This window comes from Quercus robur, chromosome 5 (assembly GCF_932294415.1).
Source record: "Quercus robur chromosome 5, dhQueRobu3.1, whole genome shotgun sequence".
Taxonomy (NCBI): domain Eukaryota; kingdom Viridiplantae; phylum Streptophyta; class Magnoliopsida; order Fagales; family Fagaceae; genus Quercus; species Quercus robur.
The window spans coordinates 11,681,666-11,753,754 of record NC_065538.1 but is presented as its reverse complement, the minus strand read 5'-3'; the positions used below and the strand labels follow the sequence as shown (position 1 = coordinate 11,753,754).

At 34.3% G+C, this 72,089-nt stretch overlaps 4 protein-coding genes across 4 annotated transcripts; all 4 read right to left on the bottom strand.

Annotated features, from left to right (window-relative positions):
* Window positions 1-13,302: 13,302 nt before the first annotated feature.
* On the bottom strand, window positions 13,303-14,794 carry LOC126729009 (uncharacterized). The gene is made up of 3 exons (XM_050434775.1): window positions 14,626-14,794; window positions 14,014-14,495; window positions 13,303-13,936 (listed from the first exon to the last, which is right to left on the bottom strand). Exons 2-3 carry the CDS (start codon window positions 14,482-14,484, stop codon window positions 13,406-13,408), a joined length of 1,002 nt encoding a protein of 333 aa, XP_050290732.1. The 5' UTR covers window positions 14,485-14,495; window positions 14,626-14,794; the 3' UTR covers window positions 13,303-13,405.
* A 25,948-nt stretch (window positions 14,795-40,742) lies between these two features.
* Window positions 40,743-59,996, bottom strand: LOC126727800 (receptor-like protein 13). The gene is made up of 8 exons (XM_050433714.1): window positions 59,522-59,996; window positions 55,280-55,441; window positions 55,122-55,196; window positions 54,725-54,883; window positions 54,267-54,341; window positions 54,003-54,155; window positions 50,822-53,075; window positions 40,743-41,802 (listed from the first exon to the last, which is right to left on the bottom strand). Exons 1-8 carry the CDS (start codon window positions 59,922-59,924, stop codon window positions 40,743-40,745), a joined length of 4,341 nt encoding a protein of 1,446 aa, XP_050289671.1. The 5' UTR covers window positions 59,925-59,996.
* Window positions 59,997-64,353: 4,357 nt separating this feature from the next.
* LOC126729008 (uncharacterized) lies at window positions 64,354-65,780 on the bottom strand. The gene is made up of 2 exons (XM_050434774.1): window positions 65,487-65,780; window positions 64,354-65,140 (listed from the first exon to the last, which is right to left on the bottom strand). The coding sequence occupies exons 1-2, from the start codon at window positions 65,526-65,528 to the stop codon at window positions 64,616-64,618; spliced, it is 567 nt and encodes a 188-aa protein (XP_050290731.1). The 5' UTR covers window positions 65,529-65,780; the 3' UTR covers window positions 64,354-64,615.
* Window positions 65,781-66,111: 331 nt separating this feature from the next.
* On the bottom strand, window positions 66,112-67,468 carry LOC126727799 (uncharacterized). Its single transcript, XM_050433713.1, has 3 exons — window positions 66,974-67,468; window positions 66,669-66,894; window positions 66,112-66,566 (listed from the first exon to the last, which is right to left on the bottom strand). The coding sequence occupies exons 1-3, from the start codon at window positions 67,466-67,468 to the stop codon at window positions 66,112-66,114; spliced, it is 1,176 nt and encodes a 391-aa protein (XP_050289670.1).
* Between the last annotated feature and the right edge of the window lie 4,621 nt (window positions 67,469-72,089).

The window sequence follows — 72,089 nt, the reverse complement described above, 5'->3', positions numbered from 1 at the left end:
CTTTAGCCTATCCCGAAATACCAACCTACAGTTGAACCCTTACCTCAATACCCAATTGGACTTGTATTGTAGCGGCATTCTCTCTATTCAATACATAAATTCCAATACGTGACTAACCAATGATGTAAGGATTCCAGTACGTGACTAACTCACCAACTTGAGGAAGATATTGGCTGCAAAGGTTTTCACTTCGTTAATAATGAAGATCAGGAAGCTCCTTTGTCACAAAACCCTTGGCGTAAAGTCATAGTAGTTTCTTTAGAGAGAATGATGAACTAGGGCACTTTTTGCATTCGGTCACACAATGCATGCGTGACGGTCTTTAAAAAAATCCTTATATATGCCTAGGGTTGTGAGAAAAGAAACCCTACACAAATATATAGGAATAGGCGTGTAATCAGATCTGAAAAGTCTGATTTCGTAATTCTCGACATATACAGCTTGTGTCGAGCTTCAACATTAAATCTCGATAGAAAGGATTCTGTCGAGACTTCTTTCGAGGTTTAATGAATAGCTCTTTTTCACTTGTTTCTTGGTCAGATCTTCATGACTTTAATGAACAGCTCTTAAACCCATCCTAGATCTATTCAATTACAAGTAAAGTATTTTTTGTCAAAGGATTAGTCAATTACATAAAATATGTCCCTAACACGTTAATTGCTTGATTGGTGAGACCAAAGACTAATGGTTTAGTTTTTTTCCTCTTTTTATTTTATTTTATTATTTTTAGAAAGTTTCAACCTATATATGGTGTCTGCTCCTGATTATACCTCTTTATCATTAAACCAATCAGTTTTTGGTATATGTGGGAATTGAATCTCAGATCTCTTATTCAACCATCAAATAAAATATCAACATTTTAAAAGAATAATGCTAGTTTTCTTAAAATAATGTTAATATAATAATGTTAGGAACACCTAATTATATATTTAAATTCACAACATATTTAAGTGTTATTTTGTAATTGTTGTACTTTTTTTTTTTAGCATCTACTATAATCATCACAAATTGACATGTAAATATGTTATAAAATTGGGTGTGAGTTTGTCTATGTGGGCGGATCGAAATCAAAAAATTCTCATGAACAACTTTTATTATTATTATTTTTTAATATAAATTTTTGCTAATAGACCACTTTGAAAATTGGTTTCATTGCCAATTCACTGGAAAAGGAACCATTTCTTTCTCTAATTTTGGCCATTTGTTGCATGTCTATTTCCGTAACTTTTTTTTTTTTTTTTATACAAGATAAAATTTCTACTCTAACCTAATCTAAGTGTATATGTGTGTAAAACTCTCTCCTGGAGACTTGAATCTTGGCCCTTGCCCCCCACACCCATACAAGTACTTATACTTGTGGAGTGACTATCGCACCACGGGTCTGCGGTAGTATTTCCGTAATTGTTAGTGCCATTAAAATGGTTTGTTTTTATTAATGAAATGCTGCTATTTAGCTCTCTCTCTCACCCTCCATCCGTTTGTAGTATGATAGGGTCAACTGGTTGGAAAAAAAGCATGGAAAAATGATGCTGCTTTGACATTTGTTTCCTATCAATTTTTTCTTGAAATTATTCGTTGCATCTAATTCACAATTAATACGTTTGGATTAGGAAGTGGTAGAGCCAGAATTTTTATTTAGGGGAGTAAAATTTAAGATTATAAGACAAAGAATAAAAGAAAAAATAACTTAAAAATAAGAGCTTAATCTAAATGTATAAAGTTTAAACATCTATTATGATTCTTTAAAATAAATTAAGAAAATAAACAATGTTAAAAGTATAGTAATATACCTACAAAGTTGTATACACATAATCTCACTACCTTCATTTCTTTTAAAAAAATATTTAAAATGCAACATTCTTTCTTTATTCTTCTAAGTACTTAAAATTTGGATTTGTAGTAAAAATCAAGAATTTAAAGCTATAAAGTATTCAAAAAATGGAAAAAAAAAAAAAATAGAGAAAACTTCAAGGTTTTCTATCGTATAGTACTTAAATAATTTTTTAAAATGATTTTGTAGTAAAAAATGGGTCCCATTAATTTAAGTCTTTTAAGTTTTTTTTCTCCTATTCTTTAAACCTTGATTTTCTTTTAAATAAAGGCCTTGAAGATGAGTGCCATGGGAAGTTATTAAAGAAAAAAAAAAAATTACATATAAGCTTAAATTCAATAAGAATGTGGTGTGAACCTAGAAGTTTACTCCCATCAATTATGTCCTTCTACATCATTTTTTTTTTTTTTTTTTTTTTTTTTTGCAAAAAAGAATAGAAAATAACACATATTATCACACTCTTTTTTAATAAATATATTCAAATATTATATATAAAAAAAAAAAGAGTCCAAAACAAAGTGCTAGAAGGAGAACCACCATAGCTACCAGAGATGACGCTGGAGTTAGGAGCCGCCACCTTCGATGAAGTCATTTCATCATCATTCGGCCTTGGGCTTAGGAGTTTTTCATCTCCAGCTTCCTTTTCGATGACAACATGTGCATGACATACGACAACTGGTCTTTCTGGTTCGTCTCCAACGACATATATATCAACATTGGTTGTTAATGATGACCCCACTAATTCTTAACGATTCTTTGCTCTGATTTTTTTAATAGTTTGATATATTTAAGGAAATTATGATAATGTATAATATTATATTCATTTTTGTGAAATAATTTGATTTGGTAGTACGTTATTGGAGGGTGTAAATGTATGTGATTATACCAGATCTTTATTGAATTTAAATTTTAAACTCTACTATTGGTTATCACAGTACTTTTCAGCAGAAAATATATGTATTAAAAAAAAAACCTATCTCAAAAAAAAAAAATCCTTGTTTTCCTGTGTTTGGTTGGCAAAATCTTAAAATAAGTTAGAAAATATATATATTTTTTTTGTTATTTAGTTTGCAACAAAAATTATTTACTTTTCTCATAATTCCAAATAATTTTATAAAAAGATCATTTATTCATGAAAACAACCCCAGTTAGGAAAACATTTTTATTGTTTCAGTCATTTGGACTCCCAATTGAAAAAATATATCCAAATTTGTAATTTACACAAAAAATTTATATAGAAAAGCAAACAAAAATAGTCATTTGAAAAATCGTATTAATTTGTCGATCGATATCAACAAGAATTTTAAAATTTTCTCTTATATGCCTACCCACTAGAAGAATCCGACTTCCTCGAACCAAGACCACCTCTACCTTCATCACCAAAAGCAGCAATAAAGTTGCTTTTCTGTCTAAGTTAAATGAGAACAACAACATTGTGTGCATACTTTCACTACTTTATGGCAAAGCAAAACGAAAATACCTTTGTTTTTTCTTCTTCCTCAACAACCTTTAATGATACATAAACAAATGTTTTATCTTACACAGTCCAGCACGTACGTGACATATAGTCCTCTTCGTAATTGAATAAAAAAATCAATATCGTTTAAGTGATGCCACGTTGTTCTGCTTCAGGAGTTTAAAGCCACGCGCAAAAACGGCATCGTTTTCTCACAAACAGTTCTTAGGCTGGGTTCGAAGGTTTGTTATGGTCGTTAATGACCGTTGTAGTTTGTTCAGCTTTGTTAGGATTTAGATTCTATTACTGTAACCGCGATTAATTAATTATTTTTTTGATAACCGCAATTAATTATTTAATCTGACTACATTTTGTTTTACTTCTCCTTCTTTTTTCTCATCGTGTTCTTTTTCTTATATATCTCTCCAATCTTCAAGATTCTCTTGCTTACTTGAAGATTTCCATAATTTATTATAAAGATTTACTTTTTACAAAATCTTATATAAATGTCTTATATAGTTTCATATCGTTTAAAATTAGTTATCATAATTTACTACTCAGCCTTTGGGATATCATTATTATCAAATATCATAGCTAATATGCCATCAATTTTGGAAATTATTGCCCTGTTGATTTAATAAATATGCCATCAGTTCATTGAAATCCTTGACTTCATGATAAATTTCCTGTATTTTAACTGTATATCCACAGCTTAGGAAGATTTATCCTTGGAAAGAAAAAACCAAACATAAGAGATTTGAAAACTACAACCTCTACTCACTTGGACATTTATGCGTCTACCCAATTAATCCCGATCCACCATCGATCGGTAAAATTTACTTTTGTAGCTTTCCCTGCTTCGTTCCCTTTCACTATTGTAAAGTCCAACCCAAACTAGACCTGACATAATTGTGAAGTGTCTATTATTAATGTTTAAACTATATATTTTTTTTGTTAAATGTATATGTTAAATGTTAAATGTATATTTGTTTGCTAAAAGTATATTAGATTTGTTAATAATCATAGTTAAAGCGTTAAATAACATATATGGACATCAAATAACCTAAAAGTTTAAACTAATAATAGGTTTGAGCCTAATTATATTATATTAACCATTTACTCTCTTTTTTTTCTCAAAAAAAAAAAAAAAACACCATTTACTCTTTTTAATCCAATATCAAGCTTCGCTTAAGTATTTTCTATATTATTTATTAGTGTTAAATGAAATGCAAATGAAAACATTAATTAACATCTTCACTTATTCTTTTTAACATCATACTCTTTTGTATTAAAATTTTGAAGGCATACCACCACGCACTCTTGACGTGATGGTCACTCCACAAGTACAGTGTGGAGGGCAAAGATTGGAGTTTAAGTCTTTAAGAGGGAGTTTCATATACATAGACGCTTAGATTAGATTAGAGTAGAATTTCTTTCTTATATAAAAAACAAAAAAAGAAAAAGTTTGAACTCATTAAAAAGAGTTCATTTCTTAATTACCCAATATCAAACTTCACTTAATTAAGTATTTTCTATATTATTTATTAGTATTAAATGAAATGCAAATGAAGCAATTAATTAACGTCTTCACTTACTCCTTTTTATTTTATTTTATTTTTTTACAAGATAGAATTCTACTCTAGTTTAATCTAAGTGTATATGTGTGTAAAACTCTCTCTTAGAGACTTGAACCCCGGCTCATGCCCCTTATACTTCACAAGTACGTATACTTGTGAAGTGACCATTGCATCAAGGGTATGCGGTTGTTCACTTACTTCACAAGTACGTATACTTGTGGAGTGACTATCGCACCAAGGGTATGCGGTTGTTCACTTACTCTTTTTAACATCATACTCTTTTGTATTAAAATTTTGAAGGCATTAAAAAACAGTTTCATTTCTTAAGTATCCAATATTAGACTTCACTTAAGATTTTCTATATTATTTTATTAGTATTAAATGAAATGCAAATGAAAGCATTAATTAACATCTTCACTTACTCTTGTTAACATCATACTCAGTTTTCAAAATTTCAAAGGCATTAAAAAATAGTTTCATTTCTTATTCTAAATTATTTTATAATCTTGTTATAATAATTTATTAATTTGTATATCTTCTTTATAGCTTTGACCAAACCCTAAATGTTAAATAGTTTTCAATTAAACCATGAAATTTTTATATATTTCTTTTCAATTTTCACTCTTAATTAACTAACTAAAACGTATTTAAATAGAAAAATTCATTTCACATGAAACTATAAAATTACTGATTATAGAATATATATTATTTAATAATTGTTAATAAAATAATTCTAATAATATTAAATACTATATAAGCTTATGTTCAAATCGTATTTTATATTATATACTATTTTGATAAAAGTTGCGTCCTACATATTGTGGATGTACCAAGTGGAGGACCTCCAAGAATTTATTACCAAGTGAACTCCTATAGTCCTATTATGATTATTGTCACTGTTTCAAAAAGTTTTAAAAATGTTATTCCAATTAAAATTTTATTGTCAAAATTTTTTAAAAATTTAGAAAAAAGTTCATTAGTTTTTAAATTTCTTTAGTAATCTTCCATAATTTTTATTTTAACAAGAAAATCTGGTTCATATACTTTGTGTTTGCACCATATTATTCCTTGTAAGTGCCCATACGAGAGTCATTATATGTTTGTATATATATTAAAATTAGGCAAAAATACCTCAGGCATCAATGGTGGGTCTATGATCATATGTAGGTGGTCTGGACTCCCATTGTTGATGATACAAAGGCAAAAACTGTAAACTCTTTTAAGAAATTGACCTAGTCAGGTTACTAGTTGGAGTGGCAAAATCTAACATGATCCGCAAACTAGACAAGACTAATTTGTTTATAAACAGGTCATGGGTTGAGGCTAAACGAGTTTGAGTCATATTTGGGTTGATACAACTAACCCATTTGATAAACGGGTTATGTTCATGTTCAATATGCGAACCCATTTTGCTTATAAATGTATTAACTTTTGTTATTATTGCTTAATCTATGTTTGTAATTGATAGAGAAGTGGAAAACAATCCATCTCTAGATCGTCCAAATGGATCGTCCAGAACCTACAGCGCAGGTTGATCCAAGAGTTTATCCAGAAGAAGGAGAAATGTCCATGAATAATAGCACCACTCCATAAGTTAAGTCTCCCATGGACGACAGGATTGTCCATGAGGTTCGTCCATGAGCAATCGTTAAATATCCTTGGACGACTAAACCACCCTACACAAGACGGACAAAAGCTCAACACTTAGACTTTCGACAACCCGCAACTATCTCAACAAACCCTTCGAATAAGTTAACTTCCATTAGCAGTTATCGTTTTATATCCGTTGAGGTAGTTAACTCCGGAGTTGTTGGTTTCCACAAATCCTGGGGAGGTTATTGGACAAATAACTGTCCCAGGCTCCCTATATAAGGGACCGGTCTGAACCCGACAGAGGTAAGATTTTCTCTCAGACAATTTTCCAAAACACTTGGAACTTCTTTCTCTACGAGTCCAACTTCTCCATCGGAGGGGGTTCGACCGGTCTTCTCCGGTCTCCTCTTTGATCGCGTTTTCTTCCTTGCAGGCCATCAACCGTTTCGATAGCCCACCGAAGCCAGGCCATCCACCTCACTGATTCAGAGCAATATCAGTTGTCGCCGTCTGTGGGGAACGAAGGTTGTTTTGCGACTTTCTTTTCCGCGACAAAGGGTTAGGATGGTCAGGACCAGGTTGAGGGCTACTAGCCCTGGCCGTCAGGGAAGCAAAGGCGCTTCAAGTGATCCCCAGCGTGATCGCCAATCTGCACCAGTCATGCAGACGTCGTCCGTTCAGAATATGCAATCCATGGCGGCTGCAATGGCGGAATTGACTCGCCAAAACCAGGAATTAAGGATGGAGATCACTCAGAGGAGACAGACACGTGAGGAACACGTAGGGCAGACACAAGGCCATGGTGACACACAGAATACTGAGATTGGAAGTCAGTTTAGAGGCACCACTTCACGGACAGTGCCACACTTGAAAGAGGAGATGGACCAAATGAAGAAAGTCATGGAGGAGATGAAGGAGAACATGAGGAGAACGAATCCTATAGAGGATTTGGTCCACAGGACTGACTCTCCTTTTACGGCTTCCATCAATGGCCACCCTCTACCATCAAAGTTCAAACTACCTTCCCTGGACTCGTATAATGGGACGCGTGACCCCTTTGATCACATTGCAACATTCAAGAAAACAATGCACCTTCAGGGGGTCCCTGATGAAATCATGTGTCGAGCCTTCCCTACTACCCTTAAAGGCCCGGCACGAGTTTGGTTCAGTAAAATCCCCCCAAGTTCCGTAAGTTCTTTCGAAGAGTTAAGCAAATTGTTTGTTAACAATTTCATCGGGGGACAGAGGCACAAGCGCTCTTCGTCCAGCTTACTGACCATAGAACAAGGGGAGAACGAAAGCCTGCGGTCATTCATCACTCGCTTCAACAGAGAAGCCCTTAGTGTGGACGAGGTGGACGACAAGCTTCTACTGGCAGCCTTCCACAATGGGATTAATTCGGATTTATTTATCCACAAGCTATATGAGAAGGAGCCTCAAACCATGGCCGAGCTCATCCATTCGGCTCAGAACTTCATGAATGCAGAAGATGCAATCATAGCCAAGAAGAGGAAAAGAGCTGAGAGGATGGAAGCGCACCCAGCTCGACACTCAGAACAAGCCCCTCGTCCAAAGAAGGGACGGACGGAAGATAGGAAGGAACGAGATAGCAGGAAGACAGGTCCCTTGGGAAGAAGCCAGAACTATACGCCCCTGAACGCTCCACTTAATCAGGTGCTCATGCAAATCAAAGACGATCCTTCTTTAAAATGGCCAGAGAAGATGAAAGGGGATCCCAACAAGCTCAATAAGAACAAATATTGTCGCTTTCACAGGGACCATGGGCATGACACGGATGAGTGTTATGACCTAAAACAGCAAATTGAGAACCTTATCAGACAAGGAAAGTTGAAGCACTTCGTTGGAAGGGATCGTACAGATGAGAAGCTGAAAGGCAAAATAGAGGAATCATCCTGGCCCCCACTAGGAGAGATAAGGATTATCGTTGGAGGGAACTCGATGGGGCAATCTTCCAAGTCGAAGAAGACGTATCTCAAAGCGGTACAAAACGTCCAGCTCTCTGGACGATCACCAAGGACGAGACCAATGGACGAGCCAACCATTTCCTTCATCGACAAAGATGCTGAGAGGATTCATCACCCGCATGACGATGCGATCGTCATTACACTGCTCATTGCAGATTATACAACCAGGAGAGTGTTAGTTAACAATGGAAGTTCAGCAGACATATTGTACTACCCCGCCTTCCAACAGATGAGGCTTGGACGAGATCAACTTCGTCCAGTATGCTCGCCATTAATAGGATTTGGAGGAATGAAGGTGCAGCCCGTGGGTACCATTACATTACCAGTTGTGGTAGGGTCATACCCGCAACAGATAACCAAGGAAGTCAATTTCCTCATGGTAGACTGTACCTCTTCATACAATGCCATTATTGGAAGACCCACTCTTAATAGTTGGAAGGCGATAACCTCGACCTACCATCTATCAGTCAAATTCCCTACGGAGTACGGGATAGGACAAGCACAAGGAGATCAGTTGGCAGCTAAAGAATGCTACTTAGCCATGATGGCTTTGGACGAACAGGTGCAGACAATGAGCATCGAGGAAAGAAGAGTTATTGCAGAGCCCACAGAAGTGTTGGAAGATGTTCTTTTGCAAGAAGATGATCCTGAGAAATTTACCAGAATTGGAACATGTATGAAGGAGAAGGCAAGAGAAGACCTCATCCAGTTCCTGAGAAAAAGTATCGACATTTTTGCATGGAGTCATGACGACATGCCAGGAATCGACCCAAGTGTGATCACTCATCGATTGAATGTATACCCCTTTTTTAAGCCTATCCGTCAGAAGAAGAGGGTATTCGCTCCCGAGAGGGACAAAGCAATCAAGGAAGAGGTTCAAAAACTAACCATGGCAAAGTTCATTAAGGAAGTCTATTACCCGGATTGGTTAGCCAATGTGGTGATGGTGAAGAAAGCTAATGGAAAGTGGAGAATGTGCGTAGACTTCACTGACTTGAACAAAGCATGTCCCAAGGATAGTTATCCTCTGCCACGCATTGATCAATTGGTGGACTCTACTGCTGGCCATCAGTTGCTGAGCTTCATGGATGCCTTCTCAGGATATAATCAGATCAAGATGGATGAAGCTGATCAGGAAAAAACTTCCTTCATTACCAGCCATGGCTTGTTTTGCTACAAAGTGATGCCATTCGGCTTGAAGAACGCAGGGGCAACTTATCAAAGGTTAGTGAATCACATGTTTCGTCCACAAATAGGACGGAATGTGGAGGTTTATGTCGACGACATGCTTGTGAAGAGTATAGACGAGGGAAGCCATCTAGACGACCTACAGGAAACCTTTGAAACACTTCAGCGATATAAGATGAAGTTGAACCCAAGCAAGTGTGCATTCGGAGTATCGTCGGGAAAGTTTCTGGGGTTCATGGTCTCGCAAAGAGGAATTGAGGCAAATCCGGACAAGATCCAGGCTATATTGAACATGGAGCCACCGAAGAGTATCAAGGAAGTCCAATCCCTCACAGGACGAGTTGCCGCTTTGAACAGGTTTGTTTCGAAAGCCACAGATAAGTGTTTACCTTTCTTTAAAGTCCTCAGGAAGGCATTTGAGTGGACGGACGAATGCCAAAGGGCCTTCCAAGACCTGAAGGACTATCTCACAACTGCCCCATTATTAAGTCCATCCGTGCAAGGAGAAGAACTGTACCTATACTTAGCGGTGTCCCCACACGCCGTAAGTTCAGCTTTAATCAGAAAAGAGGGGAAAATACAAAAACCGGTGTACTACACTAGCCGGGCACTCAGAGGAGCAGAGGGAAGATATCCGCTCATGGAGAAATTGGCTTTTGCACTGATAACGGCTTCTAGGAAGTTAAGACATTACTTCCAAGTTCATGTCATCAATGTCATGATGGACCATCCGCTTAAGAAGGCAATGAACAAGCTGGAAGCCGCAGGACGACTAATTCAGTGGGCAGTTGAACTTAGTGAATTCGACATTCGGTACCAACCGAGAAATGCAATAAAGGCTCAAGCCCTAGCAGATTTCATTGTAGAGTTCACTCCATGTTACGAAGACTTGGGGGAAGGAGAGTACAACAACAAATGGGTCGTCCATGTAGATGGATCGTCTACATTATATGCTGGAGGAATAGGAGTTGTTTTGCAGTCGCCAGAAGGGGACAAATTGAAATACAAGGCCCGTCTGCAATACCAGACTACTAACAATGAAGTGGAGTATGAAGCCCTTTTAAAGGGATTGGAACTGGCCAAATCCGTAGAAGCAGACTCAATACTTGTCCTGGGAGACTCTCAATTGGTCATAGGCCAAGTCAATGGGACATGTGAAGCCAAGGAAGAAAGAATGAAGAAATATCTAAGGAAGGTAGTACGCCTTGTGAAGAAATTCAAAAAAGCAGATTTTGTTCAAATCCCAAGGGAAGAGAATGTGGAGGCAAATACTCTGGCGAAGGAAGCATCTGCGAATGAGGCGTTGGACGAAATGGATGATGTACACTACATGCCAAGTATAGACCTTCCAGAACTGATGCAGATAGAGGGAGAAGGAAATTGGATGACCCCAATAGTGTCATACTTAAAGGACGGAAGGCTTCCAGAAGAGAAGGACGAAGCTAGGAAGCTCAGGGTCAAGTCAGCCAAGTATGTGCTTATGGACGAGGTGTTATATAAGAGAGGTTTTTCCCAGCCTCTCTTAAGATGTTTGGCTCCGGACGAGGCAAATTACATGTTGAGGGAGGTTCACGAAGGAGCATGCGGGAACCATTCGGGAGCCAAATCACTCGTCCATAAAGTCATCCGTAGCGGATTCTATTGGCCAACCATCCAAGCTGATGCTAAAGCATATGTCAAAGTATGTGATCAATGTCAACGCTTTAGCAACATTCCCAGACAGCCAGCAGAATATCTCACGCCAATGATGGCCCCTTGGCCTTTCGCACAATGGGGACTAGACATTTTGGGGCCCTTTCCGACTGGAACTCGGCAAATGAAGTTTCTGGTGGTGGGAATAGATTACTTCACAAAATGGGTGGAAGCCGAACCCTTAGCCAAAATTACGCAGCAGAATGTCAAGAACTTCGTCTGGAAGAATATTGTATGCAGATTTGGAGTACCTAGAGTACTAGTGTCTGACAATGGACGACAGTTTGACAACACACCTTTCAGGGAATTTTGTGAACAGCTTGGAATGAAGAACCATTACTCCTCACCCTCCCACCCACAGGCCAATGGCCAGGCAGAAGTAGCGAACCGATCCTTGCTGAAGATCATCAAGACTCGGCTCGAAGGGTCAAAGGGAATATGGCCGGATGAATTACCAGGTGTTTTATGGGCTTATAGAACGACAGCGAGAACTCCAACAGGAGAAACTCCTTTTAAGCTAGCCTACGGAAGCGAGGCAGTTATACCGGCAGAAGTACACATGACGAGCCACAGGGTGAGGAAGTATCAAACTGAAGAAAACGAGGAACAGCTCCGTCTTAACCTTGACCTTATGGACGAGGTCAGGATGGATGCAGAACAGAGGACAGCAAGGTACAAAAATCTCATGGCAAGACAATATGACACTATGGTGAAGCCTAGGCGTTTCAACATCGGGGATCTCGTCTTGAAGAGGGTTACCTTGGCAACAAGAAACCCGGCCTACGGGAAACTTGGCCTAAATTGGGAAGGACATTATAGGGTTATCAACTGCAAAAGGCAAGGATCCTACTCTTTGGAAGCTTTGGATGAGCAGAGGCTGGAACACCCTTGGAATGTTGAGCACCTCAGGAAGTACCATCAATAAGTGCTGACTCTTCACCAGTGTCCTTGGACGAGATATATGGACGAGCAGAAGTGTTTACTACTGTCAAGTGTTTTTAAGTATTTTAATAATCCCCTAGAAAGTACATTAGTGTTTTCACTTTTGTGCTATTCATGGATGAGTTGGTTTGTATTTTTAATTCAATAAGGCACTAGCTAATGAGCATGTGCTATGCCTGTGGATGAATGTTTACATAAGTTTGGATTTTCAAATATATATATATATATTGTTTTCAAGTATATTATTGGAATCCTTATATGTTCATTCAGATTGATCCGCAAAAAGAAAGCAAGCATGGACGAATGAAATCCTTGGACGCAAGGATATATCGTCCATAAGCCTTCCTCCAAAGGAAAGATGAAAAGGTACATCCGTCCAAAGCAAGAGACGAGATGAAACCTAAACTGAAAATTAAGCTAAGGTCCATCCGTCCAGAAATAGGACGAGATGAAACCTAACCTGAAAATGAAACCAAGGTCCATCCGTCCAGAACATAGGACGAGATGAAACCCAAGCTAAAAATAAAGCAAAGTTTCATCCGTCCAGAACATGGGACGAGATGAAAAGGGCATACTCTTCTAGACCTTAAGACGAGATGAATTCCCAAAAGTGTTCGTCCGAGACGCGGACGAGCAAAGACTTCAAAACTAGCTTAACAATCCATTACATTGGACGAGAAATCGCTAAAAAGTCTAATCATCAAGGACGACAAAATGATCGTCCATAATTTTGGAATGATGAAAAATCTAGCCAAAAGGAATCAATTTACTTTATCTTGGTGATGTAATAAAATTCACCCCCATGCCCAAGACGAGGTGAACTGAATTCCTAGATGGACGAACCACACTGCTGATATGAAAATAAAAATTTCATACATAAAGCTGGAAACGTATATATTCAAACACAATGGAAGTAAAAATAGAAGTATTCATTTCTTTCATGAAATTCAAAGGGTGGACGACCAACGTCCAAAAACCCCTTTAGTTTTGAATGTGAAAATGTATATAAAACTCGTCCATAATCCTGGACGAGATGATTGTACTTGCATGAGATTTAAAATATAAGAAAAAGAAAAGGCCCAAAACAACGGGCACTTCCATGAAAAGGCAAATAAAAGTAGATTTTCTAAGGAAACAGATTTCACTTGGGCAAGCTCGCCTTAGGGTCGTCCTGAGTGACTTCAGTGTTAGCGTCGTCCATGATGTTGACGTCCTCGGAACTCGTCTGCAACACGGAACTCTCTGTAGCAAGAGGAAGCTTGAAGGAGTTGAAGTCCAAATCAGGATATGCCTCTTTGGCATCAGCACGGAAGTCTTCATAGCCAGCTGCATAATGACTGTCTAGACGATTCTTATACTCGTCAGACTTCTTAAAGGCAGCAATTGCCTCTTCACGTGCCTTCTCCAAAGACGAGGTAAGCTCTGAAACTTGTCCTTCGAGATGGACGATGCGGGTATCCTTCTCTAAATTGTCAGCTTTGAGCTCCTCCACGTCGTTCTTCAGCTTCGTCTCGCTTCCCAGCAGACGATTAAAGTCCTCGGTCAACCTAATGACCTCCCCCTTCTTGGATAAAATCTCATGGCTCAGCTCCTTAACCTTCTCCTTGGCCGTCTTAGCATCTGAAGCAAGCTCCTTGGCTTGACAGGTTGCTATATAAAACTTTGACATAGCCTGCATTTGGACGAAAAAGAGTTAGACATTTCATTCAAGATAAAATGTTTATACACAAGGACGAGGAATAAACTTACCTTGAAAAGGTCATGGATGCCAGAGCGTTCAAACTCCTTCACTGACATGTTGTAACATTCGTTAACTTCATGATCAGTGACGATTCCTTTGAACGTCCTCCATGCATAACCCTCGTCCAGAACCAAATTAGGTGGACGATCAGAGGACTCTGAAGGGCTTGGCTTATGAGAAGCTTTGGGAGGAGGGGGAGGATCAGACTGGACAGGATGAACTGTTTGGACGGGCTCCACGTCCACCACAGGTTCGTCCAAATTCACTGTTGGTGGTACGAACTTAGGAACCTTGGGAAGGGAAGTCTTACTTGACTTTTGCTTCTTGTGGCCACGACGACTGGGAAGGTCGTCCAGGTCCACAGTACTTAAGATTGGTTTAGACTTCCTCTTCCCAGCCTGGACGGAAGCCACTTTGACAGTAGGGGCAGCAGCATCCTCGTCCCCGCTAGCCACTGTTTTCTCTTTGTTTTCCCTCATCGTGCTTATCCCTATGACGAGGAAAATTAATTAAAATATATATATATATATATATATAAATATATATATATATATATAAATAGATAAATAAATAAAAAGAAAGGAGAGCTGAAATAACAAAGTATAATGGACGACACTTACTTCGACGAGTGAGCTCTTCGTGACTTAAGTTCTCAGCAGTTGGGACTGGACCAAGTCCCCAAGTAGCTAGACGACTAAGGGTAACTAAGTCGTGGAAAGTCCTTCCTGGAAAGGTGCGAACCACTTCTATCCGGTCCAAGAAAAACTTGTCCAAGTGTGGACGAACGACAGCTGCATCACCAAGATAAAGGGTTAGACGAGTGACAGATAAGAAATTTTAAAGGACAAACAGGATAAAATGGAAAGAAAAACATACCCTCAGGACGAAGACGACCTAGAGGGCTGGTAAAAGGTGGGAAGAGGGGAATACCCACATCAGCTGGGTCCCCAGCCCAATTTCCAGAAATAATAAAAAATTCTTTTTTCCAAAGCCGATCAGACGAACTACGGTCCGTTATTAAACTGTAATATGAACCTCTGGACGAGAATTGGTAGAACCCAGCAGATTTTTTGATCTCTGAGGGCTTATAGCAGTAAAGGAACTTGTCCACTGTAATTGGACGGTCCCCTTCCAATGCCTCACGCCATAATACTTGCATGGCAACAATCGTCCTCCAACCATTGAGATTGAGCTGGTTAGGCCCAATACCCAACCTTTGGAAGAGGTCTCTGCAGAAAGAGTTTAGGGGAAACCTAAGGCCTGCTAAAAGATAAGAAGCATATACCCCTAAGCCAGAGGAAGGGGAACAACACCATTCTCCAACCTTGGGTAGACGAGGGTTAAGCTCTTTAGGGATTTGATATCTATCTACAAGAGTTTTTAACTTAGCACCGCCTAAGGTGGATGCTACCTCTGGGGCACAACTATAGATTACATCTTCTTCGTCCTCTTCCTCGTCTTGAGGAGGACTAGACGGCTGTCTGGACGAACTAGCCCCAGATCCAGAAGCCGCCCTACGTCGTTGTTCCTGAAATTCCTCTAAGGGAATGCCAGTAACCCCAGACGAGTAATGCTCGTCTGAGGAATCACTACAGGACGAACTATCTACACTACCCTCACTCTCAGAGCCGTCCTGGTAGTCGTCTATCTCTCTCTAGAAACTAGAAGATGAAGACATGTTTGAAATGTAGAGGACTTAAAATGAGAGCCTAAAAAAAAAAAAAAAAAAAGAGGAAATACCTGATGAAACTAGGACAAGAGCTAGACGAGAATCTTGGACGAGTTGGCAGAAAAGAGAATGAGGAAGAAAGTGAGGGGCATGAAAGAGAATGCGCTATTTATAGGCCCCAGCAACAGGGTCAATGAAACGACACTCGCCACTCAGAAATTGACACGTGGCGATCCCTTGGGGAAACGAGATCGACACGATTGGCCAACCAACAGTTTCGCGACACATGGCGTACGAAAAAGCGAAATTTTGTTAAAATCACGACAATGTCCTGGACGACCCTTTGAACAAAGGGGCAACTGATAGAGAAGTGGAAAACAATCTATCTCCAGATCGTCCAAATGGATCGTCCAGAGCCTACAGCGCAGGTTGATCCAAGAGTTTATCCAGAAGAAGGAGAAACGTCCATGAATAATAGCACCACTCCATAAGTTAAGTCTCCCATGGACGACAGGATCGTCCATGAGGTTCGTCCATGAGCAATTGTTAAATATCCTTGGACGACTAAACCACCCTACACAAGATGGACGAAAGCTCAACACTTAGACTTTCGACAACCCGCAACTATCTCAACAAACCCTTCGAAGAAGTTAACTTCCATTAGCAGTTACCGTTTTATATCCGTTGAGGTAGTTAACTCCGGAGTTGTTGGTTTCCACAAATCCTGGGGAGGTTATTGGACAAATAACCGTCCCAGGCTCCCTATATAAGGGACCGGTCTGAACCCGACAGAGGTAAGATTTTCTCTCAGACAATTTTCCAAAACACTTGGAACTTCTTTCTCTACGAGTCTAACTTCTCCATCAGAGGGGGTTCGACCGGTCTTCTCCGGTCTCCTCTTTGATCGCGTTTTCTTCCTTGCAGGCCATCAACCGTTTCGATAGCCCACCAAAGCCAGGCCATCCACCTCACTGATTCAGAGCAATATCAGTAATTATATGTATATTAGTATATTTATGGTTGTAGTTGTATTTTAATTTTAGATATATGAGAATTGATAATAGGTTATTTAGGTCAGGCATGTAACACCCTGGTTGTTAATTGTAATTTGGAAGAATCTTGATGGGCAGATTGGTAATTTTACTTGAAAGATATTTTAGGGACAAGCTTGGACTTAGGCTTCATCCTCTTAATTAAGTCACCGCCCCTCACTTTCACTAAACATGGCAAAACGGGTTAGAATTTTCTAACCTAACTTGACTTGAGCCCGATTTTTTGCTCGAAGCAAAAACGGATTGACCCGTAACCCGACCCATGTTTTTTGCGGGTCAACCTGAACTGCGAACCCGTTTTGCTTATAAATGTATTAACTTTTGTTATTATTATTATTTTGTTATTATTGCTTAATCTATGTTTGTAATTATATGTATATTAGTATATTTATGGTTGTAGTTGTATTTTAATTTTAGATATATGAGAATTGATAATAGGTTATTCAGGTCAGGCATGTAACACCTTGGTTGTTAATTGTAATTTGGAAGAATCTTGATGGGCAGATTGGTAATTTTACTTGAAAGATATTTTAGGGACAAGCTTGGAATTAGGCTTCATCACCTTAAGTCACTGCCCCTCACTTTCACTAGACATGGCAAAACGGGTTAGAATTTTCTAACCTAACTCGACTTGAGCCCGATTTTTTGACTCGAAGCAAAAACGGATTGACCCGTGACCCGACTAGTGTTTTTTGCAAGTCAACTTGACCTGTGACCTAACCTAAACCCGAACCCGAACCATTATTTAAAACTTTTTTTTTTGGGTAAAAAAATAATAAAATTAAGACAATATTTGTTTAATTGTTTGTTGTGAGCTTTAAGAAAACAATTGGGACATTTATATAATTGCATGCAAATTAATTAAAAGATGAATAGTTGAGCATTCTGTAATGAGTAAAGATTTTTAGATATCAAATAGCAAAGTATATGTCAAGATAATCTGGTCACAGTAGAGTTAAAAACATAGATTTAAAATTGTAGACATGTGTGGGAAACATTCACAAGTGTGAAAATAGTGAAGCTAAAGTATCAAATTAACATAATAATGAATGCTTAGACCTATTTTTTTAACAATTTTCGTCCAAAATAAACGGCTTTTCAAAATAAATTATGATATTTCCTAGAGTGTGTGTGGCTTAACAATGATATGATGTTCATAAAAGAGATCATGTATAAATAAGTAAACAATCAAACTTTAATGTATATCTCAAATTGAAATAGAGTGCCAACTACAATTGATAATAGATTATAAAATTAATTTTCAAGATTGTAAATTTCTTATATGTTTTTATTCTTTGTGAAATGAGTTATCCAATAAGTCATTTGTAATTTTGTTTTATATTTTGGGATGTTGATATTGTGTAGAAATAAAACTTGTGTATTTGTTTTACTTATTTTTGTGTTATTTTGTTTTAGATAGCAATGTTAGGATTTGTATAATTATAAAATTATTAAATAAGTATTAATAAGTTTAACTGAGTTCATTCTTAATAAATGGTGAATTCAAAGTAATGCATTTTACATCAAGTAATTTGTTGCATGACTATCCAAATGGCAAAGACATGTTGTTTTCTTTATATAAAAAAAAAAAAAAAATTAATGTGAAAAAATACGGGTCAACCTGACCCAACCCACAAACTGATTGATCCGACCCGCAACCCAAACCTGACCTGCCCGTTTTGCCATGTCTAACTTTCACATTCACATTCACATCTCTCTCTCTCTCTCTCTCTCTCTCTCTCTCTCTCTCTCTCTCTCTCTCTCTCTCTCTCTTGAATCCCTCTATCTCTCTATGGTCTTCCACTAAAAATACTTCAGCCATGAGTTTCTTTTCGAGCCATCACCATCGGTTGTGAAGAAAAGATTTTGGGAAGAGAGGGACCCATTTGGCTAAGCAAGGAATTTGAGGTAAAATTCCTATTTTCCTAACAAAACTAAGTAAAATCTAGCTATGGGGTTTGTGCTAGAGCAAGTTTATTGGGTTTATGTAAGAAATTCTTATTTGGAATGAAAAGTTTGGTTTGGTCTTGAGCCATTTTGCTCTAGTGTTCACCCAATCACGTTTTTGTCTTGGGTAATGGGTTTTAGAGGTCTTGGAGTTGTGGAGAGGTGGGCATGTGAAACTTTGATGATTTGGGTGCTATGAACTTGTTTTAAAACAAAGGGGTAATGAAAGTGTTAACCATGAAAGTTTAAGTGCTTTGAGGTTGTGCTTTTTGCACATCAAGTGTTTGATATTTTACCTTATTGAGTTATGAGGTTGGGTTTAGTTGTTTATAGTTGTTTATTTAATTAAAAGCTGGACTTTGTGAGATATATAATGAGTTTTAGAACTTTGAAAGTGATTTGATGATGTTATAATTGATTCCTACATGATGTAAACTGTATTGACATTATTAATACATGAGTTAGTGTAACACTTAAACATGGTTGTTTTGTTGTGAACGCTTGGGAATTTATAAGAATTGTTATAATGGCTTGGTTTTATTAGTTAGTACCCAAAAGAAAATCTTGAGACTAGCTACCTCATTTTTAAAGTGATGTGTTATGTTATCTGATAAATGCATATTGTTTGTGGTAGTGTATTAAAATGCTTTGGTTGTGTTATATTCCTTTGGATTATTTGTACGCTTGTTTGGTATCCTTTGGGAATAGGCGCCTTTGGATAGTCAAGTTAAGTTCTAGGCCCTCAATTTGATTTTAGGGGACATTTTCAATCTATGGAGACAAGTTTGATGGTACTTTGTGATGGGCATTGTTATTGATAGGCTTGATCATTTTGTTTTTAGGTTCAAAGATTTTTTATGATGGACCTAGTGATGGGATTGGTTGATTTCATGGTGCTTGGTTGAAGTAAAATTGGTTGGCCTTCCGAGGTAAGTAGCTTTTTAATGGGATTTTTGAAAAATAACCATATTGCATATAACATTGTTTTTGGGTTAAACACGTTTTGGGAAACTACTTATGGAAATTGTATTTTTCCTAAAAAGTGTCGTGTTGTAACCTTAACGTATATGACTATTTATGAAAAGTGCATCATAGTTGTTATTGTATATGGGGAAATGCATGATTTGTTAGCATGGAAAGGACAAGCATCTTTGATTTAATTCTTGGTAATTGATTTTATGGATTTATTGCATTATTTGCAAAATTTAAAGATGCTTTTATCTTGACTTGTGATAATTGGGACATTGATAAAAATTCTTCTTGACAAGAAATGAGTTGAAGGCTTTGAGAATCTTGTGAATATATTGGGTATGATATTTCAAAGGTTTTAGTGAAATTACTTGATATTGAATTGTGTTTTGATTTCTTGTAAACTGTGAGCTCTTTATGTTTTTACCCTTGGGCTATGACATGTGTAAGGTTGAATTTATTCAACCATCTAATTGGCTTTATTCCGTGCCAAATTTGCTTGTAATTCAGCATTTAGTAACCCTGTATTTAGGTGGGTTTGTTGTAAGGGTAGTGAGTGAGATAGAGTGAAGATTGCTCAAAAGTGTGCAAGAAACAGTGACTCGCGGCTGGGACTCGCGGGTGACTCGCGGCTGCAAGCCGCCAGAAGCAGCACACGTGCCAAGCATGCTGGAAGATGAACAGTCATGCTAACTGGAGCACTACAGGACAAAACAGGACAACTGGCCATACGGTTAACTCGCGATTGGATCTCGCGACTTAGTCAAGCCGCGAGGTCAAGCCGCGAGCCACCCCTGTTTTGTAAAACCTGACGTTTCACATTCCTCTCCCACTCCAGTATAAATACCCCTTTTACCCACGATTGAAAGAGAGCTTCCAGAGAGAATTTTGAGAGAGAAACCCTAAAGAAAAACTAGATTGCTTCACCCACAATCTCTACCTTAGAGTCTCTTCAAATTCCTCAACTCTCTTCCTCTCCATTGTCAAATCCTTGAGAGGCATTATACCAAACCTGGTTCTCACCATCATCATCACTGTGAGACAGTTGTTTGGATTTCTGGGAAGCAGTTAGGAAGGAACCAATCTTCATTGGTTGATGCTACGGTCTAGTAGCGGAATCCGGGAAGCTAGAAAAGAAAAAGGTTCGGCGCAACCTCGTTGGAGCAAGAAGCTTGGAGGGCTTAGGTGCACTGGGTAGATTAGGCTTGGAGGGTCTATTGTTGTCCTTGTATCCCAACTATATTTTCTAGTGGATTGTTTATCGCTTGGAGGGCGGCGGAGAGGTTTTTCGCCGAGAACTTCGGTTTCCTCTTCGATAACACATCGCGTGTTGTCTTTGTGTTTGCATCTTCCTTCCTCTCTATCTTTGCCTTTTTATTATCTGCTGTGGTTTTATTTTGTTATGGCTTAGATAGTCTTTAACCAATTTCGTATTATAGTATGTGTTAAGTTTCCGCACACTAGTTGTTTGACATATTGCTTGTATTGGTTAAGTTGTAATTTGGGGGTCTAAACGTTCAAAGGTGTTTTGTACACGTTTTTGAACTTTCAACATGTGATTACTTGGTGATTTCCTGGCTAGATATTATAGTCTGTGTGACATTGAGTTTCGGCTTTGTGTTGGTGAATTAGTTCTGGTTTTGTGTCGGCAATGAGTTTCAGCTACTGATTAGTTTCAACTTTGTGTCGGCAGATTAGTTTTGGCTTTGTATTGGCAATGAGTTCCAGCTTTGTGTCAGCGATTAAGTTTCGACTTTGTGTCAGCGACTGTCATGTGGCCTTGAGTTGGATTTTCTAGTTTTTGAATGGTGTTATTATTGCTCATAGTATATAGTATGTAGTTTTACATTGAGATATTTTGAAAAAACTTTGTGCTATATTGTTTCAATCATTCTTGTTATTTTATCCTTGAAGACTGATTTTGCAGAAATTAAGTGGAAACTCCCAAAGTGTAACGTGTTTTGTGTTTTGTAAAAATGCTAATTATCATAAGATTTGCATTTCTCCCACCCCCATTAATTATGCTACTTACTAGGCTTTATCTCATTCCACTCTCGAATAGTTTTACAGATAAATTAGCTATACATCGGGCATGGAGCTTAGTTCATTGGTGATGATTGGAGTACTATGCCAAGTGGGAGATTTGTGGTATAAATTTTTGGCAACTCAACTTACTAAATAATTCGAGGCCATAGCTAATTCTACTAGAGTTTGGGCACTTGAGGTTTGTTAGCCTTGGGTGTGATAGACCTAGATTTTTTGTTGAGGTTATGTATCTTAGAGAGGATCATGACTTTGTGTTTATTTATTTGGAGCTTTGGATTTTCATGTATATTTGGAGACACATGATTTGTAGTTTGTATTGTTTGTAAGTGTGTCATAGAGTTCTGACTTATATTGTGGATAGATCAATATATATATATATATATATATTTTATCAAATGGAAAGAAAAAAAATCCCCTACAATATCTCTTGAAGGCTTGGTTTTTCATGCTTTGGACCCTTTGGGGTTTAGGGTGTAACAAGGCATGACCTTTTAATCAAACATGTTATTAAACGGGTCATTTGTATTGACGTTTACATGACTTGTTAATTAAACGGGTTAAAAATGTTGTGTCGGGTCGACTTATTTAATAAACAGGTCATAGTAGGGTTGAGGATTCTTGGCACGTTCACTAAACGAGTCAGTTTCCATTCAACTCATATACCCAAATACTCATGACTCGACATGACACGAACACGAATTATCACCCGTAATATATATATATATATATATATTGATTTTCTGTTTGAATTCTGTTTTCATCCACATCCTGATTATCAGATAACTCATCATCTGTCGTTTCATGATCATCAAAAGGTTTTAGTTAGTTAACACCTTCTGTTTTTAACTTATATCCTTGATCAGAGAGGTTTGCCATAATCAACCTACCAAAAAATTAGAAAAGTATACGGAATTAAGCAACATCATAGAGAAAATTCCTAAAACATACGCAACGGTGAAGCATTTGCATCAGTTAATACTTCCTTAGTTCCCACCAAAATATGGGACAAGTTAAAAAGTCAAGCAAAATAATTGATGGCTCTCAAATTTTATGAAACCGGTTACTCATAGGAATAAATTATATGTGTAATCAAGTGCAGCGGAATAATATTATAGATGATTTCTAGCTTGATTGAATAAAATATTGCGTGGAGGACCTTTAGTAGGCATTATAGAAGAATCATCAGTGGATGTTATTGATTACTCAAGAAAAGACACGACAAGACATGGAAAGTTATAAAGCAACACCTAGTAGAAAAGAGAGATTCTGGTTTGTGTAATTTAAAAGATTCAATATAATACACTTTTGCACAAAGTGTAAGAAAATATTTGCAAAAGAATAATGCAACTGCAGGATAAAAGGAGATTTTTCACTTAAGACTCCATTAATTTTATTGGAATTAGGGAAAAGTGGGAAAACATAAAAAGGTTGGGAGGATAGAATGTGTGTTTGACATAGATTATGGAAAATTGAAAGAATGGAAAATAAATATAAATTTATTTTGTTTGGTTGAGAAGAAAAAAGATAAGATGAAAATATTGTTTAATTTTTTTTTACAAATAATTTTTTGATTAACAAGAACTCATATTTTAATAGTATATATAAATAGTATTTATGTTTTTATAATGAAAAAATGAAAAAATATTTATTTTATCTGTATGCATATTATAGGTGGGCCACATTTCTTCTGTTCATTCATGCCAATTAAAATTTCTCAAAAAAAGAAAAAATCACGCCAATTAAAAAAACAATCATGCCCAGTTTATTCAAAAAAAAAGAAAAAGAAAGCAAATAACCAACTTAAAAACGAAAATACTTTCTTTCATTTATATATATATTTTTGATTAATTCATGCATTACATGAGCATAGCACTAGTAAAATAAGAATTGTTTACTTAAATTACAGGAAATAATTAATAACTATGAATTCACTTAATCAATTCATTAGGATTCAGTGTTGGCAAATTCCTTGCGACAAATTGTGTATCAAAAAGGGTTGTAACAAGTATTTTAAAGTTATAAAATTAGCTTATCAAAAAAAAAAAAAGTTAGATAAGATTAAGTGAAGAGCTGCCTAAAGAATTGCAAAGCTGATAGTTTTGCTCAAGCGAAAAATTAAATCAACCAGATAGTTCACTTGATTTTCGCTTGACATTCGCTGATCAACTCTTGCACAATGTGTGCTCAAGTGAGACCCCGAGATATAGAATCTGAATCATGCTTGATGAATAACTTTTCCTGGTTTTTAATTTTACACAAATTTTAACCTAAGAAGGCCACTGTACCACAGAGAATGAATCTAGAAAAGCCTTCCCTTTGAGCGCAAAATCAAAGTGGTCCCTTTTATACTTGATCAAATATGATGAACTTTTAATCAAGAACCTTCAAGAATTTAGTTGAAACCGCATAGATTTTCACCCTATGTCAGTGTGTAGTGTGTACACTAACTTCCTGAAGTTTCAGTTTAATGCAGATGTTGTGTTCGTAGTGGAAATCATATAGAAGAAGTCCATAAAGTTTGTAGCTGCGCGCGTTTATAGAAATAAACGGGTCGTTTGCTTCAGCTAGACTCTGTTAACAACTTTTTTTTAGTGGATTTCCATATGGGGCACCTGTGGTTTTTCTTCTAAACATTTTCTATAAAAGTTTTCTACCTTGTCACTGTTGGGTCGATAGGACCAAGTTGGCAAACAGTGACATTGTGTAATCAAGTTTAGAATCTCAGCGTGTTTTGAGTATGTTTGAAGCCAAGTTAAATTACAAGACAAGCCAAGATTCAAGCCATAAAAGACCCAAGGTTTCTGGAATCTCGACTCCAACTCAATTCTAGTTCGACCTATCGAGTTTCACTTAACTCAATCAATCGAACCAAAATCTCAACCAATTGAGAGATTCATGCAGATTTGGTTCTGAATTATTTTCCAGTGAGCCATTTGATTTAGGGTTTACAAGTATAAAAACAACCTTAGAGTGCGTTTTTCAAGACTTATGGAGAGTCTTGTTCTGAACACAAGCATTGGAGATTTCTTAACTCTCTAGAAGTATGAACCAGAGATCCAAATCAAGTTCTGAAGATCCGGTGATTAAACTTGAAGTGAAGTTACTGCAATCCAATTTCATCAAAGTTGTTAGTGCAAATCTTCAAGTTGGTTCTCAGAGTCATGAGTAGTTGGTTCATGTACAACAAGATCCAGAATAAAAGAACTTGTGGATTCATCATTGCATAAGATTATATTAGTAAGTTCTACACAAGGTAGCATTAAATTTAGGATTGAGTCTATTATATAAACTTCCATTTTTATTTTAATGGATTTTGTTTACTTTAAAGTAGAAATGTTAAACCTTCTCAGTGATACTGTGGGACATGTTGTTCCATTGGTTTTGCTTGGGTCATTGTCTTGTTGTTTTACTGTGATTTACCTTTCGTGTCACATTTCATGACTTGACCAACTAAGAACCACTTTGTGTCACATTTCATGACTTGACCATCAATTCTAATGCTTTTAATCCAAACCGTATCTTTAACTTTACTGAAAGCCAATTACCAGTAGAGCAAGTTACCATATAGAAACAAAAACAAAAACAAAAAACAAAGAATTGAATCATCTTTGCTCTCGCATTCTCCGAGTTCTGGGGGCGACCAAGCGCTTGAAAGACTAGTCAAAGAGGATTGTTTTGGATATATAGCTCCTTTTGAGTATATTTGTTTCTTCTTTCTTGCGGGCGTGCTTTTTGTACATCTATCTCCTTTCCCCATCCCAATTTACTCACCGGTGAAGGTAAGGATCAAAACAAAACCCTAATTTCCAAATGATCTGTTTTTTGTGTTAAGGATTTTTTTTTTGTTTTTTTTTGTTTTCTTCAAATAGAGAAATAGCCTTGATTGGTCCAAAATAGTTCTGTAATCTGTCCTGTGATATATTATCGTATGATGATAACCCATTGAATCCACTACATTTTAGATACCTTCAAATATGTGGCCGATTAAGGAGCTATTTACTATTGCTCACGAGAGTTTGAAGATTTTCCATTATAGGGGGAATGTTTGAGTTTCATTTGCCTGTTAATTTGCATTATAGGCTTGGATAATTGTTTGACTAATGCTAGGTTCTTTGATAGGTTGAAGAGTCTAGAATAACTAAAATAATTTCAACCATATGGGTTGGAGAGTTCTTATTGTGGACATTAGTTTTGGGAAGTGTTTGAAGTATTCGGATGTATCTCGCTCCTGGCTTTGATTATTCGTATGTGTGACCCATTTGCAAGACATCCTGTAAAATGGTGAATGGCAGTAGGAATATAACCATATAAGCTATTAATATATTGTCTCTTTTTTCTCTTTTTTAGGCATGTTATTAAGATGAAAATTGTAATACTGCATAAATGATCAGAATCCTAACAGAATGCCAAGAAAATGCTTGCATTTAAATAATTTATTATAAATTTTAAGGATATTGATTTATTTTTAATTCTTCTATTCCTTTTGTGTTTATCACTTTAATCATAATGTCTATATTATATGCTTTATTTGAGAAATTCCACTTTGACGTGCTGAAAAATACCAGAAGTGGTCCACATGTTCTCCTTAAAGGCATTTGCTCTTGACAGTTGTGGTTATCTTTCGCTTTGTAAGTATCTCCTTAATTGAGATCTTGCTCCTGGTTCTCCATTTACCCCATTCATTTGCGTTTTCCCTTAAAACTAATGCGAGGCATATCGATCTAATGTTTAATTATATAAGATGAAAATAAGCCATGTTTTTGGACTATTATGTTAATGTTGGATTTTAGAGTAACTGACTCCAACTCAGTTGAAGCAAGCTGCACAAATACTTGAAAATGATTGTATAATTTAGAGACCACAATTTATAGTAGCTTACAAATGTGAAATAATATGGTGTTAAGTGTGACTGAAATTTTCATGTGCTTTGATAACATGTTTGTTGATATTTTTCTTTAGTCGGCAATTGTTTATACTAATGAATCTTCTTTTTTCTAAATTTTAGAAGAAGCCCAATATCAATTACAGCAGTAGTTATTTATGTTAGGTTCTAAAAATTTAGGTTTAAATGTTTAGAATTAACGCGGCTATAGCTCTTGAAAACGTGGCTATAAGACAATTCGGCGTAAAGTCGCATTTTCAGCCGTAGCCTAAAACCCGTAACTATAGACCAAGACCAATGGCCGCATTTTAAAAACGCGGCTATAGTTTTTTATTTTTTGGGGGGCACAGATGGCTTGGTCTTGCTCCTTTGTCTTTTACTTGCTAATTAGTAAGTGTTATCAGCTAAAAACATGATCACATAATAACATGTTTCTTGGCTGCATTTAACAAAGAAAACTAATGTAAAAAATTGATGAAGACAACATTTTTGTGAAGGCATGCTTTCTAAACTCATTATCCACAAAAAACCAAAGTCATTTTCATTGGTTGAACAAATGTAATGCTTTAGTGAATCTAAAGGGCTAAAACCTTAGTATTGTAAGTTCTCAAGAACACTCCCTGAAAGGCAAATCAATTATGCTGCAATATATTTTAAAAGGCTACACCCAAATCATAAACAAATTTCCTTCAGCTTCAAGTTGCTTAAAATCCTCCCTTTTCCTTTTACTTTTGTACTTTTGGAATCTTCCAAGTGTAATCTGTCATTGAGAAACTACAACTCACTTGAACAGGGTCCACTTGTTGCAAATTTGTCTCTTCAGCCTTACCATCAGAGTTATGAGAATTCAGTCATTCACGAGAGTGCCAGAGAAATTGAACAGCCTGCATTAAAAAGAAAAGAAAAGGAAAATGAGTTTGTAATTGCTTGCAGATATGCTTGTCTACAAGGCTGTTACACATTTGTTTTCTTAAAATCTGGAATTTATTCACTTTACTACCATTTTTTTATTTCCAGCATTCTATTAGTTTCTCTTTTTTATTTGATTGTAATTGTTTATGATACTGTGCGTTGACCATCGTGAACATAGAGTTCTCGTTTTCTTTATCAATAAAATCTGATTAATAAAATATAAATTAATTAATTAAAAAAAAAAAAAAAACCTCATGCATATAATGTTCTTTTGTGCTCTCCAAGTTGAAATCGTCTATTGTAAAGACAAGTTCATTAGTCCTAAACTCGTCTTTCCTCAAAACAAGTTTAGAATTTGAATTTCCTAAAAACGAGATAAAATAAAATTTAATTCACTAGAAATTTGTCATTCCTAAAGATAAGTTCAAATGAAATAGCTTGAGACAAACCCATCTTCCCAAAAAATGAGGTTCTTTTGATATGATGTCTACTGAAAATTTGGACAAGGAAGTTTTAGCAAACATCTACTACATATTTAGGAATGTTTACGAAACAGCAAATAGATATTTAGCTGAACAGTTGCAAAGGCATTATGAGCCCTATAATTTCTGGACAGAAACATACAAAGGGGTAATATCAAGCAACATACTTCCTAAAATATTAAAAAAAAAAAAAAAAAAAAATCTCAATAAGCAAAACCTGGAAGCACCATTTTCACAAATTTAAATTAATGAACTATCTCATCATTGAAGCTTCCAAGACTCATAAGACAGTTTTAATTGATATAAACATAAACACATATTACTGCTGGCAGTAATACTTCTGCCCTACCTTCATAAAGTTCTAAGGCATCCTAGTGAGCTACATAATAAATACTCAAGAAATCACAAACACTACAAATATATGGGGGACCCAGTTCAAGTTCCAAAGAAGTGCTACGTAACTAAGTTAGAAGCAGTTACGAAAATAAATAAATAGAGAAGCAAAGAGGCGAAGTGAAATCAATGACTTACAGTTAACAAATTGATTTCCTGGAAGAAAATGAAAACTGGTTCCAGCCAAACAATTCCAAACAGTCCAAAAAAATTCAGTTTTCGGCACCCGAATCAATACACAAACCCAGAAGACCACAGTTGAAATTTTTGAGCTTTCTCTCTCTGTTTTCCTCTGATATGATATCACAATGTCAGCGTCAGATACTCATCAAGTAAGGTGCCACAAAATGAGGAAAAAAGGCAGGTGCACACATTGATAATCCTAAGGCTATATAAATAAATAAAAGCTTTACTGCCTAATCCATATATTTCTCCTATGATTTTCAAGTAACAATAGTACGTGTAACATAACTATCTTGAAGACACTATTCAGGCCTGAGTGAAACTATTTAGAGGCAAAAGGCTAAAAAAATGTAAAATAGAATATGCTGTTTACAAAAATGGCCTTACCATACACGTGTTTTGGTTAGTGCTCGAGACCCTCAGGACTCAGGAGGCTTAAATAAGTTGGGCTGAAGTTGGGCTTTAAGATTTGTATACCCCCCACCCCCCCCCCCCCCCCCCCCCAAAAAAAAAAAAACACAAAAAACAAAAACAAAAATTGAAAACAAAATTAAAAAATAAGACAGTTCTCTAGCACCGAGTTATTACTCCAAAAAAATTTTACTTAAAAATTACCGAAAGCAGTAGAACCTCTTTTCATTTTCTCATTTTCATAAGAATAAAACTATGCCACTTTAGAATAAAGTTTATTTTTGTTCTTTTGCCTTTCCTTTAAGAACACTGTATAAAGTTGCTTGTTTGTTTGCAAGATTGTTTACGGGTTGTTTTGAGTCACTGTTTACTGTGTATGCACTCTTGGCACACTTGACGGGTGTATTCTATGGCGGAAGAAAACAAGCTTATATGAACACAGAAGGAATAAATCTTTCCAATTTCAAACTCTCTTAGATAAAGTGAACTTGAAGCTTCAAGGATGGAAAGCTAAGCTTCTTACTCAAGCGAGTAGATTAACCTTAATAAAATCTGTCCTAAATTCCCTACCCCTATACATCTTTTTATGTTTTAAGGTCCCTGAGTTTGTTTGAAGAGCTTTGGATAGAACCCTTTGTAATTTTTGGTGGGGGCATTAAAATGACAAAAGGAAACTTCACCTACTGAATTAGGAAGCTTTGTGTCAGCCAAAAGGGGTGGAGGACTAGGCATGAGGAAAGCATCCTCCTTGAAAAAAGTTATATTAGCCAAACAGGTTGGAGACTATCCAGCCAACCCAATTCTGTTCTGTCTAAAACTGTGAAGGCCAAATACTTCCCTAATAGTTCCCCCTTTGATGGGAAACTAAAACCTTAGGATTTCTAGTTATGGAAAAGTCTATGCTCAACACAAATTCCCCTAAGTCTTTAGTTAATATACGTATGTCAAATATAAAGTATTGAAAGCACTAAAAGCATATCTTAGCCCCAAACCACAAGATCTTTTATCTATAATAATGTTTCTTAGTAAAGTATTGTCCTTAAAAAAAGCTTAATGAAATGAATGTGTGTGACCCTCGTTCTCATTTTTTATTAATGGTAAAGCCATGAAGAATGCACAACCCCAAGGACTAGTACAATCGGCTAGGACCACACCTCATGAAGCGGAGGTCACTAGCTCAAATCTCTTCTTCCCTCTTTTTTCCACTTTTTTTTGGAATGTGTGTGTATATATATTTAAAAAATCCATGAAAAATGCCCAAGATTGATATAAAAGTTTGCTAGTAACACAACACGTAGCACGTGCAAGAGTGTGTTAAAAATAATACAATGCAACAATGTTTTATGCATTGCATGGCTTCAAAGATCACAGAATGGCCTCAAAAAAGTCATATTATAAGCCGAAAGAAATTCAGTTTGAACACAAAATGAGATCACTTCATGCATGTAATTAAATTCTATACCTTCTGTTCAGCCTATGAAGCTAATATGGATCGTAGAAGATCAAATGGATATGATCCAACAGTAGCTGCACACCCCGCCAATGCCCCACTGACATAGGACAGATACGGACTCAATTGAATGTGATCCTCTGCATGAAAGAAAGACAATCAGGCCAACACATTAGAGAATGATAAACTGCAGAAAACTAAATATTTGAAACAATAACACAATTTCTACAGAGTAAGTAAAGCTTTTATCACATGTAAACTGGATATAGACTAGAAAGTTATATGATCAACACCATAAATAGAATCTGAGATATTTACCCAATTAATGACATCATATTTGCAAGACAAATAAAACAAAGGGCCTAACATGAGATCAGATACAAACATTCCAAATAGAGCATGACTTTATTTTCACTGTATGGTATGGAATAACTTGACCAATTGGCAACCGTGCCCAAAAAAGTTAAAGAGGGTAAGAAAAAACCAACACTACAGCCGCTAAGGATATTGGAGCTCCCATCTGACCATGAAAGAATCCAAGAAGAATTTGAAAGATCAAGCCATACTGAATTCATAAATATGAGTTAATTTAACCGCATATTACAAATCGTATCCTAATAATTACAATTAGCTTCTAAGTCATACCATTTCATAAATTTGTATGCAATGAAATATACAAACATACAAAAGCAAGCTACTTTTAGAACCACGCTACCCCAAAAATCCCGGCACTACTAGGTGCAGTTCAGACTTGCTCTAATAAGGTCATGTAAACATGCACCACATCAACCTAGTTGTTGGACCACACCAATACATAGTAACAAAAAGGTTGTGACAATACTAAACTAGACAAAGGCAAAACACAACGATTTAAGAGGAGTAGAGACAAATATATAAGATGTGTCTGACAAAGGCTTCATTTATGCCAACAAAAATATCATATTGAAGTCTTTTTAGAAAAGAAGTGAGAATCTACGTACATGGTGGCATGCATGATGTTCCTTTTGCCCTTTTACCATGCTTCTCCTGATAATGTTGGACTAAGTAAAAGACAAAAAGATTCAGAAGTTTTTAATTCAAAAAGTGGAAAAAATACTATTCACTTTTACTGTTCACGGATTACTATTCACAGATTACTGTTCACTGACACTGTTCACTTTTACTGTTCATGACACTGTTTACTCCGAAATTTTGCCTATTTAAGGGGGGTTGTCCCTTAAATTTCAGGATTTTTTCAAGTCAAGTTTTAGTTCTGATTTCTCTTCCCTTAGAACTAGCCTTCTTAGAGAGAGAACTCACCCTACTTCCACTACTACTACCTTATTCATCCTTGTTCACTACAAACTTTGTAATCTTACAAACCTTGTAACTAGAGCCAGTTCAAGTTTTGTAATTGTTAACCTGTAACTGTTGAGATCTTGTATTCACTACTACTACTGTAAGTGTTTATCCTACTTTCAATAACAAGTATTTTCAGTTAATTTTATGTTCATTATTCTACTTGTTACTACCGCCACCTTGGACGGATTACCGCCATACCGGACGATTCTAAATTGCTTTCATTTACTTTGAACTATTGTTCTCATTTACTTTGAGTTATTTTCATATATACTTGGTTGGTTCTACCGCCTTATAATTGTTCTTACTTTCAAGATTATTGTTCTTACTTTCAAGTTATTTACTTTTCAAGTTACTTACATTATTTTCTTTCCAATATTACTGTGCTTCCGTCTCTCTTCCCATCAACTGTGCGTCCCCTTCGACCTTTATGGTATCAGAGCCACTCTTTTCTAGCCGGTGATAGTGTTGTTGTGTCTTTGTTTCTTGTCCATATCTACCTGAACGCTTGATATTCTGTTGTTGTGTTCCCTTCTTACCGTCGTTGGCGCCACCCTAGTCGTAAAGTGAATTCCTAGAACCTAACTGTAAGGCCATTTGAGCTAAGAGAGGGCGTGTAGGGCGTGAGAGTATAATGTTGGTTAGGGTATGTGTTACGAAATGCAATGGTTGTGAGAAAAACATGATAACTGAGTGTTGAACCTAGGATAGTATGAATAGATTGTGGAGATCCAACTCCTCTATTAGCTCTAGGACTAGTTGTCCTCCTGGTATTGTAAATGAAGAAGATCACACTATTGATTATAATGAGTTGATCCCTGATTTTCGTAATTGGACTATTCCTAAAGTTGATACTAAAACTATTTATAAAACTAGTTTTGTTGAAAGTATTTTTCATTCTGCTTACAAAGCTAGAACTGTTGAACAAATTTTCTCTATTTTGATAGTTCATGAAAAATGTTGTTTGTTCACTAAAAAGAACATTAATGACTTCCTTGCTGCTAAAAAATTCAGTTATTTGCATATTGGTATGGTTCAAGTTGCTATTAAACCACTTACCCGAAAGGGTATTAATGCTTCTATTCTTATGTGCTTAAGAGATGCTAGATTTAAGATTTTCAAAGATAGCATTCTTGGTATGATCACTGCTTCTATGTATGATGGTCCTATTTATTTTAACTGTTATCCTGATCTTACTCTTGCTTTGGATGGTCCTAATATTGTTAAAACTTTGACATTGAATATTGCTTGATCTGTTTATCACATGGAAGAGGGTAGTAAGCCTTTTGCTTTGATCTATCGCATTTATTATAAACTAATGGGTACATAAATGAATCCTTGTGCTATGATTCCTAGAGAACCTTCGGGTAAAACCATGTTAATTCAATGTTCAACTCCTGATGCTAAAATTCAAGTTCCAAAAATGATTCAATGGCAAGATGTTAAACTTCCTAATGATTGGTTGTTGGAACAAGAAACCTCTACTGCTAAACCTGTTTTTGATGAACTTGATCTTACTCATATCCAACAATATCTTAATGGTACTGTTAAAATAAGTTTTCAAAACAATTCACCTTTGAGGATCAACGAAAGAAGACATTCCTTTGCTAGATCTGAAAGTATTTCAAAAAGAGATCGTGAGATCAATGATTTTTTGAAAAAGAATTTGGAAAAATCCTCTGATTTAAAGCTAAAAGGAGTTTCCAGTGGTAATTCACAAGTTAGCACTCCTTTCTATTCTACTAAAGCTGAATCTTCCTCTCCTTATGACAATGTTGCTGTTAATGATGAAGAAGACTCTGTTTTTGTTACTCCATCTGACTTTGATTCTCCCTCTATTCAAAATCCTCCTGTTTATCAAAATCAATTACGAGTTTTGACTATTTTGAATGAACCCTTTGAAGTTGATTTGGTTTCTTTGTATGATGAATTTATGCTTGCAAAAAACAGAACCAAAAGAAAATATTTCCAAAATAATTTTGCTCAGTCTAAAAAAGACCGTGTTAAAAGAAAATGGTTGGAAAAGATGAATCAATTGAAAAAACATATTTTGTTTTTTGATTTTCTTGAAAACCATTATGTTTCAGAAAATGAGGTTTCAAAACAACATTTAAATGTGATAAAGAAATCAAATTTTTTTAAAATTGATAAAACCATTATTAGGTCTAGTCATCCTCCTCTTGACTCAATTTTGATAACTACTAAGAAAGATGAAGTGACAAAAGAGGAAGTGAAGGCCTCCCCTTTCAAAATTGCTGATGATAAAACTCTCATTGTTAGTCTTATTGAACAAAACAATTTTACTAATCAATCCTTGCATATTATTGGTCAACAGCTTGACCATATTGAAGAAAAAATTGTTGAAAAACCTGTTTCTGAAAAATATGTTCCTGTTAAAATTGAGAAACCTTTGATTGATTTACCCAGTCAAAGAGAAAAAGTTATGTTTAAAACTTCTCAGTCTAAGACTCTTGAAATTGTTGAAAAAATGCTTTCAAATTTAAAAGTTAAAACGAAGGGTACTTTTACAAGTACTCCAACTGCTCGAACTATTTCCAAAAAAGAAGTTGTTTCTGAAGAAAATACAGTTCTGATACTGTTTCTTCTATTTCTGCAAAAAGAATCTTTTATAACGATTTCCCAGAAATTAAAAGATTTGTTGGAAACTCCAAACCCATGTCTTTTACTAAAAACTGGTATTCAAAACCCACTCCTCCTAATATGCAGTTTGAAGAGAGATATTTTCAAACATAGTTTTCTGTTTCTACTGATAAGCTTTATGAATGGAATATTGACAGTTTGCCTGAACAAGAAATCATCAATAAAATGAGTCACATGTCTATGGTTGGTATTGCTTATCAAAATAATCATGATCTTGATCAACCTGAAATAGTTAATCCATTTGTTACTGGTTTTTCTGGTACTCTTCCTGGATGGTGGGATTCATACATCACTGAAGAAACCAGAGAGTCTATTAAACATGCTGTTAAAAAGAATGATGAAGGTTTGCCTATTTTTGATGAAAGTATTGGTCGTGGTATTCCTGATGGTGTTAATACCTTGATCTATACTATTCTCAAACATTTTGTTAGTACTCCATCCAATATTTCATCTCGTGTTTCTAATTATTTGAATAATTTGAGTTGTCCTACTATGTCTGATTACAGATGATATCAAGATGTTTTTACTTCCAGAGTGATGCTCCGGAAAGATTGTCATAAGCCTTATTGGAAAGAAAAGTTTATTGATGGTTTGCCTCCTATCTTTGCTCATAAGGTAAAACAAGAATTAATGAGTAAAAATGATTCTATTAATTATGATAATTTGACTTATGGTGATATTTTCAGTACTATTAAAAAACTTGGTATCAATATGTGTAATGATGAAAAATTGCTAAAACACCAATTAAAGAATAAAAGAAAAGCTAAATATGAAATGAGAAATTTCTGTGAACAATATGGTTTGCCTCCTATTGCTCCTTCTAGGCAAAAAAGTAAAAAAGATGATAAAAGCCATAAAAAATATAAAAAAACACAGAAATAACTTTATTAAACCTAATGAATTTTATGCTAAGAAAAATGTTTCTAAAAAATATGTTAAACAAAGATCAGGTAAAGGTAAATGTTTTAACTGTGGTAAATCTGGACACTTCAGTAAAGATTGTAAAGAAAAACCCGATAAGTTGAAAAACAAATTTAACATGCTAAATATTGATGATAAAGGGCAAGAAGAGTTATTCAGAATCCTTGAATCAAACAACTCGTCTGATTCTTTGGAATTCTTCTTCATCTGATTCTTACTATCAATCTGCTGATGATTCTTCTAATTCTCCTAATATTAAAATTGGTTGTAAAGATTCTTGTTGCAATGTTATAAAAATTATTAATGCTCTCACCAAGAGTGAAGAAGATGAAACAATAATAATTCAACTAATAAATCAAATTCAAAACCTTGAACTACAAAAAGAATATTTGGATAGGTTTAAGAAAAATTTGATAAAAGATGAAACTAGTAAAAAACCAAAATCTACTATAAGCTTTGAAGAAACTTTAGAAAGATTTAATAAAAAGAAATTTAAAGAACTAACTATTAATGATCTCCAACATGAAATTAATATTGTTAAACAAGAGATGGATGAACTAAGACATGAATTTAAAAGCATGAAAAGTGACAACAATAATCTCAAACAAGAATTGATAATGTTAAAAATTGATAAAGATAAATCCGATAATGAACAAGATAAACAAAATGAGCACAACGATGGAGATGAATCCAGTCAATAGGCTCTTCTTTCTGATAAAGGTATTCCTGATACTTGCATTTATCCTCAACTTGCTTTTGTTAATAAAATACTTCCTCCAAAATGGTTTACAAAAGTTAAAATTGTTATTTCTCCTGATTATCATTTCACTGTTATTGCTATGATTGATTCTAGTGCAGATATGAACTATATCCAAGAAGGATTAATTCTTTCAAAATATTTTGAAAAATCTACAGAAAGATTGGTTTCTGCTAATGGTTCTCAAATGAAAATTAAGTATGAATTGAATAATGCTCATGTGTGCCATGATAATGCTTGTTCAAGATTCCTTCTATTCTTGTCAAAAATATGACTGATAAAGTGATTCTTGGTCTGCCATTTATTAATGCTTTGTATCCCTTTCTTGTTGAACATGATGGAATTACTACTGATCCATCTGGACAGAAAGTAAAATTCAAATTTGCTTCAAAGTTTGAAATTGATATTAATAATCTGTCTTATAAAAAAGATTCTCCCATGAGTGAACTTATTCAAGAACTAGTGATGAGTTCTTACCAATATTTCACTGATGATTTTAAAGGTAATTTTCATAGTACCAAAATGTTAAATACTATCCATTATCCTAACATTATCAATGATTCTTTGCAGGAATCGGATAATGATGCGCGGATAAACACCACTAATAAGTGGGATACTAATAATAATAATATTCATATTTATACCACTAGTAAGTGGATTATTATGGAGAAGAAAAACAAGGGAAAAGTTCCTATACAAGACTATTCTCAAAATAAAGGGTTCCCAGTGGGACAACCTTTTAAAATGCATGAAGGCGCATCTTCTGGGGTAAAACGCAGTGGATCAACATCCCTTCAAGGAGATGTCCCAGCAATGGTGACATATTCCAATGGTGATATGCTAATTGCTTTAAAAGAAGTTTTGTCAAGAAATTTACAATTCCACAATGGAACCTGTTCAGAATTACCAAATTCTATTAAATTCATCCTTGATAGCCTTTAATTTGCTTTTATTAGAAACCACCATGATCTTTTCCAAAAAACCCTCAAAAGCCTTGAAATCCATCTTGTTAACCTTATTGCTCAAAATGAAGCTTATGTGAGCCACCAAGTTAACCCTATTTCAGAAAATGATCTTGTTTTAGAAAATAACTTTGCTTCAAAAATGACATTGTTTCAAAAATTGAGGCTTTTGAAAGCCATCCTGTTAACCACCCAAATATCACAGATGAACCCAATACTAGTCAACTCTTTGGCAAAGAGGACATCCATTCAATGGATAAAAAGACTATTATGGGCACTGATTAGGCAAGATTGAGTCTTAGGATCCAATCTTTGTTGAAAAGTGCTATTGCCAACTTGCCAACAAACATACAATCTCGTATTCTAGAAAGCAAGGCTATGTTTAAGTCTTCTGACTTATGGTTTGAACATTTCAAGATACTTATTACAATTGTTATTCCTGATCCTGCTAATTCAGATGATTTTAGTGACATTCTTCAACAAGCTGATTGGAAAGAACACTTTGGGAGTAGTTTCAGAGTAGATGAAAAGAAACACCCATTTCCCGGCCTTCTAGTCAATTATGATGATGGTTCAGATGATGTTAAGAGGAGTCCTAACTGGCTCTCCCAAATGTTTGAGTATGGCTTTATTAGGCTTATAAGACTAACAAGCCATGACCAAACCAGCCAGCTCCCACAAATCATTTAGACTGCTATTAAAAAATTTGAAAGTCCTTTTGTTTCGATCAGATGCTGGAGCACTTTGCCTCAATGGGAAAGAGATAACTGGATGAATGTCCAGCCCTCAAAACATCTCATTCTCATTAATGGATACACGCACCAAGGGCAATGGTATGAAGGAGACTCTTATTTATCCTTTAAAAATCCTTGGGCTCTTGTAGACTGCTGGAGTAATTATTTTAACAATCAAATTCGTGGGGTTGCTCAAAATTTATGGAAGAATTATCACTTTATGGGGAATTCAGATAGAATTTCTGTTTTTGGTCCGAGACCTTATGCTAATGCCATTCCTCATTTGCGGATAACAAGATCACTGTAATCCAAGAAGTTTTCTCACTCCAGGAAAAACTCCAGAGTTTGAGCCACTTTTATACTGTGGATTTTGTAACCAATATGTTCTCTATCATGAGCATGAATGTAATGATGATCCTCCATGGGAACCTTATGATGACTACCCATCAGATGCTACTTCCACTGATTGATGAGTTTATTCCTGAGGTTACTACTATTGCAAGACTGGTGCTATTTCATTTGTCTGGCTTGCACAAAAGCCAAAATATTTTATTGTCCTTCAAACATGTTTCAGAAAATCCAGAATTGATTCATGATACTCCAAATTCTGCGGAAGATTTTGATTCCCCTATTTGTCTAGCCTGCACAATGGTCAAAACTATTACAATATTCAAAATGTGTCTCGAAAGCCACAAGCCATGATGATATATGAAGAGACGAGAAGATGCATCTGACAAAGGCTTCATTTATGCCAAAAAAAAAAAAAAAAAAATCACATTGAAGTCTTTTAAGAAAAGAAGTGAGAATCCACGTACATGGTGGCATGCATGATGTTCCTTTTGCCCTTTTGCCATGCTTCTCCTGACAATGTTGGACCAAGTAAAAGACAAAAAGTTCAGAAGTTTTTAATTCAAAAAGTGGAAAAAATACTATTCACGGATTACTGTTCACTGACACTGTTCATGACACTGTTCATTCCGAAATTTTCCCTATTTAAGGGGGGGTTTTCCCTTAAATTTCAGGGTTTTTCAAGTCAAGTTTTAGTTCTGATTTCTCTTCCCTTAGAACTAGCCTTCTTAGAGAGAGAACTCACCCTACTTCCACTACTACTACCTTGTTCATCCTTGTTCACTACAAACTTTGTAATCCTACAAACCTTGTAACTAGGACTAGTTCAAGTTTTGTAACTGTTAACTTATACTGTTGAGATCTTGTATTCACTACCACTACTGTAAGTGTTTATCCTACTTTTAATAACAAGTATTTTCAGTTCTATGTTCATTACTTTGCTTGTTGCTACCGCCACCTTGAACGGATTATCGCCATACTGGACGGTTCTAAATTGCTTTCATTTACTTTGAACTATTGTTCTCATTTACTTTGAGTTATTTTCACATATATTGGCTGGTTCTACCGCCTTATAATTGCTCTTACTTTCAAAATTATTGTTCTTACTTTCAAGTTATTTACTTTTCAAGTTACTTACATTATTTTCTTTACAATATTACTGTACTTCTGTCTCTTCCCATCAACTGTGCATCCCCTTCCAAACCCATGTCTTTTACTAAAAACTGGTATTCAAAACCCACTCCTCCTGATATGCAGTTTGAAGAGAGATCTTTTCAAACACAGTTTTCTGTTTCTGCTGATAAGCTTTATGAATGGAATATTGATGGTTTGTCTGAACAAGAAATCATCAATAAAATGAGTCACATGTCTATGGTTGGTATTGCCTATCAAATAATGTAAGTAACTTAAAAAGTAAATAACCTGAAAGTAAGAACAATAATCTTGAAAGTAAGAACAATTATAAGGCGGTAGAACTAGCAAGTATATATGAAAATAACTCAAAGTAAGTGAGAACAATAGTTCAAAGTAAATGAAAGCAATTTAGGACCGTCCGTTATGGCTGTAATCCGTCTAAGGTGGCGGTAGCAACAAGTAGAATAATGAACATAAAACTAATTGAAAATACCTGTTATTGAAAGTAGGATAAACACTTACAGTAGTAATAGTGAATACAAGATCTCAACAGTTACAGGTTAACAGTTACAAAGCTTGAACTAGTCCTAGTTACAAGATTTGTAAGATTACAAAGTTTGTAGTGAACAAGGATGAACAAGGTAGTAGTAGTGGAAGTAGGGTGAGTTCTATCTCTAAGAAGGCTAGTTCTAAGGGAAGAGAAATCAGAACTAAAACTTGACTTGAAAAAACCCTGAAATTTAAGGGACAACCCCCCTTAAGTAGGCAAAATTTCGGAGTGAACAGTATCATAAACAGTAAAAGTGAACAGTGTCAGTAACAATAATCTGTGAACAGTAATCCGTGAACAGTAAAAATTAATAGTGTTTTTTCCATTTTTTGAATTAAAAACTTCTGAATCTTTTTGTCTTTTACTTGGTCCAACATTGTTAGGAGAAGCATGGCAAAAGGGCAAAAGGAATATCATGCATGCCACCATGTATGTAGATTCTCACTTCTTTTCTTAAAAGACTTCAATGTGATATTTTTGTTGGCATAAATGAAGCCTTTGTCAGATGCATCTTCTCATCTCATCATATATCATCATGGCTTGTGGCTTTTCAGACGCATTTTGAATATTGTAATAGTTTTGGCCGTTGTGTAGGCTAGAAAAATGGGAGAATCAAAATCCTCCATAGAATCCGGAGTATCATGAATCAGTTCCGGATTTTTCGCAACATATTTGAAGGATAATAAAATATTTTGGCTTTTGCACAAGTCGGGCAAAGAAATTAGCACCAGTCTTGTAACAGTAGTGACCTCATCAATCAGTAGAGGGAGCATCGAATGGATAACCATCAAAAGGATCAAAATGACCTTGTAGAGAATCACATGCATGCTAATGGTAAATAGCGTATTGGTTACAGAATCCACAATATAAAATTGGCTCAAATGTTAGAGTTTTACTTGGGATGAGAAGACTCCTTGGATTACAATGATCAACAATTCACAAATGAGCAATGCCATCAGAATATGGTCTGGGACCAAAGACAGAAATCCTATCTGTGCATCCCATGAGATGATAATTTTTCCATAAATTTTGAGCAACATTAATAATCTGGTTATTAAAATAATTTCTCCAACATTTTGCAAGACCACGAGGATTATCAAAAGATAATTGAGAATTTCCTTCAAACCATGGTCCTTGGTGAGTGTGACCATTAATGAGAATGAGATGCTTTGAAGGCTGGACGTTCATCCAGTTATCTCTTTCCCATGGAAGCAACGTACTCCAACACCTGATGGAAGCAAAAAGACTGTTAAGTTCTTTAATAGCATCCTGAATAATTTCTGGGAGTTGGCTGGCTTGATAATGGCTTCTTAATTTTATAGATCTGATAAAGCAATATTCAAACATTTGTGAAAGCCAGTTAGGGTCCCTGTCATCATCATCATCTGAATCATTAGCAACAATTGCACCATCATCATAATTTATCAAAAGGCCAGGAAATGGGTGTTTCTTTTCATATACACTGAGAGTACTCCCAAAGTGTTCTTCCAAATCAAGCTGAATAAAGACATTATCACCTTCATCCAATTCATCAGGATCAGGAATAGTGGCTGTGACAAGCTCCTTAAAACATTTGAACCATAGGTCGAAAGACCTAAACATAGCCTTGCTTCTTAGAATATGAGATTGTATATCTGATGGCAAGTTGGCAAAAGCACTTCTTATCATAGATTGGGTCTTAAGACTCAATCTAGCATAGTCAATGCCCATTATAGTTATTTTATCCTTTGAATGGATATCCTCTTTGCCAAAGAGTTGACTAATGTAAGAATCAATTGGAATATTTGGATGGTCAGCAAGATGGCTTCTAAAAGCCTCATTTTCTGAAATAATAGCATTTCCTAGAACACGGTTTGAAATAAGGTCATTTTTCGAAGTAAGGATTTTTTCTGAAATAAGGTTAGCATAGCTTATATAAGCTTCATTCTGAGCAGTAAGATTAACAAGGTGGATTTCGAGAGCTTGGAGGGTTGTTTCAAACAAGGAACGATTCTTTCTGGTAAAAGCAGTATAGAGATTATCAATAATATATTTTATGGAATCTGGTAATTCACTATAGACTCCATTATGAAATTGTAAGGACCTAGATAAGACTTCCTATAAAGCAATTATCATATCACCACTGGAATATGTCATTTCAGCTGGGACATATCCCTGAAGGGATGTTGATCCGCTGGATTTTATCCTAGAAGATGCACCTTCATGCATTGCAATTAGAGAATAGTCCTGTGTAGGAGCTTTTCCCTTATTTTTCTTTTACATAATAATCCACTTATTAGTGGTATAAATATGAATATTATTATTATTATCCCACTTATTAGTGGTATTTATCCACGCATCATTGTTCGATTCCTGCAAAGAATCATTGATAATGTTAGGATAATGGATAGTATTTAACATTTTGGTACTATGAAAATTACCTTTAAAATCATCAGTGAAATTTTGATAAGAACTCATCACTAGTTCTTAAATAAGTTCATTCATGGGAGAATCTTTCTTATAAGACAAATTATCAATATCAATTTCAAACTTTGAAGCAAATTTGAATTTTACTTTCTGTCCAAATGGATTAGTAGTAATTTCATCATGTTCAACAAGAAAGGGATACAAAGCATTAATAAATGGCAGACCAAGAATCACTTTATCAGTCATATTTTTGACAAGAAAAGAAGGAATCTTAAAATAAACATTATCATGGCACACATGAGCATTATTCAATTCATATTTAATTTTCATTTGAGAACCATTAGCAGAAACCAATCTTTCAGTAGATTTTTCAAAATATTTTGAAGGAATTAATCCTTCTTGGATACAATTCATATCTGCACCAAAATCAATCATAGCAATAACAGTGAAATGATAATAAGGAGAAACAACAATTTTAACTTTTGTAAACCATTTTGGAGGAAGTATTTTATTAACAAAAACAAGTTGAGGATCAATGAAAGTATCAGGAATACCTTTATAAAAAAGAAGAGCCTGTTGACTGGAATCATATCCATCATTGTGCTTATTTTGTTTATTATCGGATTTATTAAGATCTTTATCAATTTTTAACATTATCAATTCTTGTTTAAGATTATTGTTTTCACTTTTCATGCTTTTAAATTCATGTTTTAATTCATTTATCTCTTGTTTAACAATATGAATTTCATGTTGGAGATCATTAACAGTTAGTTCTTTAGATTTCTTTTTATTAAATCTTTCCAAAGTTTCTTCAAAGCTTATAGTAGATTTTGGTTTTTTACTAGTTTCATCTCTTATCATTTTTTTTTAAACCTATCCAAATATTCTTTTTGTAGTTCAGGGTCTTGAATTTGATTTATTAGTTGAATTATTAATTTTTCATCTTCTTCACTCTTGGTGAGAGCATTAATAGTTTTTATAACATTGCAACAAGAATCTCTACAATCAATTTTAATATTAGGAGAATCAGAAGAATCATCAGCAGATTGATAGCAGGATCTAGATGAAGAAGAAAGATCATCTTCCAAAGAATCAGATGAGTTGTTTGATTCAAGGATTCTGAATAATTCTTCTTGCTTTTTATCATCAATATTTAGCATGTTCAATTTGTTTTTTAACTTACCAGGTTTTTCCTTACAGTCTTTGCTGAAGTGTCCAGGTTTACTACAGTTAAAACATTTACCTTTACTTGATCTCTGTTTAACATGTTTTTTAGAAACATTTTTCTTCTTAGCATAAAAATCATTAGGTTTAACAAAGTTATTTCTGTATTTTTTATATTTTTTATGGCTTTTATCATGCTTTTTACCTTTTTACCTAGAAGGAGCAATAGGAGGCAAACCATATTGTTCACAAAAATTTCCCATTTCATATTTAGCTTTTATTTTATTTTTTAATTGATGTTTTAACCATTTTTCATCATTACACATATTGATACCAATTTTTTTAATAGTACTGAAAATATCACCATAGGTTAAATTATCATAATCAATAGAATCATTTTTATCCATTAACTCTTGTTTTACCTTATGAGCAAAGATAGGAGGTAGACCGTCAATAAACTTTTCTTTCCAATAAGGCTTATGACAATCTTTCCGAAGCATCACTCTGGAAGTAAAAACATCTTGATACCATCTGTAATCAGACATAGTTGGACAACTCAAATTATTCAAATAATCAGAAACACGAGATGAAATATTGGATGGAGTACCAACAAAGTGTTTGAGAATAGTATAAATCAAGGTATTGACACCATTAGGAATACCACAACCAATACTTTCATCAAAAATAGGCAAGCCTTCATCATTCTTTTTAACAGCATGTTTAATAGACTCTCTGGATTCTTCAGTGATGTATGAATCCCACCATCCAGGAAGAGTACCAGAAAAACCAGTAACAAGCAAATTAACAATTTTGGGTTGATCAAGATTATGGTTATTTTGATAAGCAATACCAACCATAGACATATGACTCATTTTATTGATGATTTCTTGTTCAGACAAACCATCAATATTCCATTCATAAAGCTTATCAGCAGAAACAGAAAACTGTGTTTGAAAAAATCTCTCTTCAAACTGCATATCAGGAGGAGTGGGTTTTGAATACCAGTTTTTAGTAAAAGACATGGGTTTGGAGTTTCCAACAAATCTTTTAATTTCTGGGAAATCAACATCAAAGATTCTTTTTGCAGAAATAGAAGAAACAGTATTAGAATCTGTATTTTCTTCAGAAACAATTTCTTTTTTGGAAATAGTTCGAGCAGTTGGAGTGCTTGTAGAAGTACCCTTAGTTTTAACTTTTAAATCAGAAAGCATTTTTTCAACAATTTCAAGAGTCTTAGGCTGAGAAGTTTTAAACATAACTTTTTCTTTTTGACTGGGTAAATCAATCAAAGGTTTTTCAGTTTTAACAGGAACAGATTTTTCAGAAACATATTTTTCAACAATTTTTTCTTCAATACGGTCAAGCTGTTGACCAATAATATGCAAGGATTGATTAGTAAAATTGTTTTGTTCAATAAGACTAACAATGAGAGTTTTATCATCAGCAATTTTGAAAGGGGAGGCCTTCACTTCCTCCTTTGTCACTTCATCTTTCTTAGTAGTTATCAAAATTGAGTCAAGAGGAGGATGACTAGACCTAATAATGGTTTTATCTATTTTAACAAAATTTGATTTCTTTATCACATTTAAATGTTGTTTTGAAACCTCATCTTCTGAAACATAATGGTTTCCAAGAAAATCAAAAAACAAAATATGTTTTTTCAATTGATTCATCTTTTCCAACCATTTTCTTTTAACACGGTCTTTTTCAGACTGAGCAAAATTATTTTGGAAATATTTTCTTTTGGTTCTGTTTTTTGCAAGCATAAATTCATCATACAAAGAAACCAAATCAACCTCAAAGTGTTCATCCAAAATAGACAAAACTCGTAATTTATTTTGGTAAACAGAAGGATTTTCAATAGGGGGAGAATCAAAGTCGGATGGAGTAATGGAAACAGAGTCTTCCTCATCTTCATTAGTAGTTCTACTAAATGGAGAGGAAGTTTCAGGTTTAGTAGAATAGTAAACAGAGAGGAAGTTTCAGGTTTAGTAGAATTGTAAACAGAGCTAACTTGAGATTTATCACTTGAAATACCTTTTAGCTTTAAATCAGAGGATTTTTCCAAATTCTTTTTCAAAAAATCATTGATCTCTTGATCTCTTTTTGAAATATTTTCAGATCTAGCAAAGGAATGTCTTCCTTCGTTGATCCTCAAAGGTGGATTGTTTTGAAAACTTATTTTAACAGTACAATCAAGAAATTGTTGAATATGAGTAAGATCAAGTTCATCAAAAACAGGTTTAGCAGGAGGGGTTTCTTGTTCCAACAACCAATCATTAGGAAGTTTAACATCTTGCCATTGAATCATTTTTGGAACTTGAATTTTAGCATCAGGAGTTGAACATTGAATTAACATGGTTTTACCCGAAGGTTCTCTAGGAATCATAGCACAAGGATTCATTTGAGTACCCATTAGTTTATAATAAATGCGATAGATCAAAGCAAAAGGCTTACTACCCTCTTCCATGTGATAACCAGATGAAGCAATATTCAATGTCAAAGCTTTAATAATATTAGGATCATCCAAAGCAAGAGTAAGATCAGTATAACAGTTAAAAAAAACAGGACCATCATACATAAAAGCAGTAATCATACCAAGAATGCTATCTTTGAAAATCTTAAATCTAGCATCTCTTAAACACATGAGAACAGAAGTATCAATACCCTTTCGGGTAAGTGGTTTAATAGCAACTTGAACCATGCTAATATGCAAATAACTGAATTTTTTAGCAGCAAGAAAGTCATTAATATTCTTTTTAGTGAACAAACGGCATTTTTCATGAACTATCGAAATAGAGAAAATTTGTTCAACAGTTCTAACTTTGTAAGCAGAATGAAAAGTACTTTCAAAAAAACTAGTTTTATAAATAGTTTTAGTATCAACTTTAGGAATATTGCAATGATGAAAATCAGGGATAAACTCATTATCATCAATCGTGTGATCTTCTTCATTTACAATATCAAGAGGACAACTAGTCCAGGAGCTGATAGAGGAGTTGGATCTCCACAACTTATCCATACTATCCTAGGTTCAACACTCAGTTAACATGTTTTTCTCACAACCATTGCATTTCGTAACACATACCCTAACCAACCTTATACCTCTCATGCCCTACATGCCCTCTCTTGGCTCAAACGGGCCTTACATTTAGGTTCTAGGAATTCACTTTACGACTAGGGTAGCACCAACGACGGTAAGAAGGGAACACAACAACGGAATATCAAGCATTCGGGTAGACACGGACAAGAAACAAAGACACAACAACACTACCACCAGCTAGAAAAGAGTGGCTCTGATACCATAAAGGGGGAAGGGGACGCACAGTTGATGGGAAGAGAGACGGAAGCACAGTAATATTGGAAAGAAAATAATGTAAGTAACTTGAAAAGTAAATAACTTGAAAGTAAGAACAATTATAAAGCGGTAGAACCAGCCAAGTATATATGAATATAACTCAAAGTAAATGAGAACAATAGTTCAAAAATATGGTGTGATCCAGCATCTGATCGAAACAAAAGGACTTTCAAATTTTTTAATAGCAGTCTGACTGATTTGTGGGAGCTGGCTGGTTTGGTCATGGCTTGTTAGTCTTATGAGCCTAATAAAGCCATACTCAAACATTTGGGAGAGCCAGTTAGGACTCCTTTTAACATCATCTGAACCATTATCATAATTGACTAGAAGGTCGGGAAACGGGTGTTTCTTTTCATACACTCTGAAACTACTCCCAAAGTGTTCTTTCTAATCAGCTTGTTGAAGAATGTCACTAAAATCATCTGAATTAGCAGGATAAGGAATAACAGTTGTAACAAGTATCTTGAAATGTTCGAACCATAAGTCAGAAGACTTAAACATAGCCTTGCTTTCCAGAATACGAGATTGTATGTCTGTTGGCAAGTTGGCAATAGCACTTTTCAACAAAGATTGGGTCTTAAGACTCAATCTTGCGTAATCAGTGCCCATAATAGTCTTTTTATCCATTGAATGGATGTCCTCTTTGCTAAAGAGTTGACTAGTATTGGGTTCATTTGTGATATTTGGGTAGTTAATAGGATGGCTTTCAAAAGCCTCAATTTTTGAAACAATGTCATTTTTTGAAGCAAAGTTATTTTCTAAAACAAGATCATATATATATATATATATATATAAGGACAAATCTTAATTTTTTGTATAAAATTTTTTTTTAATGTGGGTAGGGGCGGGGGGGGGGGGGGGGGGAGTATTAGGGGCAAAATTTAAATTTTTAGCTTATATGCATATATTATTATTATTATTTTTTTTTTTTTTTGGGTGGGGGGTGGGGGGCCATGGCCCCCCTCTGCCCTAATGTAGGTCTGCCCTTGGTGGAGGGTAGGGGTTGATGTGGAGGGTGAGGGCCGATGTGTGATGGGAGATCTAATGTGCGGTGGGAGCTAGAGGTCAGCGTTTCAGAACAAAAGGGCTGATCAGTTTTTTGTTATACTATTTATACAAACCCTAAAGTTGCGTTTTTAAACTGCGGTTATAGACTAAATTTACAGCCACGTTTACAACAAAAGGGCTAATCAGTTTTTTGTTATACTATTTATACAAACCCTAAAGTCGCGTTTTTAACTTGCGTCTATAGCCTAAATTTATAGCCGCGTTTACAAAACGCGGCTATAGGCAACTAAAGCTGCCTTTTAAACACGCAGACATAGTTCAAATTAAAAAAATAATAATAATAAAATAGAGAGGTCCTATAGCCGCATGTTTAAAACGCGGCAATAGCTCCTAACCAAAAAATGCGGCTATAAACACGTAAAAACGCGGCTGTAGACGTATTCTATAGCTGCGTTTTAAACACGTGGCTATTGACTGACATTTTAAGCCACGTTTACTTAAAATGCGGCTATAGCCCACTTTAGCTGCGTTTTTACAAATGCTGCTAAAAAAAACGCGGCTATAGCTCACGTTTTTTATAGTGATTAAATCAAGAACAAAATATGTCTAGTCTAGGTGTTAGACAATGCTTAAAAGTGTTGGTTTCAAGTTCCAAGTCTAGCTGGCTACAAAAAAAGGAAGAGAGTTTCTGTCTTGCTCGACCGATCGAGAAATTAGAATCAATCGATCGAAAATCACAGGAATAGAAATTCTACAAATTTTTAAAACAGGCCCAAGCCCACGAAAACGTTTAAGGTTTCATTCTAACTTCTACACATATAAAAGGGAAACCCTAGCCACATTTTTCAGACTTTTAGAAGACTTGTGTATTACTCTTTGTGAGATCTAAGAGGTTTTGTGCCTTCTAACTACACAAGAATCTACTGAAACAAGATCTACAATCAAGTGTTGGTAGAACATAGTTGTTGCATCAAGATCATTACTGATGGTGACTTGAAATCGTTGAGTGGGATCTCAAAGTCACAAGCAAGGGTGCTTGTGTTGCTATAAATCTAAGAAGAGAATGAGTCCATGGATTCGAAGTTTGCACGTGATCGTATCATGAGGTAGCAATAGATTTAGGGTTAAATTTGATTGTAAAAAATTCAATTATCTTATAGTGGATTTATTTTACCTTGAGGATAATTAGGTCAAATCTTCCCCAGGTTTTTACCTTGAAATGGTTCGTTTCATCGGTTTTTTTGGATCATCATATCGTGGTGTTATTTACTTTTCTGCTTGTATGCATGAAATGATATATGCTTGTTTAACCTAGATCTAAATAATAAACCTAGTAATTAAATTGGTTAATTAATTATGTTAAACAATTTGGTTTAAGGGGTCTAAACGAACAAACAATTTTACTTAACTTCCAAATCAGAAAAAACCTCTTAGAGGTTCATCATATCCTTATCTATATATCTATATATAATAATAATAGGTAAAACATAGAGAAAATCTAATTAGATTTCAAATTGAAATTCAATTAGAATCTAATTTTGCGCACGTGTCCCATCGAATCTAAATTTTTAAATTTTTGTGCCAAATGAGTTAATTCAATGTAAAACTTGGATTTCAATTAGAGTTTAATTTTGGGACATGTGTCCCATCTAATCTAAGTTTTTTAATTTTTGTACCAAATGAATTAATTTAGTATAAAAAACGAGGAGTCCAATATAAGTAAACCATTAAAAACATAATTTTTGAATGATTTTATATTTAATTATGAGGGTTTTTTTTTTTTTTTTTTTTTTAGAACTAAAAACAATTCAAGTTTATAAGTCATATATATATAGTCCCATTTAATCAAAATTTTTAAAATTTTGAATCAAGTTAATTAGTTCAGTGTAAAAATTGGATTTCAATTAAAGTTTAATTTTATGGCATGTGTTCCATCTAATCGAAATTTTTTAATTTTGTGCCATATGAGTTAATTTAGAATAGAAAACGATGAGTCAAATATAAAGAAATCATAGAAAACATAATCATATATCTGTCACTATATATAAAATTAGAGGAAGAGAGAGTTTGAATGATTTTATATTTATGAGCATTTTTTTTTAAAAGTTAAAACAAATCAAATTTATAAGTCATCTATATATATATATATGTGTGTGTGTATGTGTGTGGGCTACTTTTTTGTAGTCCCAAGAAAACTATTTGCGTATTCCTTGGGAAACTTTTTGTAGTCACATCAAAAGAGTTAATATAATATTGCACCCAAAATTTACCCAATCAACACAAAATGGGGTAACTGTAGAATTACCCTGTACACATGACTATTTGATTTACTATATTGTGAATTCGCAGCAGTAATAATTGATGTTACATCTAAGTGATATTCAATTATTATAATTAGAACAGTTATGGCTCAAAACAGATTTTTCACAATTTATTATTCTTGATTTATCAATTAAATAATAATTATATTATTTTTAACACATTACATTATCTAGCTATTTTACTTTTCCTTAATCATATATTGTACATTTTTTTTCTTTTTGAGAAACAAACACACACACAGAGAGGGAAATGAGTTCTAACACAAAGGAATTAAGGCATACCACAAAATCCACTTAAAAGTTTTGGTAACTTTTAAGAGAGAGTGAAGTAAGTTATACTACACACAACACACTATTAAGTAATATGAGACAATCACCCATTCTTTTTTAGAGAATATTTTGTACAATTAAAACTAGTTCCCCATACCTTAATAGTATCATACGCCAAAAAATGAGTATTACATATGGTCAATTAAAACTTCCTACTAATTTTTTCAAAGTGAAATTATGTCATACCCCTGCCATCTCACATGGTATTAGCTAGTTATAAGAAATAAAGAATTACAATACAGATTGAAAGTGTAAGTGAAAACTTTGTTTTATATGAAAGAATGATAACCATTATTCATAACTAAATACACACTTAAGTCTTTTCTCAAAAGAAAAAAAAAAAATACACACTTAAGTCTCCATAATTAATTCCATTGAAAAAGTCTACGGAAATCAAGTATATCTAATGACAAATATAGTTTAATTGCCTTCTCAGCATATTAACTGCAAAATAATAACACCTATACATATGATACTCAATTAGATTGAAGCACCATTGTCGCCAATAAGGATTAATATAGAGAATACAAGATACACCAATAAAAAAAATTACGTATGATACCCAAAAACTTGTGGAGAAGACTAAAGGATCTACTTCACACCATTTCCCTTTACTTGTAGTTAAAGATTTTCTTGGTAATGGCGGTGAACTATCAACCCTGGTGCAACTTTTCTCTAGTGGTGGACCGCAAAGAAATGCATTTCCTTCATAGCTGCTATTTTGAAATGTTGCAAACTGTCCTTTCATATCTGGAAGTTTTCCTGATAAGTTGTTGCAAGCCACATTGAAAACTTCTAAAAAGTGTAGATCAATCAATATTGAAGGAATTTCTCCACTTAAATTATTGTGAGAAAGGTCCAAGCTCTCTAAATGGGTTAAATTTGAGAATGTTGTTGGTATGAAACCCGTCAACTGATTGTAAGACAAGTTTAGTGCAAGAATTGGAGATAGTTGTCCTAACTCTAGAGGGATTTCACCTGTTAACTTGTTGAATGACAAATCCAATCCAGACATGATATCAAGTATGCCACCCTTGTAGAAGTAAGACCTATATTTCGTCACAAACTCAATTCCAAAATCAGCAGCAGCTTTTTGTTCTACCTCGTGAATTTTAAAATACCTATTTAAGATACCTTGATATGGGATAGTTATATGTCTGAACTCCAAAAAAGTGGAATTTGGTTGGGGAAGACCATCAAAAGCCTCAATTTCATTTAACTTCCCAAAGGTTATGTTGCGAAAGCAGTGTGGTATTGTTCCAGAAAGATAGTTCTTTGAAAGATCCATAATCTTTAAATTCTTTAACCAGCATAGTTGCTTTGGAATCGCACCACTAAAATTGTTGCCACTCAACAACAGTATTCTCAAATTTGAAAGCTCGCCAACTTCATAAGGGATTCTCCCAGAAAATAGGTTATCTCTAATGTCCAATGTCACAAGATGAAATGAAACACTAAAAGTAACTTTTGGTATTTGTCCTGTGAGTCTGTTCCCTTGCAAAAATAGATGCTGAATGATGGATAAATCGGCACAAGATGGTGACAATCCTGAAAGCCAGTTATGAGAAAGGTCTACTAAAATATATGCATGCATTTCACATGGAATTTGACCTTCAAAAAAATTATTACTCATGTCAAGAGACCAAAGGAACTGCATATTTCCTAGCCAGTTGGGAATTAAACCTGAGAAGCCATTGTTGCTAATATCAAGGATCCCTAAGTAACAACCAGTTGGTGATACTTTATCTAGAAGGGTACCTTTGAAATGATTGTTGTTCAATTCCAAAACACGTAAGCTATTGTTAAAAAACTGGAACCTCTTTGAGAAAATTTCACCTTGAAATTCATTATTAGATAACTTCAAAACTACCAGGGAGGTGCAATTGGCAACCAATTTCATTGGTACCTCTCCCGAAAAATTATTATTGGACAAATCCAATTTCTCCAAATTACTCATGTCACCAATTGAGGACGGGAGATTACCTTCAAAATGATTTTGAGATATATTTAGATATTGTAAGTTTAAAATCTTCCCAATATTTTCTTGGAGCTGCCCATCAAAATTATTGTAAGAAAAATCCAACCAAGAAAGATTCTTGTAGTGATCTGTTGGTAGATTAAATGGACCCCCAAAATAATTGTCCCGAAGATTTAGTAATTGTAGTCTAGTATTATTTTCAATCAACCAATTGGGGAAGCTTCCCTTCAACCTATTGTGAGAGATATCGACCAATTCCAATTCTCGTTGGTAAAAGAGAAATTTAGGAACATTGGAGGAGAAGTTATTCAGATTACAATTTGGCAATAGTAGCACCTTTAACTGAAATGAAGGTTCCCAACTAGGATTTTCAGTTTCTATCACAAGTTTGTTGCTTTCACTCACAAATTTGTTATCGTCTTCGACCCTATAGTTTTCACCTTTAAATCGAACCACCTTAAGCTTAGAGTGATTAGCAAGTGAGCTGAATGAGAATAAACCCTCAAAACGATTATAACTAAGATCAATGTACTCTAGGGATGTCAAGCTGGCTATCACAAATGAAGGAACATTTCCACTGAATTGGTTCTTAGATATATCTAAAAACCTAAGAGATGTCAATCTGCCTAGGCACGGAGGGAGGATCCCTTCAAAGTTATTATCAGAAAGATCTAACTCTTCAAGTTTCTTCAACATACCTAAATCTGTGCCAAAAAAAAAAAAAAAACAATTAATAGTGTCCATCCTAATTATGTGCCAACATAATAACAAGACAATTTAATTAATTTATGGTAATAGCATCTGAAAAAGACTGTTTTGACCCCCTAGATTATTAAGTAGTAGATTAAACTATTTAAGCCAGTTAACCAAATTGTGTATGCAGGGTTATCACATGTTAGTTACCATGAGCAAACATATTGCCAATGTAAAGCAATAAATAGTAAAGTAAAGAATAAAGAAGTATAGTGACGAAGTGGAAACCAATGGAGAAGCCTAAAATGAAAAACCACTACGAGAATGAATTTATGTCTTTAGCTCTTGATCCGCCCAATGGTAGCACATGGCTTGATCTCTCTAAAACCTTGGTTGTAGTTGTGCTATAAGTGCCTTATATTTGGCATGAAAGACAAGGAAACACTGAGTCAAAATATGTACCACGATTCTTGATCAACCAAACGCTGTCAAGGAAGTGTCGAGAATCTTCTTTCGATCAATTGAGTTGTGATCGAAAGGCTGTAAATTATTAAAGACACTTGTTTGATCGATCAAGCATTGATCGAAGAGCTATCAAATTCTTCAATATTTTGTTTTTTTTTTTTTGAAACTCCTTCAATTTTTTGTTCTTTGAACTGCTTCTTGGACTTGAAATTTTGAACTCTTGATGACATATTACAAATTCAAATAAGATTACATTTTTATGGATATTTTCAATCTAAAACCTAACAAAAATATTTCAATGTCTGGAAAAAGTGAATAGTCATCCATTGTGCTATAAAGTTGCAATCAATGTAAATAATTCTATATCAACCATTCTTCTTCACTTGTTCTTACGCTCCTAATCAATTTTAGATAAATATAGGTAACAGCACTAACAAAGTATAAATATGCTAGATTTCATAGTAGATTCTTACCTTTAGTATGCAATTGCAAAGGCCCATTGAGTTTATTTTGAGATACTGATATAGCCTTGAGAGATGGTAGTGCCCCAATATATGGAGAAAGAATTCCAGTAAACGCATTACCACTCATATCTAAAATCTCCAAACTATTGAAATTTGTCATATCTGTCAAGAGTGAATCTTTAATTAAAATGACATACTGGTTGATACTAAAAGACATTCCTTCTCACAAGCAAATTATTTTAGGTTTTTAAAATGGATGATGGAATTTTTTACCCTTGAATGGTAGGCTTCCATTAAGTTGATTCTCTCGCACAATGAGTACCTCCAAATTATTTAGATTAATCAGCTCTACAGCAAAGGTGAAGAGAATTACAATAGTCATATTAAAGGTTGAACGTAAAAGTATAGAGGGAAAGATCTAGAACTACCAAACACATTTTATATGGAGAAAATTTTTCATTTTAAAACGCATATTGAATATTGAAGACATACTAATACTATTGGTATAATTAGCATATACCAAAAGCATTTTTGTATTGCATTGAAGACTTGAAGTATTAACTAAAAGCATTCTTTGCCTTCTTTTTGTTTTTAACATGAAGAAAATAAATGTTCATGAGGCAAACAAGGATGATGAGATTTCAATTTTGTTTAAGTTTTGTCATGGTATTTTTGGTAAAGAAAATTTTAAACTGAAAATTTTGAGATATTTTAAAAATATATGTACGCACCTTTGCTAGAAAGAGGCCCTTGCATTTCATTGTGACTCAGGTCAACAGATTTAAGATCTGGGAGTGCACCACCCAAGAATCTTAAAATGTCCTTTTCAAAGACATTCCAACTTAAATCTATGTGCATTAGCTTCCTCAATTTAGACATATAATTCCATTCTGAAGAAAGTATACAACCAATTGTTAAATCCAAGAACACAATAGAAAAAGAGTGCCATATCATGCAATTCATCAGCACTGCAATTCCAATACGAGAAAACAGTTCTTCTAGAGAGTTTTTAATAAATGAGTGCCATATCATGCTATTCCCTTAAGCAGTTTTTGTTTTTAATAAATGAGAGAGACAGTGTTAAGTGGCCATGAAGCTATCAAAATTTCCAATGGTACTCTTTATTACCTTGGGTTGTTATAGAGCCATTAAGTAGGTTAGAACTTAAATCCAACTTCTCCAAGTTTTCCAAAGCTGATAATTCTGTAAAAAAGAGAATTTTAGGAAAACTAAATTGATTGGAATTTATTACAGATTCTGTAAAGTAATATGAAAAACAGACATGCCTTGGGCAGGAAAGGATCCTTCCAGTCCCTGCCAATTCCAACTAAGATTCAGATTCTTAAGGGATTTGATTGCACTCAATGATTTGATAAAGCTCTTGTTGAAGCCGTTGTCAGCAAGATTTAATGTCTCCAAGTTCCCCAATCTTGACAAGCTTTTTGAACCTGTACTAAATGTAGAGTCCATATTTTTGTAGTTGGCAACCGTGATCAAATGTAATTCATTTATAGTGTTTTTTTTTAGTCTTGAGTGTGTTAAAGGTGTATTTTATAGTAGACAAAGACACAAGTTCATATCAAGAAAGAATTAAGTTCAAAGCAGGAAAACAAGTTTTTGTCAATTTGACACCTAGCTCAACACTTGGCTCGATCGATCTAGATTTTAGATTACAAGTTCGACACCTAGCTCGATTGATCGAGATTGCAATATTAGCAAAAATCTGAAACATGAAAAATATCATAATTTGGTTGTTTCAAGCCTAATTCATAATTCGTTTGTTGTGCTATTTAAAGGACATCATAAGCTATCCCTAGAGAGGCTTTTTAGAGAGAGATCACTGTATGTGCGGCTAGGGTTTGTATATCCAATTTTCTCTCAATCTCACTATACTTGAGACTTTCAAAGTAGATCTAAGCCTCCATTTATTCAACCCGTGAGAGTTCAAGAGCACATAAAGAAAGATCAACATGGTGTTGCTACTACCATAATGCAGATCTATATGAAGCCATAGTGAAATCAGTTAACCACAGTTACTGATCTAAAACCTTTGAGTGGAGATTTCAAAGTTACAAACAAAAGAGATTGTGTGCAACAGTTCGGAATAGAAGAGTCTGTGAATTCAGAGCTACGTGTGGTCATGCCAGTAAGTACAACATGAGGTAGCAGTAAATTTATGGTTAAGTCTATTATATAAACTTCGATTCTATTTAATGGATATGTCGACTTGAGGATTGTTTAAGTCAAATCCTCTCCAGGTTTTTACTTTGAAACCACAATTTCAAAGGTTTTCTTGGGTCATTATTCTTGGTGTTCATGTGATTTGTGCTTGTTTAATGTTTAATTGATTCTAATCTAATGCATTATTAATTTAATTAACTATTTGGCTAAGATTTTGATAAAATCTTAGACAACTAGGGTCTAAAACCCTAAGAAAAATATACAGACAATTCAACTTCTGAAACCACACCACCATGCACCCTTGATGTGATTGTCATTTTACAAGTATAAAGTTTGTGTGGGATAAGGAGAGGCAAGGACCGGGGTTTAAGTTTCTAAGACTTTACACATATATACACTTAGATTATGCTAGAATCAAATTTCTATCTTATATAAAAATAAATTAAAAAAAAAAACTTTTGAAACCACTTCATAATCGTATCTATGTAGGGGCATATATATTTACAAAAATCTTGAGGTGGGTATAAATTTTCAATTAATACTATCGCCACCAAGAAATGTTAGGAATTTAAGTTAATTCTTAGAACCTGTGAAGCAATGTGTAAAGTTTAAAATATAATAAACCCTAATATGAAGGGTCAAATAAATAATCCAAAAAATGGGTCCAAAATGGGCTTGTTGGCCCAAGCCCCCATTCTGTAGACTAAGCTTCTTAAAAAATGCAATTTAAAACCATAATACTTTCAAGTCGAGTCAGTTCACAAACCAGGTCAAATACAAATTATGCTCCACATGGCCAAGCAAGACGTACAGACTCAGGGTTTGTAAGGCCACATAAAGAGCGTAAAGAAATGAACGAAAGCAAGGACCAACTATTTAGCAAAGGGCAATGAATTAAGAGGGCACAATGCTACCTGTTGTTTATTATTATTATTATTATTTGATAGTTACAAGGAGTTCTAGGGGGATTTAAATTTTGAACCATGAGTGTTTTGAAATGATAGTTGAGGTATAAGACACTTGACAACTTTTTTGCATTATTTATTTCTAATAAAGCTACCTATATTAGGCTAATACTACCTAAGTATGAATTATACAGGCGAATATGTTGTTGAAAAAAAAAAATTACACTTGAAATTGTATCCAAGCGAGTGTAACAAATGGTATAATCTGTCAGGTGAATATGTCACAAACGAAATTGTTTATCTGGCAACTTGGCAACTAATGACAGGGGCACCCTAAGGAATTTTGGAGCCTAAGAAGATGTTTAAATTGAGGCATTTTATATATTTAAATTCAATTAAGATTATTATTTTTACTTAAAATCTATTCTTCTAATTTGTTTAGATGAAAATATTTTTTAATAAATTTCTTGTTCATATGTGAGTTGTTTAGCTAAATTTTTAAATAATTTGTTTGGAAATTGTTTTTAGTAATTTTTGAGATTTTTACCATTTTTTATTATTATATTGTGCTCATTTCTAGTCACAAATTATCTAGAGAATCCTTTAGTGGACATCATTCCACCTACACTTCGCTAAATCCCCCCCCCCCCCCCCTCAACAGTTTTTGTCTTTGATAAACAATTAAGATTGTGCTATATTTGCAATAATTTCACAAAAAACCCTAGGTGGTCATTTGTTATTGGATCTAATTTGGACTCACCATTGACATTACTTTTTTACCAATCAATAACAAACTGCCACATAAGATTTGTTGTGAAAATATTGTGAATGTAACATTATTTTAAACAAATTCTTTTGAGTAATGCTATGGACACACCAATTTCACAATATTTCTAAATTAGCATAGGAAAAAAAATAAATTAATTAGAGATTATAGTGAGCCAATGTGTGAATTGGCATGCTAATTTAGAAATATTGTGAAACTATTATAACATTTTGTTGTGTTCATTGTGTTACTATTTTATAATCTATTGGCTAATATTTGGGGCCTAATTAATACTTTTATAAGTATAAAAATATCTCTATTGGTTAAAAATTTGGGAGTCTTGTTCCCCTTTGGGGCCTTAGGCGACTGCCTAATTGGCCTAGCTAGTGGTAGCTAAGGCTAAACTTGATAATGCATATCACGTCCACTCGTTCATCCATGTGTTGCTTCTCAAATAATAATAATAATAATAATAATAATAATAATAAACGCTTGTGTTCGAGTCTCACACCACTTGGTGGGATGGGTAGGCCTAAGTCCGAGTTTAAAACACCCTTGTGTTTGGTACACGTGTGGAGACACTCACACGGCGTTGTAGAAGATACCACCCACACTCTTTCAACATATTTTTCCTACTAAGAGTGTGTTTGGATAGAACTTATTTTGCTAAAACTGAAAACTGAAAACTGAAAACACTGTAGCAAAATAATTTTTAAATGTGTGAATAGTGCTGTGGGACCCATTTTTAATGAAAAAATTGATAAAAAATGAAATTTGTGGGTCTGTGAACAGTGCATATGTGCACTGTTCACTGCAGAAAGTCAACATTTGCGGTTACTGTTCATTGAACAGTAACCGCAATACTCCAAAACGCGTGAAAACCAAAAAAAAAAAAAAAAAAAAAAGGAACAAAACGCAGCTTGGAAACACAGACTTGGAATCCCAATACACACTAAATATATATGGGTGTTTTAAACCATCAAATACATATGTACCCTCAGTATATATATAACAACCATGGCCATTAATGTCATGGAATATAAGAATAATTTTTTTTTTCCATAACAGTGCGTATATTTCTTTTCATATTCAATTGATTATTTCGTATTTCAACCAAAATAAAAATAAAGAAAGAAAGAAGAATGGTAAAGATCAGTTTGACTTAAATAAAAAGAAAGAAAGAAAGAAAGAAAGAAGAATAGTCTATTTTGGCAGGATTAAGTTTGGAAAATTTATAATTTGAGTAAATTGAAATCTCGAAATCCATTCAAATTAGAGATAATCCATTTGACTCAAATCTATTGTGCATTACCCTTTATCCTTAACAAGACATGAATAGCTCAAAGATTTTATTTTTTTTTTAATTTTTAATTTTGGATTGGAGGGAAAAGTGAAGAGGTTCTATAAAGGCATCTTTTTAACATGTCATAATGATAGGGGAAAAAAATATTTTCACACTCGTTTGTATCTACTATTCACACTCATATTCACAATTGTTATGAAAATATCCACATTTTAACATATAAAAGTCGATAAAAAAATGTGTTAGAATCAAAACACTAAAAATAATGTTTCTTCTTCTTCTTCTAGCATTTTTTTTTTTTTTTTTTTGGAGAGGGGGGGGTGGGGGAGGGGGGTGGGGGGTGGTTTTGAAAGTAGAGAAAAAGCTCACATACCTTCATTTCCTAGCCAACCACCAATTCCATTATGAGATAGATCAAGAATTCTTAGCTCCTTGAAAGTCAGCAACAGAGAGCCGTTTAGGAACCAATTTTCTGGATAATAATTAGATTCATTATCAGAATGGATGTGAGTTCCTTGGTTTACATTGGAGAGGTAGAGCTCAATCACGTGGCCTGTGGTGGCGTTACACATGACCCGCTCCCAACCACAACACTCACTCTTCGCCTCATTAACCCATGATGGAAGAACAGGTTTGATATAATTAGTACTGAATTTCAAAAAGGCCTTCAATTCTAGCAAACTCATCCTCTCTTCCTCAATACAACCTTTGCTCTCGTGGATGTGAGCAACAAGTACTAAAACCCATAGCAAAGACCTCATTAAAGGCCACTCCATTGAGAAATATTGTGAAGCACCAACTTTCGTTTCTAGCTAAATCTTCTTATATAGAAAAGTTAAGAGAAATTAGAAAACCCTCCTTGAGGTTTATTGAACTTATACTTTGATCCTCTTATTTCTAAGGGTTACAGTTTGAAACAAAACAGCTAAACATCCTAAGAAAAAGAGAAGGAATCTCCCTAGTCAAGCAAGACCCAGGCAATCCTTCTGAATTGACTTTGCAAAAGTAGGGAAGCCTAAGCCCAACATCAAAAGTTCACATTGCTTTGATTCGAAATTAAATCTTGAATGTCGGCAACGAAGTTTATCAAGTGTCAACAGCTTCTTTATTCATGATAGCGTTCATATAGCTCTTAGAATCACTCTCAATTTGGGTTTTTTCATTCGAACTAGATATTTGATGGAAGTTGTGAACAACGTATAGAAGGTCATTTCAGTTGGATAAGGGAACGAAATATAAAAATAACAATTAAGTACCTCCAAATCAATTTGAGGGAATCTCTTCCAATTTATTGTGTCACAATATATAAAAATATTAATTTATATTATTTAAGGAAGTCAGCGAGTCACATGACTTGTTAAAAAATGGACAAAGTCAGAAAGTTTGGCTATAAACTTGAATCTAGCCAATGATTACAACTTCCACTAAAAAAAATAACATGACTACGTATTTTAACAATCTAATGGTTGGATTACAATTTTTTATGTTCTTAATATGCATGTTAAATTTCGTGACAATTTTATGTTATTTGCTATACGATTCATAAACTTCCTTTTATGCATAATTTTAGAGTACAAAAACTTTTTTTTTTTTTTTTTGAAAGGAGTACAAAAACTTAAACTTTAAACATTTTATTGATAATATAACTACTGTTATTTGATATTCTGGAAATTTGTAAACATGAAAGATATAAGAAAAAAAAAATGTAATCCAATGATGAATTTCTCAAAATTTATATCCAATAAAAAGATATTAAATGTAGTTGTAGTCATTATCTATAATCAAGGTTTTTTTTTTTTTTGAGCAAATATCTATAATCAAGTTTGTAGTTAAACTTCGTCTTAAAAAAATTCATATGACTACAAGTAAATGCCAGGTAGTGGGTTGGAAGAATTTTATTTCAAACTTGTATGGAGAAAAACTGTATCCAACAATCAATACCAATATGCCATTTTTGGAATTCAGCTATATACCGGGGAAATGCTAAAACTATTAAAAATATTATTACATGAGTTCTATTAACTTTCACAACAATAAATGTGATTAGTGGATTTCATCAACATAATAAAGGGGATGATTGTTTGATGACAGATTAGTAATTTATTAACAGATTTTATGCAAACTAAGCAAACACATCCCAAACAAATATGCTGGCCAATGATATATCATATATTGGCCTATTATATATGTGGCCTAATCAATCAACGTATCTAGATAATGTTACGCATAGACTTGATTGAAACAAGGTTGAAAAACGGTACACATTCACACACACCAACCAACCATTTGACAAAGAACTAAATAGAAAGAAAAAGAAGTTCACGTGTTTGGAGTGGTGAGCATTGGGAATTTGGGATGAAGAAGAAATAGAATCGGAAACGCAATTGACGGAGAAAAAAGAAAGAAGAAAAAGTGGTGAAATTGGTACGGGTTGAAAATTTGAAATGGCTGGTAAGAGAAAACAACTTTTGCCATAACACATGGAATTGTGAGTAGTAGAAGTTTCTGGGTTCATTTGAAAGCGGTGGTTCATCAATTATAGTAGTATATGTCATCTCTAGATGGGTAACAATTGTGGCAAATAGTATCTTGCTACAAAAACTAAAACTAAAACTAAAATGTCGTATGAAAATTATCAACTTGTATCGATCGATATGGTATGAAATCAGCAATTTCAATAATGATTGCTATATACGTAAAATGCTAAAAAAAATAAATAAAATAAACTTTTCAATTGAAGTTCTATAGCACAAAAGCTCTATTACTAACTACAAGAAAAAATAGTGTTTACGCACTATTGGAAAAATGGTTTAAAAACCTTGAAACTTTTTTTATTACAAAATTTTGAACATTTGATAATTTTGCTGAAGATAATTAAAGGGTCCTTTAGCTTTATAGCTAGGTAAAGCTAAATTAAGAGTTTTTCAAAAAATAAAAAACACCTTTATAATTACACTTCATATTTTATAAATACTGGGCTTTAATTTTTTTTTTTTTTTTTTTTTTTTATAATTTCTCAAACGTTCTATTAAGAGTGATTTTTTTAGCATATAATTCAACAGTTAAGGAATAATAATTTAAATATTGGACATTTCTATTGAAAATAATAGGAAGTGTTAGTTGAGTTATAAGAACTAAAAAAAATCATAATAACTTTTACGAGAGCAACCTTAACTCTACAATTAAGCTCCAGCTCATAAAAAAACAAAAACACAAAAGCATTTTGAATCTTGATTCGACTGACAATCAGTTTCGTGTGTATAAAACATAAAAGTCAGTTTGAAAATGCTGAGCATGTATAACACATTCCATGGGTCCTGCTTCTAGGTTCCCATGACCAAGCTTTTGTTTATCAAACTCCTATGACCAAATTGGCCATTGAAACGAACGAGTACAGAGAATCAGATTTCACGTGGCCTGTTTCTGGGTTCCTACATCCCCATGACCAAGACTATTTATCAATTTCTTCGGCCATTGTCTTGAATTGTATTTGTGGTTGTGGGACCAAACAGCAATCATTAAAAAGATTATTTAAGTTCTTGCATTACATTTATTCAAGACGTTAAAAGATAATAGAGAACGTTTGTTGATTATGTTGAATTTCTATTAATTACATGCAGTTCAAGTGACTCCACTTTTTCAAAGATATAGAATATGTGAGTAGGGGCAGTTTGATAACAAAATCTTATATATTAAAACCCTAAAGTTTAAGAAAGAATATTTCTGAGTGTTAACACGTATTTGTGAAAAAATCTGTTACAACTCAAATACTATTTGCGCCATTTCTATCACATTCTCTTTATTTGTCGGAACTCAGTATTTAATATTTGCCTAAATTACAAATTACATCACCTAATTTGATTAAAATTCATTTCAGTCCTCCAATTTCACATTCATTCAATTTATTTCTCTAACTTTCAAGTTTATTCAATTCAAAACTCCCACTAGTCTATTAGAATTGCACCATTTGTTTTTCCTTTTTAATTCTTTGCAAAAAAATTCAGACACAATACACGACTTGTTCACCAATCACATCTTAGAGTATAACTCCACCACACTATGGATGAGGTACTAGTAACTCCTCTAGACCATGTTACTAAGGGTATGTTTGTTTGGAGAGATTTTAGGGAGGATGGAAATTTTGTGAGAGAAAAGTGGAAAAAAAGAAGTTTTAATGGATGTTTGGTTGGGAAGGAAAGATGAAAAAAAATGTAGTGGGGTCCGGGTGTTTTCTCCTTGAACCTACCAAAATGTTTTTATCCCAAAATTAGGAGAAAACTGGGGAGAGAGTTATACTTTGTAAGGTTGCTAAACTAACTAAAAAGTTAATTTAGCAACCAATACTCTCAAAATGTGTTGTACATCAAAGGAGTAAACTCAAAAAAAATTGAGTATAAGCTACAATGAGTTGTTGTAGATAGCAGCTCATTGTAGCTTAAAACTTAAAAAAAATAAATAAATAAATAGTATATGGTGTTAAAAAAAAAAAAAAAAACATTTTAATGTGTTGATGGTTGTGATTGTTATTTATTGTGTTAGATATATTATTTTATTGTGTTGTTTATATTATTTTAATTTGTTGCATGTTAAAATAAAACTTTTGATGTTGGGTATATTATAAAGTGGAATGTTAAAATAGATAAATTAGTATTTTGAGTTACTAAAAACTATATTTTTTAGCTCTCTTATTGGGAATGCTCCACCAAACCTATTACTCCAGTGCTATTTCCCCCATGCACTATTACCAAGGGTGTGTTTAGTTCCTGTAAAATGTTTTCCGGAAAATAAATATTTTCCGAAAATGCTAATTTCCGGAAAAGAAAAATGTATTCAGGCTGTTTGGCTGTCTCGGAATTCATTTTACGGAAAATCAATTCTGGTGTTTGATTCGTTCAAACATTTTACGGAAAATGCTTTCCGTTTTACGGAAAATCAATTCCCATGTTTGGTTCGGTCAAACATTTTACGAAAAATGGAATTCGTTTTTACGGAAAATCAATTCCCATGTTTGGTTTGTGGATCATTTTACGGAAAATATGAAATGCATTACAAATTCAAGCACCTGCATTATTTAGACAAACCTGTAACAGTACAAAACTAATCATTTACTTCAACATCAAAAGTAATCATTCAAATTCAAGCACATACATTGCCTAGACATATCTGTAACAGTACAAAAATAATCATCCATTTCAACATAAAAAATAATCATTTGAATATACCCATAATATTTATATAAAAACAGCCACATCAATTATTCACCATTGGCATTACACCTCCATGGTGTACAAAAATGATACCTATTCGTGGTATCTGAACAGTACAAATACATAATCTGGACAATTGTATCTTTCCAATAATACAAAAGACTACATATATAATACAATGGTAGGTCAATACTAGTACTGCAACAAAAGTTAATTCCTAAATCTACCATCACAGTCAACATGAAATAGGCAAGTCAAATTTATGAGAACAAAAAACCATCCAACCACAGCTTCCTCAACCTAGCATTCTTGGCTAGAAATCCCCGTGCTGTCTTCTCAGTTTCACAAAGATGGTCAAATGCAGTTGCAAACATGTCTTCGCTATACCCATCCGCCATCATAGCCATGACCTCATTATAAAGAGCTGTGTAATCCACCGGGCCTCGATTGATTTCTTTCAGAGCCATAGCTATTTCCTTCAGCTGATCAGACAGATCAGTCAGCACACTATCATCAGCATTAGAAGGTGCACGCCCTCTTTTGCGGGACTTGGAAATTCTCGACCCAGTGGTGGATGACTCGACTGCATTCTTCCCTTTCTCGACCACACCTTCCTCCACATTGTCTGCAACAAACTCAGCGCTGTCCCCATTGTCTGGCTCATTCTCAATACCCACATAGGACCTAGAAAAGCCACCCGTGGCTGTGTCCTTCCCCACAACAATCGCTAATTCATCATACACCTCAATTTTTTTGTTTAGATACTCCACATGCTTTCGATGCGCCTGTAAGGAAGAAAGGAACGTATAATAACAATGCAATAATCACTTCACTCATAAATTCAATATTCAATTCAATATAGATGCCATTAAATGTTTTAGGTCAATGATAAACAAAAAAATCTGTTAGGGAACAGGAGACATAACTTATGATTTTGAATATAAGTACAACAGAAAATACAATGTACAAATGCTAAGCCCAGATTTTACAATAGATCCGCACATGAAAGTTATATTTGAAAAACCTTATAAAAGCAATGAAATCCTAAAAAGAATGACACTATAAATTTCATATAAAAGGCAAAAACATATATTATCATCTATATTAAGAAAATATAGTTGGAAGCCATACCATGACTTCTTCTTGGTATGTCTTAACGTCGCATGTTATCATTTTTAGATTATCATCCCAACCAAATCCACTCTTCTTTCTAAGAGTCTGAATAGTGGATCACATGGTCCTTAGAGTTCACATCTGATTGTCAACATAGGACGGGTGGCACTCAACCTCGAATTGGGCCGTTATCTCCTTCGCTACAAGAGCAAAGGAGCCAGCCTTGAAAGTACTAGAGGGCTTATTGCCCTTTGCAGCCTCCTCTGCAAGTATCCTAAGCATCATTTCATGCAAGGGCGGCAGCCACCTAAATTGCTTACTGCTACTAACTTTCTCTTTGCCCTTTGACATTATTACATATGAAAATAGTATAGTGAGAGTAGCATTTAAAAATGAGAGTAGCATTTAGTAATTACGCTCGGAACATGAACAACAAATCAAACACACATACAACTACACTTATAAATGTGCACAACAGAATGAAACATGCTAACACTGGAAATGACAATGTAATACCATCAAATAACAATGTAATGTTGAAAATACTTTTTCATTACACCAACAGTCTATAGTAAATACATTGTCTTTACAAAAAACAGAAAGAAAAAACACATATTACAATCATAGAAATCTAAATAAAGTACTACTCTCCACTCCTGGTATAATCATACCACATAGCATGGAATATCTCATCTCTTTTAGCATTCCACGATCTACTGTCTTCAACGGACTCCCGATGTGATTGTGTTTCTTGTTGGTGGTCACTAGACTCTACTTGGTTTATTGCATCTTCCATAATATGGTCATTTGGTTCAACCCCCATAATGTGATTATGAACTACACAACATGCTAACACTACTTTCACTTGGGTTGGGAAAGACCAAAATGGTTCTGCATCCAACATTCGAAAACGTTTCCTCAACACTCCAAACCCTCGCTCAATGGTAGTTCTCAATGAAGAGTGTTGGAGATTGAACAATTCTTGCTCATTCTCAGGAGGACGATCACTAAACTCTTTCAAGTGATATCGCACACTCCAATAAGGTGACAATATTCCATTTTTATTACCATACCTAGCATCACTAAGATAATATTTACCTACATATATTAAAAAATAAAATCAAATCACTATTATGCTTAGGAAAACGCACAATATTTATTAAACTAATAAACCAAAAATGTGAAGTAATCGTATAATACCATCGGGAATTGAAAATCCCCCTGGCCTAGCAAATGCATCATTTAACACACGTGAATCATGTGCACTACCTTCCCATCCAGCCAATACATAAGTGAACTTTAAGTCAAAACTAATGGCAACTAACACATTTTGCGTGGTTCCATCTTTGCGACCACGAAATCTTCCTTGTATTTCAGGTAGCACAAATGCACGAATATGTGTACCATCTATTGCTCCAACACAATCCTAATTTTCGACAGACATAATGGTTTAAAATTACACAAATCTTCACAATTTACAAAAATACACAAGTCATAATATTTACCTTAAAATATGGGTAAAACCTTCTGCTATTCCTTATCTCTGGGGGTATATCTTCGCTACGCAGTTTTATTAGAGATCTATATAATTTCAGGACCCCCCTAAGGACGACCTTAAAGTATCTATGAACAGTCTCAGTTGATCTATAGATCCGACTACCCATTACATGAAATCTCACATTATGACCAATAATGTGTAAGAAAATGAACACTTGCTCCGTAACAGACATGTGAATAGTTGGGCGTACGTGCTCCCCCTCAGTAAGGATGTGACATAAGTGGTGGAAAGTTATAGGCTTCATCCTAAGTTGATTCACACAATGTCTCTCAATTCCATGCAGAACACTATTTATGTATTCCTCTCTCTCGGCGGCATGATTAACATAAGGCGCCCTAGGCAGTCGTCTACGTCTACGCAACAATTTCCTTAACAATGCAACCCCCACAAGGAGGACAGATGCAACTGAGGCAAGAATTGCAGCTTTGGTTTTTTTCTTCATCTAACAAAATCACAAACACTATGATCTAAGAGGTATGTAAACAAGCATGCTATTGATTACATAGTAAATGAAAACAGCCACAACCAGAAAATATCCAAACCACATTGATAACGAGTACCAAATCACATTGCATTCTATTTACAATCAATATTTACACTATCACAATACCATCACATTGATAACTGCACATTGATATCATGACAATACCATCACATTGCATTCTATTTACAATCACCTATATACCCAATGCACCTTCAATTAAGGTTTAAACACATACATATTCTACTGCAAGAAAATAATAACACCAATCATGGGTCAAGCTCCAAAATTTCTACACATAACCCAACTAGCCAAATTTTAAAAAAAAAAAAAAAAAAAAAAAAAAAAATCACAGCAAAAGTTCTACACATAACCCAACTAGCCAAATTCTAAAAAAAATCACAGCAAAAACCAATCATGGGTCAAGCTCCAAAATTTCATACGCATAACCCAACTAGTCAAATTCTAAACAAAAGCACAACAAAAACATTGATCACCCTAAACCCAATCATGAGTCAAGCTCCAAAATTTCATATGCATAACCCATCAAGCCAAATTCTACCCAAAAGCATGGCAAAAACATTGATCCCCTTAAACATCCATGAATAATACACAGTTTAAATAAAAAATGGATAATTAAAAAAATTAATAAATAAAAAAGTAAATAATTATATAAATATTTATATAAATAAATAAATATATATATATATATATAATGCTAAGATCGGATCCGGGAGGTGGGTCGAGAGGATGGGTTGTGGATTTTGGCATATCTGAGTTTGAGGGGATGTGAATCGGACTTGTGTGTGGATCAGAGGTGAGGTGAGGTGAGGTGAGGTGTGTGGATCGGAGGTGTAAAACGGTCAACCGGAGAAGGAAAACTCACCGTGGGTCTGTGTTTGGCTCGGTGATCGAACTACCGTGAAGGAAAGGATTGACTGGCTGAGTTCGGCGTGTCCCGAAGTGAGCTGGATCGGTGTGAGTGGCTGGATTGGTGTGAGTTTGTGGTTGAGCTCTCACTCACTGTGGGTCTGCGTTTGGCTCGGTGATCGGACTACCGTGAGGGAGAGGCTCGACTGGCTAAGCTCGGCATGACCCGGAGTGAGTTGGATCGGTGTGAGTGGCTGGTTGAGCTCTCTTCTTTCTCTCGCTCTCTCTCTCTCTTTTGCGCGTGACTCGGAAATGGTTTGAAGTGAAAATGAAAGTGTAAAATCATTTCCAGGTCAAAGGAGTAAATTTCTGGTCAAAGGAAATGATTTTCCAGAAAATTCTATTTTCCGTAGTTGCCAAACATGTGGGTCAGGGGGAAAATGATTTCCTGAAAGCATTTACCACCAAAACAAACGTACCCTAAGTTATTTCCCCAAACCTATTAGTCCAAGTACATGGAATCCAAGGGAAATAGATTTTTTTTTTCTTATTTGTCTAAATTACAAATAAACATATAATTCTACTTACAAATTAAATAGGTTTTTTTTTTTTTTTTAATCACACAAATAAATAAGTTGATAAACAAATAAAAATATTTTTTTTCCTCTTTGATAACAATAAAAATGCTGATCTAAAGGCACAATAAGTAATGCTACAAACACAAACTATTTAACATTTTTACAAAATATTGACGTGGCCAACCTCTTATTGGTTTTGATCCAGGCCCACCATTAATATCACTTTTTTATTTATCAATAATCACTCACCACATCAGCAGTTTATAAATTTTTTTGAAAATAATTTGTATCTCTAACATTATTCTTAAGTTTTTTTTTTTTTAAATTTTTTTATTATTTTTTTATATATTAAATGAGACTCATTATTGCGGTGCCAATCAATACAAAAGAATTAAGCAACTGATGCTTTCTTTACTGTGAAGCACAATAGGTGTTTATAAAAGGTAAGTAGTGTTAACAAACTAAAGATAATTGTGTCTTGAATAATGTTAGAAATATAAATTATTTTACAAAAAATTTTACAAACTATTGATGTGATGAGTGATTATTGATAAATAAATAAAATGATATTAATAATGGGTCTAAATGAAAACCAATAAGAGGTTAGCCGTGTGAGCTAGATAAAAACCAATAAAAAGTTGATCATGTTAACATTTTGTAAAAATGTTATAAAATAGCTTGTATCTGTCGCATTACTCAAGAATTAGATTTTTTTTTTTCAATGCAATAAACAAATTCTGTATGAGATGGCGTTCCTTACGCCATAGGTTTCATAAATCTATTTGCATTTTTTTTTTAAGGAAAAATCTATTCGCATGTGACAAATATGTTACATACAACTCTTACACAATAATAAATTATTAGTACACCTATATTAATATTGATAAAAATAAATAAATAAATAAAAGAAGAGTAATCTTTTTAGTGTTTTTGTTATGCTCATCGATTTTTCCCCAATTTCATCTATTCCCATAGCAAGAATTTAAAGATCGGATCATACAAAGAATAAGAAATAAGAACCTTTTTTTAGGAAAATAAATAAGAACATGGTTTCTCATTTTTTTGTCTGATTTATTAAGTGGTCAAATTGGTGATTTAATAAGCAATTTAATTTATACTTATTTAATAACAAAATTAATTAATTAAACTATAAATTAATACTATTAATTGAAATTTTTCAAAAAAAAAAATTTCAAGTGAAATTTCTCCTCTTTTTACATTAAGAAAATAGAAGTAACAAAACATAATAATTAGTTAATTATAATTACAAAATAATAAATTTTTGAATCCATAACTCTAATTACCCAGCTCACCACTATGCCGACACAACTATTATGATGGCGAGTTCAAAAAAGCATTTCAACCATTGAGTCAAAGTATAGGATTTTCAGTTGAAAAGATTGACAGTAGTTAAAAATTCTACTAATACATTTTACATAAAATTAAGATTGAAAATGAAGAGATGGGAAGCTAAATGTAACCCTCTCTTGGAAGATGGTACAGAATTAATTCCACTCAAATTAATTTACAAAATCACACAAAATCAAAACCCATCTTGCATAATTACCCACAATTAAAGCAAGTAAGAAAAAGATTAGAATGACCAACACCTCCCAACACAATGACTGTAAGCATCAATTGGATGTAAGAAATCTAAAACAGTCGAAGAAAAATAAAATACCTCTGGTCATGTTATTCAAATGATTTGTAAAGAAAATCACATTGCAAAAGAATGAGTTGTGAATGAATTTTTCTAGTCTATGGCCAATGCCTTAAAAACTCTTTGATAGAAACTTTTAAAGGCTATTCTAGGGACTTCCAATTTAATGTTTGTTCTCTTTTAATGTATATTCCTTCCATCAAAATGTTTAATTGAGAGTTACTTTAAAGTGTTTATTTACTAAATAACATCTATTCACTAAGTGACATTTTTAGTGGTGATAACAAATACACTCCGAAAAGATGGGTCTTTATCTATCACTCTAAAATAAATCTATATATATTGTAATTAATCAATTAGAGTAAATTTTATGCCGACCATAAGCCTCCTAATAGAGATAATCTTACATTCTCCCATTTGGCCCACATGACATTTAAATAACTTGATGAGTGATAGTCATACTAATATAAAGATATTACCTATGCCATCTTGTTGTGAAATGCTCTCACTCAAATAAACAATCCAATACATGAATCATGGCGGTAATACTCTTAACAAGTACTTCTATGTATTACAATGTATTGTACTCCCTCTGTGAGTACTTTCAATGTAGGCCTTTTGAGACAATCCTAACTTTCTTTGTGATCTATCTCTGAAATGGCAATGCTAATGACACAAAAAGGTTGTCCAAAATCCTTCATCTCAAAATATTGAGAGAGACTATTTTCTCTCATTTAGCAAACTCAAATCACTAATTGCAAGTAAAATGTCATCTACATATAAAACTAGAAAAATGTATTTATCCCCACTAAATAAGGACAAAAGCAGCCACAACAATTTCTATTTTGGCCAAGTTAATTAAGGACAAGAACATTTTGCGCATACTTTCACTACTTTAGGGCAAAGCAAAATGAAAATACAATTGTTTATCATCTTCCTCAAAACCTTTATGATATAAATAGATGTTTTATCTTACAGTCCACCACTAACTATAGTTAGTCCTCTACGTAATTGAACAAAAAATCAACATAAATTAAAGTTGAAACGAGAAAAGACATTTTAACTCCTATTTACTAATCATACATGCTAATGTTTCCCACAAAATACAGCGTGCGACCACCACCATAACCAATCCCACAATCTCGAAAACCCCCATGACCTAATTGATTGATATTCACTGAAACAATTGATTTCAGTAACCAAGTACACACAAATGCATATAAACACCACCTAAGAGTATTCAAACTAGTCAAAACTAATCTAAGGGGGAGGAGGTGCACCATGCCGCACTGCAGCTAATTCAGGACTGACCTTCTATCCAGCTTCTTCAAGTATGCAGATGAGTTCCTTAGCAAATATGGTGTTTCCAGCTGTGAAGAAAGTTAATGCAGTTCCTTTTGCCCCAGCCCTTCCAGTTCGACCAATGCGGTGAATATACCCCTGGAAGTCATAATTGATCACATAATTCATGTCC

Bases quoted from the DNA above. Each gene is read 5' to 3' on its own strand.
- LOC126727799 (XM_050433713.1), bottom strand. From the start codon at position 67,468: ATGAAGAAAAAAACCAAAGCTGCAATTCTTGCCTCAGTTGCATCTGTC. The intron at 66,895-66,973 runs GTAAATATTATG...GTCGAAAATTAG, and splicing joins GGTTTTACCCATATTTTAAG to GATTGTGTTGGAGCAATAGA. The intron at 66,567-66,668 runs GTATTATACGAT...TAATATATGTAG, and splicing joins GGGATTTTCAATTCCCGATG to GTAAATATTATCTTAGTGAT.
- LOC126727800 (XM_050433714.1), bottom strand. From the start codon at position 59,924: ATGGAGTGGCCTTTAATGAGGTCTTTGCTATGGGTTTTAGTACTTGTT. The intron at 54,156-54,266 runs GTAAAAAATTCC...CACTCTTGACAG, and splicing joins TGGAAGCCTACCATTCAAGG to ATATGACAAATTTCAATAGT. The intron at 41,803-50,821 runs GCAATTAAACTA...TGCTTTTACCAG, and splicing joins GCAGTTAATATGCTGAGAAG to AAAGAATCGTTCCTTGTTTG.
- LOC126729009 (XM_050434775.1), bottom strand. From the start codon at position 14,484: ATGAGGGAAAACAAAGAGAAAACAGTGGCTAGCGGGGACGAGGATGCT. The intron at 13,937-14,013 runs GTAAGTTTATTC...GTCCAAATGCAG, and splicing joins GCATCCATGACCTTTTCAAG to GCTATGTCAAAGTTTTATAT.
- LOC126729008 (XM_050434774.1), bottom strand. From the start codon at position 65,528: ATGATAACATGCGACGTTAAGACATACCAAGAAGAAGTCATG. The intron at 65,141-65,486 runs GTATGGCTTCCA...TCTTCCTTACAG, and splicing joins CATACCAAGAAGAAGTCATG to GCGCATCGAAAGCATGTGGA.